Genomic DNA, 72,089 nt, shown 5'->3' on the forward strand with positions numbered 1-72,089 from the left:
GGGACTCTGTCCACCCACCTCTTAAACAGGCTAAAGTCTGCCCTGCGGAAATCTAAGGCAGAAGTTCTGCTCTTGCCCCTCCTTACTTCCCCCACTATCGAAAACTCTAACATTTCATCGTCACTATTCCCAAGACGGCCACCGACCCTCACATCTCCCACTAGTCCTTCTCTGTTCACAAACAACAGGTCAAGCAGGGCCCCTCCTCTAGTGGGCTCATTTACCACTTGCATGAGGAAGTTGTCCTCCACACATTCGAGGAACCTCCTAGATTGCTTCCTCTCTGCCATGTTGTATTTCCAGCAGACATCCAGTACGGGGCCATACTGCGCCAGTGGATGTCCTCGTGCTGTTTGGTGCCTGCAGAATGCCTCTAGATCCTGTGCTGATACCCTCCTTGGCCTTTTTAACCTGCTTTCAGAACCTCAGAATCTGTAGCGATGCTCTGAGAAAAGCTGTAGTGGTTGAAACAGAGAATAGATAGAGTAAATTTAGGCAGGCTGCTAAAAAGTGAGTTTTTGGTCTTTTGGGGCTTGCTGTGAGCTTTATCTGGCCAAATGTAAGAACCTGCAGTGCAGCTGTAGATGCGTACATCTGAGCTACTTGTCTAGGTTCCCCTTATAACCAAGGAGAGTGGCCAGTTTATCTTGGCCTGAGATAGTTGTCAAAAATAGGTGTAAAAATGCTTTTTTCTCTCGATTCTGAGGCAATCTAGACAGTCAGCTCGGGTATCTGGCGCTGCAGTTGCCTGCCTTCAATCATACAAATCTCAGGCTTATTCAAGTAAATTTTGCAGAACACGTGTAGCCATACTGTCAAAGATACATACGAGGTATGGTAAATAGTGAAAGTATCAGTTCATATCCACGCCTGCTTTTTTTCTTAGTTCTCTTCCCCACTCTTTCATCTGCATTCAATTTTATTTTGTTAGATTTTAATTTGCTAGACTGATGAATCACTTTCTCCGTGGTTAGTGCTTGCTCATTCCTCATTTGTAGATGGTACTGATTGCAACTTTGTATGTAGGATTTGGTTGAGTGGGAGGGGAAGTATGTGCATAGGATTTAAACTTCTTCTTGCAAACATTTTCTAGACCACCACCCAGATATCTTGGTACCCAGCAGTGGTTCGCAGACAGCAGGATGAGTAATTCTAATGTAAGTTGAAAGCAGGCATGGAGGATTCTCTTGTACACCCCAGGACACTGAACCCATCGCTCACTACATTTCCTGTCCTGCTCGTTTGCACAGTGCAATTCTGTAAGTTGTGCTCTGAGGACTACTGATCATACGTCTATGTGTCCTAATTCATGATTTGCTTTATACAGCTTTTTAAAGCACACTACTATGAGCATCAGGGCTGAAAAAGTTCCCAAGGATATTGCTTCCTCTGTTTCACTGCACGTTAAAGTGACTTTGGTGGAAGAGCTAAAGCAGACAGCCAGCAAAATTGTTAAAACACAAAGACATTGGCACTGAGCTTTACTTTTCCCTGTCAGAGTGAGCTGATTTCACACACGCAACCCTTTAAATCTGTAAATCAATGGCAAACTCGTGACCTTATTCTTTGTAATGAATCACTTGTATTGCCATGTTCTGCAGCATATCAAACAGCAGCAAATCTGTTTTCACTGGCCAGTGCATTCTGCCTGCTTCAGTGCTGCAGTGAAGCTCTGTTTAAAATAAAAAATGCATGTTTAATCTTGATAAGGCATATTAAATATTAATATTTGTTACCTAGTGATACTTTACGTGGTAGTATTTGATACTAGCCAATAGAACTAGGAAAGCTGTGCTATCTCTGAATTTCCAGTCTAACATTTTGATATGGTATTTTAAATATTTAAAAATTACCAAAAATCTCTAATGTTTTTTCCCAGGAAAAAATACAGTCATGTAACAAATGGTAGCACTGAAATGTTTTTATTAGCGTGCTAGCCAAAAGCTCAGGCTGCCTTCTTGGAGTAGTGTGTAGTGGACTCCTGACAAAGACATCAACATCCCGAAGCTGGAGTTGAGGGTGTGCTTGCAGGATCTTGTGTGGCACTTACCAGCATAGTTTTTCACTAGTTTCTCAGTATGTGCCTGTACCAAAGACTATAAAAGTTAAAGGATCTCAGTACTTATTTCTGTGAAATCAAAACAAGTACTGTTAAATGTGTTTGGTGTTAGCCTGTGGGCTTCTCTATCAGACTCTAGGTCTCTGTGTACTCACTCATCCCTACCTGGGAATAGCTCTGGGAAGGTGATTATGCTTCTGAAAGTCTGCTTACTGTCGTCACAGCAGCCACACTTGCAGCACCATCCTTTAAAATGATGTGGTGCATTCCCTTCTTAGTATCAAGCAAGCTGAGTGTTGGTCTGTAATAGTTACACTGTCTAGGAGCCCTAGTCATGCATAAACATAGTTTGAATAAAAGGATAGCCTTTGCTTCAGAGAATTTTCAAGCTAAATACCAAGTAAGGCAAGAGATGAGAGATGAGCACAGACAAAGAGAAAGAATAAAGGAGAAAATTAATAGATAAAATCAATTCTCACCTTCCTCCCCTTCTTAGCCTCCTGATGGGCTGTAGGAAGTTACAGAGAACTTGGGAAATGGCATGGACCTCAGATTGTCCAAGTGTAAAAAAAAGCATGATACTATTACTTGCCTATTAGCCATAAAATGAAAGATACTTTGGGCTCGATTCCTCTGATCAAGTGCAGACATCTGAAAAATGGATATGACTATGTAAGCTGGTTTTCTTTATTCTGTCTGTAGCCAGTGGAGAGAAACAAGCAACTGTAGGGCATCACTCATTTCATTCTAAGGAGAATGCTAATACAGATCAGGTGAACTGCACCCTGAAAATGCCTGTGTCTTCCCATTGACTATAGAGGTAGCTAGAGCAACCAGCTTGGACATTCGCCATCTTTACCGCAGATGTCTAAAGCTGGGGGAATTGAATCCCACTGTGGTATCTTTTCTCATTCTGTGCACTTGTGCAAGGGTAAAATATCAGCAACCTGTACTTCTTGACAACTTGTTATTGAAGCACACACAGAGGTTTGCATGAACAAAATGTTGTAGAAATTTTCACATAATTGTTGTAGAAGTTCTCATGAATTAAGCAAATAAGAATCAATAGAGATGAAACAGAATTAAGAATAGAATAATTAATATAAGTCTATCTGAATAAACACAGGTGGGTTTTCACAATCCATTAATATTGTTCTCAAAGCTCCTTTGTATAATCCTGACCTATGACTGAACAAATCATCAGTCAAAGCTTAATGAGTAGCTAAGCAGAAGTAGGCCTAGAAGTATTAATTTCTGATGATTCTAGTAAAAAGGATGTATGGTTAACCTTTTTTTTACCTTAAAAAAATATAGAATACTTAGAAATAAGAACTAGTAGAAATAAGGTTCTAAATAGACTTTAGCTATTTTAGTTTAATATTTAGGACAGGACGCTGATCACAGCAAGAACATTAAGGATGGGGTGTTGACCAAAGCTGAAGTGGAACCAGAAGATAAAGATCAGCTGACCAATGGAGAAGAATGGACTTTTGTGAACTCTTGACAAATGAAGAAAGTGCAATTGAAATAGTGGAGTTTTAACAGAAGCTTGTGAGAAGTTTGTGATGTAACTACTTATTAGTTTCTATATAAACTGATAATGAATTCGAGTCAGGTATCATTCACTGCGGTGGTGGTCCAATTCTGAGTTGCTTCAATAAAGAATCAGCAAACCTAGAGACCCAGACTCTGCCAATTTTCTTTAACACAAAATCATTCCTGAGTGTTGAAGCAGGGAGCAGTCCCCTGAAGCATTTCCCACTGTGTTTCTTGTATCTGGAAAGAGGACATATGCACCATCTAGACCATTTGAACTAGGAGTTTTTATTTAGTTCTTTCTCAGCTCTTTCATTTTATAGTCTAAGCTTAGCTTAAGAAACAGCCTGGACCACAAAATAATATAAAACAGCATCTTTTAAATTTTTACTGGTTTTTGGACCTCCTTCTCTCCCCTCTCCCTCCCCCCAGATTTACAAGTGAGACCTTTACAGTCTACTTAGATAGATAGACATTTAGCTTAAATTTGAGATGTTACTATGATTCATAGCTGGCCCTCTGAGGACAACCATGTAATGTTGCTGGCAGCAAATGGCTCAAATGGTTCTGCCTCTTGAGAGTGGCTAACTTTCAACAATGTGGGAAATCAACTCTCAATATAGAGCTTTCAAAGCATCGTAAGATCTATGTTGAAGTGTTATTATGTAAATGTAAGCCCTTTTTATTTCTGAAGGGTAACTGTATGGAGGTGGGCAATATTGGCCTACTTTACTTTCCAGTATGGCATTAATTCTAACGCAGTAGCCCGTTTTCCATGCGCTGAGTCACACTGATAGCCAAATACCATGTATAATCCCTTTCATTCGTTGCTCTGAAAATCTCTGGCAAATATGAAACATATGCTATGCACAGTTCCTCCAGAGGGACAGGTGGCTGTGTGAAGGGATCGATTAGATGTGCTGATGAGAAGAGACCGCTGTGAGTGTGGGAACTGACCTGCTGCACTATGTAGACCTAGAACCTCATGTAGAAATTTTAGTGAAGCCCAGAACATCAATCTGAGATCTGATGTCTTCAGAAAAATGTCCAGTTGGGTGGAACAGGAGGATTTGGGGGGACTGACTTTACTCCTCCAAACCGCATGAGATGGTGAGTTCTCCAGGGCAGGGGACCATCTCTTCCTGGTGCTCATGCACAGGAGCATAATAAGATACTCTGGATTGTTGAGACCCATCTGCTGCTATCTCAGGCTGTGCCATGCAATCCCATGACTGCTTGGTCTGGGTGTGGGTTTCTTAGGTGCTGCTGCAATACGTATTGTAAGTATGGCGAATGAGTTACTGAGCTGAATGACCTGGCAGCTAGGTTTCTCTGTGCAGTGACAGCAGAGACGGTAACAGCAACCTGGTAACAAGCCTCTTGGTAATGTGATAGAAATAAGCTGTTTTCTTCAGATAACGTTTTCCAGCTACGTTTCTATGTCAGTGCATTTTTTGTTATCAGCACTGTAGGCTACTTCTTGCTTGCCATGATTTGATTGGAATTTGATGAACTGAAGTGTTTTTTCTGCTTTCATTTGTGAAAAGCAAGAAACACTGTTGTATGAAATGTGAAAGCAATTCGTAATAGAAATCTCTACTAATAGAAGCGATGCAGCGAGCATATGAAAGTGTTCAGATTTGGGGCTAGAAAAAGTTAATAACTAATTGTCTGAACATTTATTTCTTTATTAGATAATGGGAGTTGCTGAAATTGCTAGTTGTGTAAATGAGACATCCTGCATTATTGATCAAGCTTCTTTGTTTTAGCTGCACTGGAAGTATACATTTCACTTTTACATGGCTATTTATCAGATGTAAACCTGACATGCAATGATCCATTAATAAGGTATTTTTTTTTTCATGAAGAAAGCTAAATACTCAAATATGTTTAAAGTAAGGCTGCATTATCTATCTCTCATGGGCTACCCTTATGTTGCAGGAACATATTCACTGCCATAATCAGTTAGATCAGTAGTCTATCTAGTCTAGGGTTTTACCTCTGTCTGATAATAAGCACTTAATGTTTCAGGAGTCTAACAAACCTGGTTACTTCAACTGAGCAATGTTATATGGCACAGGAATAGTCCTTCCTGACCTTGTGAGCTGGTTTAGTCATTATATGAGGTGTAGTTACTTTTATTAATTAAAAGTAGAGAAAAAGAATATTGAAATACAGTCTCTAAAGCCCTTCAGGTCAAACCTACACGTTAATGACATTTTGTTTGCTTTTCCACAATGCTGTGACAGTTGTAATATTATCTATTCTAATTTTGCTCAAAGGAATTGGATTTCAAATAAACCTATTCCAAAAAGAAGCATGAGACCAGAGCTAAACAGAAGCCATCATCCCATTAGTACGATAAGTTGCCTAATAACATGCCATGATTAAACATTATGACCTTGACAAGTTACAGTAAAAAAGGGGGAAAACGTATATGTATTCCTTATAATCTTACTATTTTTCTTCAGAGGCACAATTGTTACTTAGCTTTGGTGAAATAATGATTATTGCACGTATTTGTTAAGTGCCATTGTCTGTAATATTAATCCCTTTAAAAAACAAAACAAGAGATATGTGTGAAAGTGAACCCTCTTTACACTATGGTTTTAGAATAGGAGAGGCTTTGCAGTCAATTATTTATGTTCAATAAGTACTGAAATCCTTATTATCTCAGAATAATCAATGTTTGGCTGAAGCTGGAGCACACTAACAGCTAATCTTAAAAGTCCTGATCCAGTGTCATTTGAAATAATGGCAGAACTCCTATTGATTTGAAGCAAAAGAGGATGAGGCCAAAAAGTATTTCTTTGAGAGATAATTTTAGATAATCAGTTGAAAACATCTGTGAAAGAACAGAAAACTTGACTTCCACTCTCCGCATAATGCGGTATGAAGTATTTCAGCAGAAATTTCAGAGCTTTTGACTTCAAAATGGTGTGTATCTGTATTTTCTGTTGCCTTGGGGAGCCTTGTTTAAGTGTATATCTACTGACCTGGTGTTACTGTCTCGGAATAGATGGATGGCAACTGGAAAAGTTATGAGCAAACTGGGAAGGAGTAGAGAGACTCAGTGAAATACTGAAATACCTGCATATCCTTTTGTTTAACACTCAAGTTACTTCTTTTTTCCTTGAATCTTCCGCAAATTTTTCCCTCCAGGATATGCTCTCGCTCATTCTAGTGGGGCCTTTCGTTCTTATCTCTCTTCAGCAACTCTGATAATTTGCCTGCGTCAGTGCAGAGCAGCTTGTGGTATGTGGGAGCCTCTATCCTCCTGGGATGCTTGGAAGATAACACGAGAAATGAAGGAAGTGACACCCAAAATGCAAGAGGTGATAGTACCAGTGCTTCAGGATGCCTTCTGGTGCAGGGTCTGGTGCAGGCTCAGACCTGTGGGCGCTGTGTCAGCTTGTAGGGCAGGGCTGGGCAAAGAAACCAAGGAGGTATTCAAAGATTGCAAGTGAGAAGGAAAGAGGAGTTTCTGGCATTTGGGGAGCCATTCCGTTCTCAAATGGGGGGCTGCTGTTTTCTGAGTTTGTACAAATGATGAAGGGTGGATTTTGGCTGCATTTGGAGGAAGCTCTGAAATGTAATTTAATTGTTATTAAAAAAAAATCCTCCAGAACTCAACCTGCTTGTCCATCCAAGCCAAAAAATGCTATCAGAACTTAATTTTAAAGGTTGTTTCTTCTCATTTGCTTATCTACAGAGAATAGGAAAACCAATAAAGGAGACGGGAATGGTTCTGATGAATGCAGTAGTGATTGAAAAAAAAAAACTAAGTGTGCTCTGCACTGTCTTTTCTGCTGTGGTAAGGTATAGCAAACCTTGTATTGCCCTTATTGAAAGTAGGTAGATTCTGTTTAATAGTGCTGATCTGTGACCACACTTGAGGGGTGTGTGTCTGTTGATTGAGTGGAGTTATTTTTGGATAGAAGAGTTCATTTTCTGAAGCAGAGCCCTTTCCCATTCTTTTACTGACAGTGCTGGGGGATGCACAGCACTGTCAGTTCTGAGTGGCAAAGTAGAAAAGCTTTCCTCTAGCGAGGAAGAGGCAGCATCAGGAATCAGCCTGTAGATAAGCAGATATCACTAAGTAGGGAAGTAGGACAGATACCCTGAGACAGCATCTGGCAGAGCAAGGGAAGAGATATAAACTCTCCTTTCCAGAGAAAGACGGAGAAGGAGCTGTAGGGACTCAGATCATAGAAAAAAGCCAAAAGTTCTGAAACTCCATAATATTTACGTGCTGAGCTCACACTGATTTCAGTCTCAACAAGTGCAATATTTAGTTTCACTTATGCTCCTTAATAGAGTCCCAGTCCAATCTAGGAACACAGTGGCCTCAAAGAAATTGGAAAGTTTTAGCAGTTTGTTGCCTTTTACCACCTCAGAATGGTGGAAAAGGGAGCATATTTTCTGCTCCTACAAATAGGAAACAAAATACTGATCTTGGCAAAGTGTATTTGATGGTCCAGTTTGGCATATGTATTTACCTATCTTCTCATCCATATACTTACCTAGACCATAAAATCATAATATCAGAGTGTAGCAAAAAACTGTGAAGAGTATTGCTAAGTGATTTAAGAATACCCTGTTTAATAAACTAGAGGGTTTTTTCCCCCCTCTAGAACAGTGAGCCACATTCTCTCCTTTCTCATTCAGTCACACATTAAGACAGATTTAACCAAGTATTTTTAGTTGGAGATTTGGAGCAGCTAAAGTAAGAAATCCTCTTAACAAAAATAGGAGCCTTTTTTAAACTATCTTTTATACCAGTGTAATTCCATTGACTTCACAAGTTTTATTCCTAATACATTCTGTTAGGAAAAGAGTACTAGGTTGTGGGCATTTTTATTTTTCTTTTACACTGGGGGGGTAACATTGTCACTGTGCTTGAGTCCTTCTAATGAAAGAACTATTTTGTATAGCATTTTTTTACTAGTTGGTAACATGCTACAATACATAGGTAAATAAGTACCAAATATGAATATACAATACAATCATTATTTATTTTCCTGATGATTAAGATAGTTTTCTGGTTTTTGTGAAGCATCACAAGTCATCCTGGGTTTCCGGTAGGACTGCAAGCTGGGGTGAGTATGAAATGGGCAGGACAGAGCCAAGTCAGAGGCATTTTATGAACTTCAGCAATTTTCATTGGTTTTGCTTTGAATGACAAGAACTATTAAGCTTCTGTCTTCCAGGGCAATATTTCTCTGTAAACTATGTTTACCAATAGCTTTCAAACGTCAGGCTTATGCTTTTGTTACTAAGTGAAGCAAGATTGTAGGGAGAGAGACTTTTTTTTATTTTTCTTTTATTAGACTGGCTCACAACCTTCCAGATGCAGAAATACATCTTCAGTTTTGAAACAGAAGCCAATGTCAAGCCAAGTGTAGACTGGGGACAATTGTTTTGAGTTTAACTTTGTTATAGTGATCAGCTGAAGAAATAAAAGAGAAAAAGGTGCCCGACACCTTGAAGCAGGTGAGGACGTTAGTGAAGGTAGAGGTGATATGGTTGCGGTAAATGTGTCTGAAATAGCTAACAGAATCCAGGTGTGGTGCTGCTATTAAAAAGAGAATTGAGGCAAGGGACAAGAAAACTGAATGGCAGAAATCTGGACAGGTGCAGTTCACCAAATCCCAACTGTACACCAAACATTTTGCAAGACGTTGAATTGCAAATCAAAGCCTCATTTTCGTAAGAGCACAAGAAGCTATATGGGTCTCTTTCAGTATCACATCTCCAACAGTGAGTGACAAAAAGTAGGTGTGTAAAAAGTAATTTTGAGCTTTTGGATGTTTAGGAGTTCCTTAAAGCTATAAAATACTTGTAAATCTTTAAGGGTAGGACAGTAAGCAGTCCAAGGTAGTTACCCTGGGCTTCCAATGGTGAAAATTAGGTGCACTAGAAAAGTGACTTAATCTTGTATCAAAATAGATGTTTAGGGCTATTTCTCTCCATTGACTATAAAAGCAGTCTGGAGGAGTAACTCAGGTTTAGGCAGTTAGCGTCTGAAGTGAACTTCTGACATCTGAAGTGAACTTCTGACATCTGAAGTGAATTTCCCTCAAGTCTCCAGGACCTGAAAACACAATAGGGTTGCAGGAATGGCCTTGAGCACCGACCCAGGACAACTTGCATTGCCAGGGGCTGTTCCCAGTGGGTGTTTGGATGTGCTGTGCACCTCCCCTTTGGGAAGGGGAAGGGAAGAGTTGAGTGGATGCAAGCCCTGCTGTGCTGCTTGGCCTTGGTGCCAGAAGGCAGAGTGGGACCTGTCTTATTTCGCCAGCATCATCACAGACTCTGTCACTTGGAAATGAAGACTTGCAAGTCCCTAAGCCTTAAAGATCTGCACCCTGGTACAGTTTTCAGAAGTGCCTCCATTGCATTAGCTTTACTCTGAAAACAAGACGAGATCTTGCCAGAAATCTTATCTTTAAAAAGGTAATCCTTCTATATTCTTCTTTTAAATGTTTGTGTAGATCTCTGCTGCTTTTTATTTTGTTATTCTTTGCTAAAACAATGCCATTGCTGTAGAAGTGGTTTATGTTTTTTAAAAAAAAAATATTCTCCATTTAATAAGAAGCATTAGGAAACCTTAGTAACTCTTCCTTTTCAAAAATGAGATTCTGTTCCCTGAAAACTGCAGCAAATGACTGGATGCTCGATATTTGAGCTCTCCAGGAAACTTACACAGCATTGAGTTTGCGCTCGCAAGCTGACCTTTCTTTCATTGCGTAAGAAAAAGAACACTCTTTATGAAAGTCAAGTCGAAGATAAGATCAGCATGGTGGGCTGGTAATTACATAAAGTAATGTTCAGTCATTAGATAAAATGTACAGTTGATCCTATGGCTTAGATGTGGGCGAGGAGTATGATCTAGCTTTACTGGTATAAAAGAAAGATGCGACTTTTTCATACATCAGTTTCAGGAACGTACCTCCAAGCATCAAGGACAGCTCATCTTGAAACGCCATCCTGCAGTTTCTCAGCTGTCTAATTTATTCTTCTTGAACAAGGGAGGTAATATATTTTTAAATTTTTGTTGCTGTTAAAGAGGAACAATTACATTTTTTTTACACTATCTTTTCCTTCTTTCCAAAAGTTTTCTTCTTCTTCCATTCTGTTAAAGTTTTTACTTTGAAAATTAACTTAAAAGGTTGCATTGGGACTAAAACATCAGTGCTTGGGGTTAAACTAGCTTTGTAAGTAAGAGAAAATGAGGTTCTAAAATTGTAATGCAGCTAAATGGTGATATTTTGTGATTTCTGATTGGGTCCATTAATATCAGTAACCTTGTGTTTTTCTCCTGGTCAATGGTATTGCTTCTGAATGTCAAGTGTTACACAATCTGTGGTATTAACGCACATTATAGAGTCTTTAAATTGCCAGTCACGATTAAATATGTTAAGAAAAGGAAAAAAAATGTGAGTCAAGATTTCTGAGTCTTCAGCAGTTTGCTGACAGGTTACTGTGTACATGACACCAAGTTTGCTACCAGGTTACTGTGTACAGGACACTGGACTGCAAGTGAAGCGCTGGCACTTGTAGTTCATCGTTGCTGTGACACAGCTGTACCTCATGGCCAAGCATCTCAGAAAGAAATGAGCACAGTGTGCAAAGTGTTTAACTGCTGTTGGATATGACAGTGCCACCATCGCTCTATGGAAAAGTGTACAGGGATGTCCCAAGTTTATGCTGAAAACATTAGGTTATTTCATACAATCAGTGCAAAGGGTGCCTATCGAACAAAGCTTGCTGGCACATCTGATCTGGTGGAACTTGACATGAATGTAAAGACACCACAGAGTCCCAAGTGCACCTGAACAGAAAACCTGTTTGCAAATACAGATGTTCGCCTGTCTTTATGATGGTGACTGATAATATGTTAACTGATCTACAGAAAAAGACAAGATATTGTAAATAGTGTGGTTAGACTTTTAACTGCTGGGGAAGTCTTAAAATTACCATCTTTCTAAAGAGCTGCTGAAATTCATGCATTATATAATGTTCCAATAGCTTAAGAAAGATAATAATACAGCAAAGTAAAAGCTTCCTTTGGTTTGATGGCAAGATGAAGTGAGTAGTGTAGACACTAACTGGGTTAGCGGCATGGGCACAGTCAAAAAAACAAGTAAGACCATGAGGCAAAATGTCTGTTGCGTTGGAAGAGTAAAGAAGATCACATCTGGGTTTTATTGATAGGTATCTTTGGTGGTTTTGGTGTGAGCCTGACAGTCTGACTCAATAGAGGAAGTGCAGAACTGCAATTTCAATTCCCCTTTGGTTAATATGATTTAAACAACTTCCCTTTGGGATTGCCTCAAACCCTTATAATGTACCAAATCATAGCATTATATGTTCTTAGAAAAATTAGGATGGAGAATGCCACTGTGCCTTCAGCAAAGAGCATGAAATCACAGAATAATCAATCAAGGGTTGTGGTGTTACTCCCGTGGCTGGCATCTTACTGGAGCTGTTGGAGCATCCAGGCTATCAAAAGGCTCAGGATGGTGTGGAAACAGATTGTTTGGAAAAGGCTGTCTGTCTTCTTTTGCTGGTGCGTGAGTTCCTCCAGCTGGCTCCTCGCACTCTGGGGAATGTCCCCTTGGATGGAGCAGGGCTTGACATTAAACCGTGGGATTGTGTCCCAGAGCAGGCAAGTCTGCCAGCAGTCACACCCCCTCTATGGGCCTGGAAAGAGCATATGCAGTAAATAACCTTAAAAGACCCCTTATCTGCTGGAGGGAGGGATCCAGGCAATTTATTCAGTGTGACTCCATAGATGTGGCTGAGCTCAGTTCAGTTCCAAAAACATTTGGGCAGAACCATAGGAGGCTGTGGATCTAAACAGTGTGAAGGACCACCTTTCTCCTGTGGACACAGGTTACTCTTGTTGAGGGAACAGAGGGCAGAGCTGTCAGCTGCTTCTCAGAAACCTCAGAGCTATGTTCAATGTTCCCATTGGGCTACCACGGTAAAAGCATGCTCCGTTTCCTTTGCCACCTGTTGACTAACATCAGAAGACTATTTCTTGTACTTGGATGGGTTTTTAGTAAAAGCTCAAGCAGAGATGGGTAACTACAAGTTGCATTCAGCCTGCATGTGCTCGTGCATGCGTACATACATACATACGTACATTGAACTGGCTTTTTGATAACTCTTCCAAATGCTTCTTTCCAGTGCTTCCACAATTGCTGCCAATGTTTTTTTTCTTCCTGTTCATTATCAGCTGCTTTTAACTCTTTATCCTCTGTTTTCTGCCAGCATGGACTGACTTGCTGGGCAGGTGGGAGGGAGGAGGCGAAGTTACTTGTACCCAGCACCCAACCCTTGCCACCTGTTAATTGCAACCTCATTGTCCTCTTAGTCATCCTGTTTAGCTGGGCTTCAGATCAATCTCTTACCTCTAGGTTTTGCTGTCTTAATTAGAAAGAGGCTTGTTTCCACTTTTGTGCCTTCATTTGTTGCATCGGAGAGCATTGCATATCTGTCTTGCTCATAGACTTTGTTTCTTTCCACCTTGCTAATGCCAGTCAAGCAAGGGCCATGTTCTTGTCATCCTGCCTTTGATCTCAGCCTCATCTGCCTGAGCATGATCTTCTTCTGATTGCTGCAAGGATGGAGCTCTCTTTGATTTTGTTTCCTGTTTTCAAAGCTACCTTGTAGGGCCTGTGCTCCACTGCCATCTGAACTGCTGCCTTTGATGACAGTGTTTTACACCTGTTTAATCAATGAACCAAGACCTGCTGACCTGTGCGTAGCTGCCTCACATCCCCATATATATCTGGGAATTTGTGCAGTGATGGAGCATCCCTCTGCTAATCAATACTCTCTTTGCACACATCCCAGTGCTCCAGGTTCACTCTCAGATAATGATACTAGGCAAGTGACTTCACTTCTTGGACCACCTCATGTTTGCCTCTCCCTCCAGATGTGAGCGGGCATTATTTGAATGTTTGCACCATTGTGGCAGTCGTTGCAGGGATTCTGCTGGGTGAAAGCTCTCTTTGTTTAATTATACTTGTTTTTCTACCATCTTTCTTGGTTAGGGTTGGCAGTGCCTTCTCTGATCAGTATAGCATGCTTAAGTAACCTCTACACCAAATCTCAAGATCAATTTCTTTGTTGCTGGCATTATTGTCCTTCTCATTGCTACCTCATTTTTAGAAATGTTTGGGGTCACAATTTGATCTGTCCCTGGAGAATATTTATCATGGAGTAGCAGCATTGACTGGTGTATTTGGAAGAAGAGAAGCTCTTAAGTAGTTAAGCACTGATTTTTTTTTTTTTTGCTTGCTCAGCACAGTAGCTTTCGGTATCTAAAATGTATATATCAGTGTTGTCAGCTAGAGGCCTTATCCCACACATCAGTCATTAGCACATCATGCTCATGTGTGACAGTTTGTCTTTTAAAGTCAAGGGGTCAGGTGGTCTACGCAGGCACAGAAGGAACTGTTCAAAAGATCCAGTTGCAAGAGTCTGGAGATGCCGTCAGCGCTGCAGTTCAGGCACAGCCCAAACAAGTTGTGGGTTAGCGCCAGGCATGGCCTGGGAGAGTGACTGCAGAGCTGGAGAGATCTGCATGATCAATAACGTTTCTGAGAAGGCAGGTACATAGTTTGGTGATAAGAGCTGGGGGCTTGGGATGCTGCCTGTCTTGCTTGGCTGAAGCCGGTCAGGAACAACTGGGGCCAGTGAACCAGGTGCTGCTGCACAGCCACAGCCGAACACCCTCTCTTCAGGGTGAAGGTGAGCAGGGCTCAGCCCAGAATCCCTCACAGGATAATCTGCAAGGGCAGGGAAGGTCCCCCTGTTGAAATGTTCTCTGTGTCTCAGCAATAAAAAGACCCTGAAACTCAATCCTCCAAGACAAGGCTGTCCCCAACCAGCCAGGTTGGGCGAAGGAGTGCTGCTGTCTCTGTCACCTGCACAGGCTGCCCAGGTTTGGGAATGTAATACTTCAGCATCCTTTATATGGCTCTTTTCTCCATTGTCCTGGTTTGGACTAAACCAGACCAATTTTCCTTTCAGTGATTTTTACTTTCAGCTCAGCTTCTTCTAAGTAACTGCACTTTCTGAAACTAACTGCATGTTTTGCAAACAGTGTCTGCTTCTAGGACTGATAATGCTTGAAGTTTGTAGTTATCACTGAGGCACCGGTAGGGAGTTATGCAGAAAGGCTCTTTCATAGAGAAACCAAGGTCATTGCTAAATTCCTCACTAATTACGAGTGAAGAGCCACAGGAGGGTCGCATCTCCAGGGTGGGGCGGACAGGGCAGGTGATCCAAAGTTGACCAATGAAGGTATTCCATCCCATACACGTCATTATCAATATGAAGCGGGGGGATCACGATGGTCTCACTCTCTTCTATGGCCGGTGTCCGAAGAGGACTCTGTCCATTTTTCTCCTGCCCTTGATGCCAATCTGTGCGTTCCTGAATCCAGTTCCCGTCCATCGCTGGGCCCAGCCTGGGCCTTCCCGGAGCCTGCTCTGCAGTGCCAGGGGTGACATGACCAACATTGGGGGAGCTCGATCTTGGGTTTGTATATATTTGTATATATTTAATTATTTCCATTATTATATTCTTTTTTTCATTATTATAGTTTATTAAAACTGTTTTAACTTTCCAACCCATAAATCTCTCTTCCTTTTCTCTTTTCCTTTCCTTTTTGGGGAGGAGGGTTGATAGAGAGCGTCTGCCACCAGTTTAATAGCCAGCCCAGCCTTAAACTGTGACATCCGTGGACCCAATTACTTCACCATGGGATATAAGTAATTCCTGTTCATTTCTGAAGGAAGGTCTCAGGTCTGTGCTTTGGAAGAAAATAATTTTTAAGGGGGGAATTCTGTTTTCCGAGTGAGAGACTGGGCCAAAACGGTCTTTGACTGAGCACAATGAAATTGTCAGTTCAATACGGAGGCTTAGTGCTTGAGAAGGAAAGTTACAAACTTCATGCCTAAAATACTGCATTTTAATACTGACAAGAGCAGAAGTGAGGTTCAGTATTTTGTTTTATGTGTTCATAGCTCAGCTGAATCCAAGAGTTTTAAAAGTAGCATTAATTGACCAGGTATTTATAACATGAAGATCTGAAAAAGCATCTGGCATCTTTAGCCTAACTCAGATCCTCCTGACTTTCCAGTAAGCGAGGTCCTTCCAGGCCATGCCACAGGCGTGTAGGAGTTCTCTGGCTCAAAAGAAACACCAGTTTCTTATGACCACTTTATGACCAGCTTTTTGTCTCTCACCAGGCTGATACAAAATGCTTCAGAATAATTTTAAAGGTTCTGTGGTAATTACCAAAAAGCATCCTGCTGATCTGCGTGTAGCCCTTACTTAATACATAATACATCTGATGTTTGGATACGGAGAGAACTGAGGTTTTGTGTGTGTGTCCCCTCACCCCCCATGAAATCTTATTGTAAATAATAATGAAAGAAGTAGATTCTTTTTTTTTAAAAAGTCAAGCAGAGAATTTGGGATGATATTCACAAAGTTGCTACTTGTATATTCTGCATCTTTAATGTTATGGTTCCCCCAGTTATTAGTACCAGAGATGTGCATTACCCTGTGGCATAGATTTGATCTGGATCAAATATAACCACACAACTGTATTTCTGTTGAATTACCTGGAGAATATGCGATATGCTATTTATGGCCACTTCATCTCATGTGCTAGCTGTAGGACCGATGTGCAGTGCCACATATAGCCTTCTTGCACAAAATTAATATATTGAAAAGATTTTTAAAAGCTCAAGCTGACCAGGGTCTGTTTCTACCAAACCAGCTTTCTATTACTCAGAACCTAAAAGCCGTGTGGCTGCATCAGTAAAATGAAGCCTAAAAGAAATCTTGGTCCAGAAGGTTGCAGCGATGCTGATCTCCCTGAGACTCCCGTGACCGTGCACGATGCAGGTGGCCTGGGGGCTTTTTCCAGCCCTCCTGAGCTCTCTCTCAGCACTATGTCTTCTCAGGCGCCCTGGAGCACAGCGTGTAGTGCCTCTCTAATTACATAGATTGGAGGAGCTTTCTCCTACCGAAGGACAGGACTGTGAAAATCTGTTTATGGGGACTTTGGCACTAAAGAAGTCATAGAATCGTAGAATCATTTAGGTTGGAAAGGACCTTTAAGATCTTCAGGTCCAACCATAAACCTAACACTGCCAAGACCGCCACTAAACCATGTCCCTAAGCACCACATCTACATGTTTTTAAATACCTCCAGGGATGGTGACTCCACCACTTCCCTGGGCAGCCTGTTCCAATACTTGATAACCCTTTCCGTGAAGAAATTTTTCCCGATATCCAATCTAAACCTCCCTTGGTGCAACTTGAGGCCATCTCAGTGTGTGGACAAATAATCTGACTCTTGGTTCAGGAAATTATGTCCTGATATGAGATTATTTTCCCTGAAATTAGGCTTTCCATCTCCCAGATGCTGCAGATTCTTTCATCTTCTCCATAAGCATTTACTGGCTTTATCCAGTCTACCATAAATATTAGACACTTACAACATTTGTGGTTTATGTGCTGTGGCTTATGTTAATATTCAGGAAAAAAATGGCCAGAAAGAAAGGCACATTTTTGTTATTGTGATGAAGTCCATTTTCTGAGGCTATAAAATGCACATCCCTACACTGCATTTTCAGTTTCCAATCCCGGTTCTAAATTGTCTCTGTTACTTGCACTGAATGCTGTATCAGTGTGTAGCCTAGATACTGGTACTGTACCCAATGTGAAACAGTCCTTTAAAAATGTGTGTATTTGTATTTCCAGACAGATCATGGATTGCTATGGGAAGTATGCAGCTGTCACTTTGACCATTTTGTCTGTATTTCTGCATCTTCTTCATGCTTTCCCAGACGGGGAGTTTCTCATGCAGGGTAAGCTGCTTTCAGCATTCAGAAATAGGGCAATTGTTCATAAAGAGTATTAATTAAACTTTCACATGTTTTATAAATGTAGTTGTAAATCTTATCATTCGGTTGCCTTTATTGACACAGAGATATGAAGGTGTAATAAATCAAGATAATTTTGCTCTGAGCATACTTCCTATTTCTTCTCTAAACTTGATTTCTCCAGGTCAAGAGTCTTCCAGATGACCATGTCCTCATGCTGACGTGGGTGATCTTAATCCTTGAAACATTATCAAATAGAAATGTTTTGATTTCTTGTACTCCTGAGATCTAAATGGCAACATAACATCAGGAACAAAAGAACCATAGCTTCTTCTCATAATATGCAGAATATTTTTCCTCTGTAGATACCAGAATATAGTATGTTGGTGGTGTAGCATTCTGTGAAAGAGGCATATTAGGAGGATTTTAGGGGTCTTTTGGAAATTGTTTTTTTTTTAAATTCAGCCTTGAACTGAATGTAGAAAAATGTGAGCTACAAAAATCTCAGGATCACTGGGCATTTTTAAAACTCTTGATAACAGAGTCTTGCCTGAAAACAGGCAATGTCTAAGAAGCACTACAAATCCTGCTGGTGCTATTTAACTATCTGTAGCTAGTAGGAGGTTTTCTAGGGACAGCTAGTGTAGTAGACATACAAAAAAATGCTCCACAACTGTCAACAAAATTAAGTTAGAAACCCAGAAAAGATACAATGATGCTTATGCCTTACCTAGAAAGCCACACTCTAGTTTTACAGATGGTGCATATTGCAGAGTTGAACGACCCTAAAGAGGAGAGCTTTGCTGCCCATGCTTTTCTGTTCTGCAGATGTCAAGCAGCAAAATGTGACCAGTGCTTCCTCTTACTCCGCACTTTCCCTTTCTTTATAAAAATGAAAATACAGCTGGAGACCAAGTAAAAGTCTCTTCCTTATATTTTTATGTCAGGTTGTCCAGAGTGCAAGCTGGGGGAGAACAGATTCTTTTCCAAGCCAGGAGCACCCATTTACCAGTGCACTGGGTGCTGTTTCTCCCGGGCCTATCCCACTCCGATGAGGTCCAAGAAGACCATGCTCGTTCCAAAGAACATTACATCAGAAGCAACGTGCTGCGTAGCAAAGGCTTTTACCAAGGTGAGGCTGTGAATGAGACCTGTTTAAGCTTGTTTTAGGATGCAATGTTTAGCTGAACCAGTTAATAGAAAATAGTATGTTTTTGCTGGAGGACACTGGAGAACTATTTGAGGGAAACATCCTTGGCATTTATATCCCTTGCTCTTGGATTCTTTCTTTTTTCTAAAGAGGAAATTAAAGTGTCAACCAGTACCAAATCTGATATTCAATTGGCATGTGGAAATTGGTGCAGTGTCACTGACTTCAGTGAACTACTTTGATTCACGACACCTGAAGTTCTGGTGGTGGACTTGCTATCCCCTTGTTTTTAACTCTCCTGGATGTGCACCCTCCCCTTAAATGCTATGCAGTGTGTATTTGATTTTCATTGGTAATTTTCCTTCTGTCTTTCCTGCATAGGCAGGCGTTCTCTGGGAAGGTGGCTGGTCAAGACTATCAGTTACATATATGGGAGTGAGGGACCAAAACCATCTGTGCTCACTAGATTAATTGAGGTTGTGTTTGCTTTTAATAGTATAACCAAGAGGGAACTGTAAATGTGTGCAACTACTTTGAGCATTTAATGCTCTCATATGGCATATTCTCTTAAAGAGAGATTCTGCTAAAGCTGATTATTTTGGGAGTGATCAGCTCCAGGTGAAGAAACCTTAAATTTTATTGTTTAAATGGTGGGCTAGATGAAACCAGCCAAGGTGTCTTATCCTGTGGGGATCTGCATCAGGCTCATTAAGTGTGTTGACTAGAAGTTCAGTTCAGTTACCCACTCACAGATTTGGTGCTCTTTGAAATACCTTGAGGTACTCAAGATATCTGTGTATGGCTGGCAGACACAGGACCCATAAAAGACCACCTGCAGTGGCAGCTGGAGGCTTGGTGGGATTCCCTCTGACATCTCAAATGGCCGTTGATGGCTCTGTGTGTGCAGCTGAACAGAGCATTGGGTCTCCACTGGCTTTAATGAGAGCCCAGATATCTGACTTACCTATAGACACCTCCAGCTGAACCTGGCTGAATCCTGGATCTTCATCTGAGTGGAGCATAGATCTTTTTCTAGACCACTGACATTATAGTTGCCCTGAGGCAGCAACTCAGATTTTGTTGAGATTAAAAATAAAAATGACTCATCGTGTTTGTGGTCTCTGGTTTTATAATACCCATGTGAAAAATTCTAAGGACACTTCCTGATTTTTGATAGTTTGGTTACTTGACACTTTTTGAAAATTAGACACTTTAAGAAGTGCCAAATTAAGGACACCAAACTATGTCACTACTGAAAACCTTCTCTTTACGGCCCTGAAAGCCACTGATGATGCAGCTTCACAGGTTGGTATTCGGAGGCTGTTGTAGTACGCGTACCCTAAAGAGCCTTTGTACCTTGTGGTTAAGAAAAGGGCTTCAGACATCTTTTATTTGAGAATGCTGTTTTTATGGTCTAGCTAATCCTAATTATTTGTTATGTGTGTGTGTTTTCTTTTTTTAAGATTACCCTTAAGGACAATGTGAAGATAGAGAACCATACAGATTGTCACTGCAGTACCTGCTACTATCATAAATCCTAAAGCCTGTCCCTTTGTTAATGATGAAGGACAACGGTGAATGGAGTATTTGTTTTTCAGCTTTTATAGCACCACTGTGTAAAATCTTATGTTTTCTGGTCAAGACACTGGGTAGACTTTGAATAAGATGGATGGTCCTTTTATTTCCTCTTTGCCTCTTCATGCATTTAAGTAAGTTTAATTATTTCCATTAGGGATAAAATACAGCATTTGCATGACAACCGAAGGCTTGATCTATTTTTAAAATAAACTGTCAGTTAAATCATCAATGTTTCTTGAGGAAAAATGATGATTTAATAGCTTAAAACAAAAAAAAAAGATTCTGCTGCAGTTAATTTCTAGATTTCTTTTTTTTTTTTTGTGGTGGAGGGAAGCAAGAAGGGAAGGATGGGAAAGTAGACAGAAAAAGAAGCAATAATTTCCCCTTGTTCATTTAATGATTAGGTTTTTTTTGAAGACTCAACATTTTGTTTCTCCTATTTCTCTTCCATTTTTTCTTTACCTTGTGGGCAGAAAGTTTAACAGTGTATCATCTATGCACAGTGCTTTGTCCTTCTGTGCCATCTTTTATTTTTCTTTGAACTCAGTCTCCTCTCGTATACATAGATAAGTGGATGCAGAATCAGACGTTATAAAGAATTGTACAGTTTGGTGTAGCAAAACTCCACCATTGGAGGAGTGCTACAACATTGGAGGAGTGCTACAACATTGGAGGAGTGCTACAACAGTATTAGCTATTTAAGGTATGCCTGAGCAGCATGGAATGGACTTTAGTAATTGCCAAATGCAATGTGCTGGACCCAGATATACAAATGGGAAAGGTAGGGAATATGTTAGGTGAGAAGTGGACCACAGAGTATGTATTCAGAATACATAACCTTAATATAATAAACTGGAATTTTAGAGATAGCACTTTTTTAGTTGTAGTGGGTTGGATTGGGGTCTCTGGAGAAACTGCTTGCAGGTCTGGAGCCCACTCATGGGAACTGAAGCGAAGGAATTCCCCTGCTCTTCACCCTAATATCTGGGGTGAGAACATCAGCCTTGCCATGGTCACTGGCTGCAAGGATTTAAATGCGCTGTCTCAAAAAGCCTCAGATATAGTTGTGGGGGATTTCCCTGTAGCAGATGCTGTGAAGGTAGCAGTAAGAGCTTCTAATGGGGACAGGGAGGTTGCCTGGGGTCAAGCTGTGAGAGTGGCTGGTCTGTCCTGGGGCATGGCCATGGCTGATGTCTGCACCAGTGCCAAATGACTCAAGTAGTATAGACAGGCCTCCAGGGCCAAGATGTGATGGGGCACTTGAGCAGCCCAAGACTGGCAGGATCTAATGATGGTTTAAATGCACTATTCATCCAACCTTCTGTCTATTGGAGTGCAAATTCAGTGCTGTTTTCTAAGAATACAACCAAGGATTTTGTGGAGAAGAAAAGACTTCTCATAGCTAGGGGAGATGAGGTTCTTAGAGAAGCATTATTCAGCATATGTCCAGTAAACCTTATTAGCCTGATCTCCGTGCCATAACCCTCTGATTCAGTCTCTCCCCCCCTGGGAACGACTAGTCTGGGCTAGTCCCATGTCCTAGTGCAGAATCAGCTGCACTGTGCCATTCCTGGGAGATGTTTTGCCTGAATTACTCTTGAAAAAAACCTCCAGTGGTTATTCCAGAATCTTCCAAGGAGACTGATCTTGTCACTTCACTATTCTTACTATGCTGGAGAATTTCAGCCTTCTGGAAAGTTTTTCCCTAATGGTTTATCTATGTCTCATTTGCTTCAACATTATGTTTGGTCAAAGGGGTGGTAGTCCAGTAGGGTGGTCTTTAGAATGAGTTTAATAACATCAGCAGCAGAGGTTTTCACAATGAGAAGTCTAATTTCTCATTCTGGATCATCACTCAAGACATTACGGGAATACACATCAAGTAGCCGCTATAGCTGACTCACAATTCCAAGCTGTTGTACAATTTTATTAAACATTATGCTGAGGGTACTTTTGCAGGAGAGCCAGGTCCTGCTTGGGGTTTCTGGGCAACAAGAGAGGAGTGATCTGAAGCTGCAAGATGATTACCTTTGGGAATGGTATTGCATTTTCTCATAACTTTGACAGGACTGAAAGGGGGATCAGGGAAACACATTGTCTGAAGTTCATTTTCAGGGGAGATGTGCCTTTTTGTCTTGCCAAACTTCTTGGATGACCTCTTACTCAAGTGAGCTCCTCTGGCAGTATCAAGTACTTGCTTGTCTATCTATGCTGGTTCTCCCCACAATAGCAGGTTGGTGACATGATTGATAAACTTCTGTTGGCATCTTCTGAATCAACTTCCATATTTTGCATTGTAAAACCATAGAAATATTGAAACCCAGTAACCATGCTTTAAAGAAGACATGAGATGCTGGAGCCCTGTGTCATTCTAGGATGCCTGGTCTGTTTTTCAGCGGCTTTCCCCTCTACCTTGTACAAAGCCATTTAGTCACGAACTTCTCAACTCATGGATCCCTTTCTCCCCTAAAGCGACCGCAGGCATCAAGAGCTCACAAAGTTTGTGTTGTGAGGGTATGTGGAATGCGGGAGAATCCACCTCATTATGTTATCTGGCTCCAACTCTTCAGTTTAGAAGAAATAACACATAACAAGGAAAGTGATAAAATAAACACGCAGATACACCAACCTAACAGCAGGCGGTAAGGGAGACAATAAGAAAGACCAGACCTCTTCAGCCTCGGATTAGCGATGGGCCATTAGCGATGGGCCATTAGCCACGGCCCTCCGGCACCGCGCTGGAGGGGGCAGCCTGCGCTCTCTAACCGGTGGGAAGGGGGAGCAAGGCTGCCCTGGGTGCGGAGCGGGGGCGGGGGGTGTTTGAGGGAGACACGGGATCGGGCTGTGCAAAACTCGTCATGGGATATCAGAAGGGGCGTGTGGGACTGTGCAAAATTTATTATGGGATGTTTAGAGGCAGAGCTAAAGGTGGAGAAAGGTGGTGGTGGGGATCAGGGTGGACTGGGGAGGAGGAACCGTGGGAAAATAGAGGAGAGGGGTGTTAAAGGGGCCGGTCGTGTGTGCAAGCTGCCAGTCAATGTGCTTGTCTGACTGAGCCTCTGCTTGATCACTGCAGTCTGTCCTGGCTTCTTATTAAATCCTTTACTTAACTATTTTTTTTCCTGTGTAATCTCACTTTGTATCCCATGTGTGAGTGCTGCAAGCCTTAAGTGCTAGCAACTGGAGAAGGCACCTGTAGGTCTTGGTGCCAGCAACTAGAGAGACAGACATGCAAGAGGGGTGCGGGTGGTCCCAACTGGAGGGACCCTGGGCCATAGGCTTGCAGGTCTAGGTGTCAGCAACTGGAGGGACCAGGGTGTGTATGTATGTGGGAGAGGTCTAAATGCCAGCACCTCTAAATAGCAAAGTGTGTTTATTTTTCCCCCAGATAATTTAATCCTGTGTGCATGTCTGCATGTAATTGCATAGCAAATTTTAAGCTGGACTAGTCAGTGAGCAGGAGGAAGCCTGCATCAGGAAGGACTCGAGGTCAGAGTCCGTGCTGGGTAAGGGGACTCATGGTCGGGGCACGGGTGGACTGGGAAGCTGTGCTAATATTCAAGGGATCCATAATTGTGGGGATGCTTGTGGGACAAGAGTGTAGAGCATGCATCTGCTTGCTAGTAAACTTCAGACTGGACTGGCTGGAGAGTAGGAGGAGACCTGCTTACCGGGTAAGGGAGTCCAGGCATGGATATTAGACGGGTTTACAAGCTGGGCTGATATTTGAGTATCTGTGAATATGAGTATGTTTGTGAATCTGGAAAGTGAGGGCATGTGTGTTTTCATCGAGGACTTCAATCCTGATCAGCCAGAGAGGAGGAACAGGACTGGGCTTACTAACATTTGAGTGAGGGCTGTTGTTTTTTATGTGAGTGCAGCTAAAGGCAGTGGTCTGTTAGGCAGTCTGTGTGTCCGGCTGCCTTGGTGCTCTCTGTGTGTATGTGTGTGTCTGTGACTGCCTGGGACAGACGCTCAGCTTCACTGCTGGCCAAAACTGCACATAGGGACAGGAGCCGTGTCCATCAGACCGGGACAGAGAGACCTCCTGAGTCCCTGTGTACTCCTGGCTAGGCTGCAGTGGTCAGCAAGGGGGGATCCCTGGGTCTTGGAATCCATGGGATTTGTCAGCCAGCCTTTGCATCCTTAACATATATTATACAAATACATTTTTTTACATTGTAGCTGTTAGAATCAGGTCAGAATTTAATTGTTCATGTGTGAAGGTGAGTGTAAAAACCAAGGCTGTGGTCAGAAGAGTGGTGGTGGTAGGTCAGTGAGCCCATACACAGTCAGGGCTAGGAAAAACAGTGCTACATGTCATTAGGAAGCTAATACAGTTGACCATACTAGAGAATATATAGGATATGAATGGGAATATATGCTGGAATACAATCTATGTTTATATCTATAGGGATTAAATACCAGATTTCCAGTAGGAATGGAAAACGGAAAAAAAAGTACAATATAGTTTCCTTACATTAGAAAATGGCTGAGATATAGAAGCTAGATCAGTCATATATATTTGAGAGGGCATGGAGAGACAACGTCACAAAGTCAGAAGAGTCTAATCTCTTGTTTACAGAGATAGCCAATGTGCATCTTCTATATTTTAGGAACAGGGTATTTGTGCATGGAGTTAAAAAGAAGTCCTTGTCAGTGTGGTTTATAAGTAGTAATAAATCAGTCAGGTTGATACTGCGGATTAAAAATGCTGAAGATAAAGCACGCTGAAGATAAAAATGGTAGTTTTTTACTGTCACAGTGACCTATATAATCCTACGTCACCATAGTCCTAATAACAAATTCATTCTGTGAGCAGAGGCACTAATGAAGCTTGATTTCCTGAAGATCTGTGACCTATCTCACCAAAGCCCTGTTTTGCCCTGTCCTCAGCAAACACCTCTCCCTGCTCACTGGGCAGCCCCATGGGGTGCCCTCCTGAGCTGCTGCGGAGCCATCAGCCAGAGCCAGGGCCGCACCACTGTTTGTCCATCTGGCGTGTTTTCTTATGGCTGCTACTGACTTCTTTTCAGACCCCAATTTTCATATTTTGCCATTAGCAGGTGTTGATTTTCACAAAACTGGTAAGACTTTCCAAGGTCTGAGGTCATCACCCGTCACCCAAAAATGCTCGAAACCAGACAAAGGGTTAAACAGTTGCTGAGGAGCAGCTGTGAGACAGCTGTGTGGACGGACAGACAGACAGCAAGTACCTCACTGCTGCAAGATGCCAGGCTAAAAATCCTTCTGATGATTCAGGGGTATGGTGATTTCCACTCCACAGCTGGTGAGTGCGGGAAGGGTATCTTCTTGGCAGAAAGATAAAGCTTTCAAGCTGTAGGGATTTTAATGAACTGAGATTTCAGACCAGACTTCTTACTCTTAGCAAGCCTGAGAAGCTGCAAGTGAGCAGTAGCTTTCCTTTTCTCTCTCTGTCACCTTGTCTAAACAATGATTTTAAACAGAAGGGAGAGAGAAAGAGAAGGTTGTCCCATGGCTTGTGCTGGATAAGTGCAGGCTATATGTTTCCCCTTTACAGCTGGGTGAAAGCTCCTTACTAACTTGGAAGTCACCTAAATATATTCATGTATAGCAGGAGCCTCTTGCAGTGGAGGGAAGAGCGCTTGGCTGTGTCAAAGAGGATTGCCATGAAAAGAGAGAGATTTGAAGATGATGTCAGGAAACATGTAAACACATTTCATGATGGGATAAAACTAAGTTAATCACTTCATTAGTGTCTGGAGGATTTCCCCATTTAAGGGGTTTTCCTGTTGCTCCACAGTTTCCCACGTCTCTGGCATATGTTAACCCAGCACTTGGCCCACGGTCAGGTTGGAATAAGATGCCGTCTCATTATATGTACATGTGGAAGCAGTAAATCTAACAGTTACTGTCCTGCCAGTAACTGTCCTGGGGTTCTTCACCATCAGCATAAGCATTGGCTGCCTGAAAAAGAGTTTAGTACGATCTGTGAATCTGGAAATTTCACTGTGGATTTCCTTCGCTAGGTCTCTGATGAGTATGTTGAATAAAACTGATTCCAAGATTTTTCCTTGAAAGTAAAATGCCCCACTAAACCTTACTCTTTGTTTCCTACCCTTTAGCCAGCTTTTACTTCATAAGAGAAACCTTTCCTCCAACCCTGTGGCCACTTAAGTTTCTTTAAAAACACTCTTTCAGCATTATTTTGGCATGTCTCCATTTGCTGCGGTGTTACAATTGTAAACCACTCCAAATCTTAGTATCCAGCTCAAGCTGTCTCAAGCTGCTCCTTGATAGAGATTGAACATCTGCCCGGTGGCTGCAAAGGCTGCCTTTACCCTGTTCCTAGGTTTGGAGTCAGGTCTCCTTTCAGCTGAGTCAGTTTTCCTTTCTTGAAAATTTCGTAAGGATATTTCCTTTTGGAGCTAGCCTAGCTATAGTTAGGCTCAGGGAAAGCAAGGCTTGAGTGTCCTGGCTGCATCGCCACTTCCTACACCTCTGCATGGAGAGTGCCCAGAGAAGAATCTGTCCAGAAACAGATAAAACCATCACTCTGATCACAGCTCCTATCCCTGTTTCTCCTCCTTCCAGAAATTATTATAGTAAGTCACTGCTAGCCTATATCAACACAATAACTTCTATCACACAGTCACAGCTAAGCTAACCAGTGTTTAAAGAGGAAGAGCCAACATGCTTGTCACGGTTTAAAGCTGGGCCAGCTATTAACCAGGTGGCAGATGCTCTCTGTTAACCCTCTCCCCCCCCCAAGGGAAAGGGAAAGGGAAAAGGGAGAGAGACTTATGGGTTGGAAAGTTAAAACAGTTTTAATAAACTATAATAATGAAAAAGAATATAATAACAATAATAATAGAAATAACCAAATATATACAAATATGTACAAAACCAAGATCAAGAGCTTGGAAATCCTCCTCAGGCAAAGTTGCTCCCCCAGCATGGGCAGAGGGGAAAATGCAGCAGCTCCACCCAGCACGGGCAGAGGGCAAAATGCAATAGCTCCCCTGCCATCACACCTGCAGGCTTTTAACTGGAAAATTGGCAAAGCTGGTACCAATCAGTGGGAGACAGGAGGGCCCCTCCCTCCTGGGCCCCACCTCCAGGAGGCAGTGGGTTAGTGATAAATAGGAAAGTGAGAATGACGTGTGTGGGATGGAATACCTCGTTGGTCAATCTTGGGTCACCTGTCCTGTCTGCTCCCCCCTGCAGCTGCGACCCCCCTTTGGCTCTTCACTCATAAGCAGTGAGGAATTTAGCAGTGACCTTGGTTTCTCTAAGACTAATGGGCCTGGTTTGGGCCAAACCAGGACATTCCACCCCTTATTCCATACCATTCACGTCATACTCAGATCACCACTACCTTTCCATTTTCAAATATATATATACATATCACTAGTTTATGATTCATCTCTATACAAAAAGTCCATTAAGTTCATTTGGTTCAGGATTGTGGGTTTCCATCTGGCTAGCAGTCTCTCAGCAGTCTCTCTGGCTAGCAGTCTCTCTTTTGTCATGGTTCGTGCCCACGGGTTGCAGGTTAAAGATGTCAGACTCGAGGAGGTTACTGGACGCCACTTGATGAAGCTAGCTCCGGTCTCATCACCACTGTCTTAACCTGAAAGACACTTATGCAGTAACAACATACAGTTCAGAATTAAGTATTCTCACCCAGAATCAGATCACCTTCAGGGACACATCGGACTTCACCATCTTGCAACATCACCCACCAAGTACATCCAGGTCCCTGAGCAAAAGCAATCCCACGAATGGGTTTACCTTTGCCCGTTGCAGGAAGAATCCAGACAGTTTTTCCCAATAGATTCCTTTCATGCACCACCGGGACTTTATCTCCTTCTACTGTATGTAGAAGGTCTGACTGAGCAGGGCCAGCTCGATTGATAGATCCTCTGGTGTTAACTAACCAGGTAGCTTGTGCCAGATGTTTATCCCAGTTTTTAAAGGTTCCACCCCCCATTGCTTTCAGGGTAGTTTTTAACAGCCCATTATACCGTTCAATTTTCCCAGAGGCTGGTGCATGATAGGGGATGTGATATACCCATTCGATGCCATGCTCTTTGGCCCAGTTATCTATGAGACTGTTTTTGAAATGAGTCCCGTTGTCCGACTCAATTCTCTCTGGCGTGCCGTGTCGCCACAAGATTTGCTTTTCGAGGCCCAGAATAGTGTTCCGGGCAGTGGCATGGGGCACAGAGTATGTTTCCAACCATCCGGTGGTCGCCTCCACCATGGTAAGCACATAGCGTTTACCCTGGCGGGTTTGAGGGAGTGTGATATAGTCAATTTGCCAAGCCTCCCCATATTTATATTTCAACCACCGCCCCCCATACCACAAAGGTTTTAACCGTTTGGCTTGCTTAATTGCGGCGCATGTTTCACAATCATGGATAACCTGTGCAATAGAGTCCATGGTTAAGTCCACCCCTCGGTCACGAGCCCATCTGTATGTTGCGTCTCTCCCTTGATGACCTGAAGTGTCATGAGCCCACCGAGCTAAAAATAGTTCACCTTTATGTTCCCAGTCCAAATCTATTTGGAACACTTTAGCAGCTTGATCCGCTTGTTGGTTGTTTCGATGTTCCTCAGTTGCCCGACTTTTAGGTACGTGAGCATCCACATGACGTACCTTCACGACTAGTTTCTCTAGCCGAGCAGCAATATCTTGCCACAATTCAGCAGCCCAAATAGGTTTCCCTTTGCGCTGCCAGTTGCTTCGCTTCCACTGCTTTAACCACCCCCACAAGGCATTTGCTACCATCCATGAGTCAGTATAGAGATACAGTCTTGGCCACTTTTCTTGTTCAGCAATGTCTAAAGCCAGCTGGATGGCTTTTACCTCTGCAAATTGCCTTGATTCACCTTGTCCTTCTGTGGCTTCTGTGACTCGTCGTATGGGACTCCATACAGCAGCTTTCCACTTCCGATGCTTTCCTACAAGACGGCAGGATCCATCGGTGAACAGGGCATACTGCTTCTCATCCTCTGGTAGTTCATTATATGGTGGGGCTTCTTCAGCACGTGTCACCTCCTTTTCTGGTGGCATTCCGAAGTCTTTGCCTTCTGGCCAGTCCATGATCACTTCTAAGATTCCTGGGCGATTAGGGTTTCCTATTCGAGCCCTCTGTGTAATTAATGCAATCCATTTACTCCACGTCTCATCAGTTGCATGATGGGTAGTGGGAACCTTACCCTTGAACATCCAGCCTAGTACTGGTAATCGAGGTGCCAGGAGAAGTTGTGCTTCAGTACCAATTACCTCTGAAGCAGATCTAACTCCTTCATATGCTGCCAGTATCTCTTTTTCAGTTGGAGTGTAATTGGCCTCAGAGCCCTTGTATCCTCGACTCCAAAATCCTAGGGGTCGACCTCGAGTCTCCCCTGGTACTTTCTGCCAGAGGCTCCAGGTAGGACCATTGTCCCCAGCTGCGGTGTAGAGCACATTTTTAACATCTTGTCCCGGACGGACTGGTCCAAGGGCTACTGCATGCACAATCTCTTGTTTAATCTGTTCAAAAGCCTGTCGTTGTTCAGGACCCCACTGAAAATCACTCTTCTTTCTGGTCACTTGATAAAGAGGGCGTACAATCTGGCTGTAATCTGGAATATGCATTCTCCAGAAACCCACAACGCCTAAGAAGGCTTGTGTTTCCTTTTTGTTAGTAGGTGGGGACATAGCTGTTATTTTGTTGATCACCTCTATCGGGATCTGGCGACGCCCATCTTGCCATTTAATCCCTAAAAACTGGAAGTGTGATCATTAACAGAATCAGCTAAAGGACGCCTGGAGCGTGCAGATGAAGTCGCTGCTACTGATTCGCGATTAAAGCTGCCCATCATTGTGTCATAGAGATAAGAGATCGGAATAGTAACTGCCCAGTTTATCACAGCATAAATCAGTATCAAACCCCATACCAAAACAATACATTTCGACCAGCGCCCACTGCTAAACTGCATGTAAACATTCATAAGAAGCAAGCAATAACACAGTGCCCACGGCAGGTAAGGCATCATTGCAATACTCAATTGTGAAAGAAACTCCATAAAAAGATGAGATAACACAGCATTCAAAAATGACATCACCATCTTCACTATCTGTTTTAACTTTCCAACCCCTCTTAAATCTCAAAGGAAGAAATCTGATACTCTCTCAGCTGAGCTCACCGGGTCTCCTCCCACCAGAGCCAGGATTCAACTTATCAGAGCAACCTGTTGGAGCTTCTCTCGAGCCCCACGTTGGGCACCAATAAATCTGTCACAGTTTAAAGCTGGGCCAGCTATTAACCAGGTGGCAGATGCTCTCTGTTAACCCTCTCCGCCCCCCCCCCCCCCCCCCCCCCCCCCCCCCCCCAAGGGAAAGGGAAAGGGAAAAGGGAGAGAGACTTATGGGTTGGAAAGTTAAAACAGTTTTAATAAACTATAATAATGAAAAAGAATATAATAACAATAATAATAGAAATAACCAAATATATACAAATATGTACAAAACCAAGATCAAGAGCTTGGAAATCCTCCTCAGGCAAAGTTGCTCCCCCAGCATGGGCAGAGGGGAAAATGCAGCAGCTCCACCCAGCACGGGCAGAGGGCAAAATGCAATAGCTCCCCTGCCATCACACCTGCAGGCTTTTAACTGGAAAATTGGCAAAGCTGGTACCAATCAGTGGGAGACAGGAGGGCCCCTCCCTCCTGGGCCCCACCTCCAGGAGGCAGTGGGTTAGTGATAAATAGGAAAGTGAGAATGACGTGTGTGGGATGGAATACCTCGTTGGTCAATCTTGGGTCACCTGTCCTGTCTGCTCCCCCCTGCAGCTGCGACCCCCCTTTGGCTCTTCACTCGTAAGCAGTGAGGAATTTAGCAGTGACCTTGGTTTCTCTAAGACTAATGGGCCTGGTTTGGGCCAAACCAGGACAATGCTCTTTTTCTCTCTCTTTTTTTCTTTCAGTTTTCTTCCCCCTCATTATTCTCTGCCCATCTTCTCCATAGTGATACTCAAGTGAGTGCAGAGGCCCATCAGCTCTCATCCTCAGCAGGCAGGCATAGAGGATGTTCTTCCTTGTTCTCACTCCTTAACACGAGTGTACACTCACTAATTTGCAAAGTAAGGTAAGGCCAGATGAGGGCATGAAGGGAGAATTATTTTTTTCCCCCTGCAAGTTTTTTAGTTAGCTTGATTTGGAATAGCTATGTTTTTACATGTGTTTGTCATTTCACTTGTTTTATGTCTCTATACTAAACGGTTCATAATGTTCCTTTCATGCAAATGTACTCCCAGAGGAGGATACAACAACAAAGCAATTCTGAAAAGTCACCAAATAATAAATTAAAGCGCAAAACATTGAGCTGTGGATTCTTGAAAAGACATAAGGGGTGCAGTTGCCTGGGAGCCCGGGGGAAGGAGCTCCAGCTGACTGGCCCTCCAAGCGCAGGGATACGGGTAAGAGTCTGAAATGGCTCTAAATTGATGTTTAAAAGAGATGGGTAATTGCATGACCATTAGTAACATTTGCAGCTATGAATGCAAAGATAATGGCAAGCATAAACAAATGCAGTGCTTCAGGAAGTAAGTTGGCCCTGTAGGCATTAAGAACAATGTTTTCCTTTATTATGTTTTGGTCAGATCCGGTACTTGTTCATGATAGATTTTCTGCATTTTTATTTTTTTGCTTTTCCTTGGGCATGAGGTATTAACCATTGCTGGAGCGATGATACAGGGGTTCCTAGTGAGACAGCATTCCTAATAAGGATCCTTTCTAGTTTGTTAGTATTACTCTTATTTGTTAGTAACTAATATTTGTTAGTATTATCTCTTTTCTGTTCCAAGCAGAAGAGAAAACATGATCTCGCTCTGGATGTATTGTCAGGCGGTGGGGAGCGAAGAGAGACTGAGGAACAGCATAGTGCTCACAATAATGAAGCAGCCGATGGAGAGAGCATAAAGCTATTTACTATAACAACAAGCCTTTCTGTGCTCTGCAGTTCCCCATCCTTGGGCAGCATTAGCCTGTTGGCTTTTTGTCGGTGTCATGGGTGCAATAGATCTCTGTGATGTGCTTGGGAAGGGAAAGGGTGGTGATGTTACGGATCAGTCCGGTGGTTATGCTCTGGATCAGTCTGGTGGCTGCGTTGTGGGTCAGCTCGGGAAGGAGTTGTAGTTCCCAACTGTTGAGCTGGATGTTAGGGCTCTACAGGCATAAGCTGATGACTGTGGAACAACATTTCTTATTAGCTGACGGGATTCTGGGTGTCCATGTGGCCGTGAACGTAGTCCGGGTTTTTTTCCTTTTGAGCTGTTTGATTAGAGAGTGGCTAAGGGGCAAAGATAACGCCGGGAACCTCAAATAAGGGATGTGTTAAAACATAATGCCTTTGTTGTGTACATAATCTCTGTTTAGGAATGATCATATATTTGAACTGTGCTTTGTAGTTTCTAAAACCCAATTTGCAGTCACTGTTTTGATACTTATAGTTAAAACTCTGCCCTTGATGTTTCCTATTTCTTCTGTTTTATATTACACTGTAATATAAAGTGTCAGGTAAAATTGTTAGTGTTTTCTTCCAGGGAAAAAAAAAAAAGTGTGTTTTTCTGCTTTTGTTATTTTAAAACCTCATTTCCATGGGCTAGGCAGAAAATCTTGTACATGGTAGGTAGTAGTTTAAGACTGGAAACCACTGCACCCACTTCCACGTCTTCAGGTAACGTAAAATGGGCCTTACAAGGAAGAGGGTTTGGACAAGGTCTGTATCTGATAAGGAGTCCTCTGGGCAGGTGGTGTAAAAGAGGACCAGGAGATTGCTCCCTGAGAGCCTCTCCTTGCCCTCAAGTCCTGATGCTAAAAGAACAGTGCACAGGCTGGGAGAACAAGGTTTGTATGTGCAGGACTGTTGTAACTCCATTATCTTCTTTCTAGGCCTGATAACCTATATCAGAGAGATAATTACAGGTTATCATATATCAAAGAGCCAGATACCAACATGATCCTCTCCAGAAAACCAGCAACCAAACACTCTCAAAAGCTGTGCGTAGCTAGGCTTTAAGATACCATGAGCCTGTTGTGAGGAGAGTACCCTGTGCACCACTGGACATCTTCTCTGAACAAAGGACACATCTCCAGGGACATGAATGAATATATATATATATATTTTTTATGAGCTACCTGAACTCTCAGATCCCTCGCTTTTACCCTCAGGCATCTATCCCCTGAGCCAGGGCAAAATCCTCTCCAGAATCAAATGAATCCTGATGCCATCATACCCCAAATGGATCTAAACTGCAGCAGAGCAGCAAGTCCTGACCGCATCACTAGAAACACTGAGACACGTACCCCAGGCAGTACAACCTGAGAAACGCAGCTCACCAAACACCTTTGTGTGAGTGAGCCCAGACCGCCGCCACCAGTCACACTCTCAGCAAGTGTCAGGAACAGTGGTTTCCCAAGGCAGACTTACAAAAATTAAAGAGGGAACTAAAATTCATAGCTAGACTTCATAGCAAAAATTACAGCCTTGGCAGGAACACTGCTTTCCTAGAATACCACAGCTTTTCCTGGCGAGTCTTTCGCTGCTTCTACCCCGCCTTTACACCGCAGAGGCTGTGGCTCTGTCACCTCTCCTCTTCTGAACCTTTCTTTGTACCACAGAGGTGCAAACTATCCTTTTCTTTAAAGTCCTTTGATTGGTGAAACTCAGCAAATATCGCCAGCCTGCAGCTAGCCTGAAGCTTGCTGTGCTCTTTCAGACCTGAAATGCTCATCCGTTCCAGAGCTCACCCCTCTTTCCTGGGTATATCAGCTGGTGGGTAAAAGCTGTTGTCTCTCTGCAAACCTGGCCCTACTCACACTTCCAGACCCTTATGGCTACACCCCGACAAATATTGTTATCGCTGCAGGGTGCTCTTCTTATCTATAAAAAAAAAGTCAATCTGTCTTTATTCTTAATGAGGCCGTGGAAGCGCAGTTCAGGTGGGAAGGGACCCCGGGACGTCTCCAGCCTGACCTGCTCACAGCCGGCTCAGCTGTGAGATCTGGTGGCTTTTAATGATGCTGGGACCGGTCTGAGCTTTAAAGGAAGACAAAGGCAGAAATGCTTTAAAGAGCTTTTTGCATGTGCAGGTGTTGCACAACCAGGGCATTGTGTCTGTGTAGACCCAAGGTCAAGTTAATACATCTCACTTTTTCTCTCCCTGTTGGGTCCGTATCTGGAAGGAAAAACAAAAGTCCCGTCCAATTGTCTCCTGCCAACCCATATTAATGTTGATGTAGACATTTGCTGAGACGCCTAGATATGACTGTTGGATTCTCCTAAATGAAATAGTGCTTTCAGATCTCTTGTCCCACGTCCTACATGCGTATTCAGTCGCGTCTCAGAGGAAAGCTCCTTTCTCCTCAGAAGCTGTTTTGTTGTTTTTCCAGATTTATTTCCTTTGAACTTCGAAAACACGAATAGATTACAGCAGCATTACCAAGAATCCAAAGGCTCTGGACGCTTTGTGTTTTAATTTTCTAAGAGGCATGTTCTTTTGCTGCAGTTCCCGGTGTGAGTATTTATGGCCCTTGAATGCCATCCAGTGGTGGAAAGGCAGAGCATCTTCCAGCCTGCTGATAAACTGCCTCCAGCCGTGGCAAGTTCACACGTAAAATTATTTTTCCATTAACAGCTTATCATTCTTGTGCCCTATTTGTAGTGAGATCAGAAACCATAAAAATATATGTTATATGACAGGTCACAGCAATAGAAAAGCCATCTGGCGTTTCACAGTTCTTTAAAATGTGAGACAGAAATATATCCTATTTATAATTTGAATTTGTCTAGCTTTAAAGCTCAAGCTTTAAACAACTTTAAGCTTTAAACAACTGCAAGGGCTGGCTTTTTAATCTTCATCAACTTTTTTTTTAGGAAGAATTTTCTCTTGGTGTTTGCTAGATAGAGAGAGCTAAAATGTGAACTCATGTGGAGGGAAACTGGTATGTTAACCATTTCCATGCAAGGCTTTGGAATCACAGAATCACAGAATCAACCAGGTTGGAAGAGACCTCAGGGATCATCGAGTCCAACCGTTGCCCTGACACCACCCTGTCGACTAGACCATGGCACTAATTGCCATGTCCAGTCTTTTCTTAAACACATCCAGAGATGGTGACTCCACCACCTCCCTGGGCAGCCCATTCCAATGTCTAATAACCCTTTCTGAAAAGAAATTCTTCCTAATGTCCAACCTGAACCTCCCCTGGCGAAGCTTGAGGCTATGTCCTCTTGTCCTATCGCTAGTTGCCCGGGAGAAGAGGCCAACTCCCACTTCACTACAACCTCCCTTCAGGTAGTTGCAGACTGCAATAAGGTCACCTCTGAGCCTCCTCTTCTCCAGGCTAAACAACCCCAGCTCCCTCAGCCGTTCCTCATAGGTCATACCCTCCAGACCCTTCACCAGCTTGGTCGCCCTCCTCTGGACTCTCTCCAACACCTCAACATCTTTCTTGAAGTGCGGGGCCCAGAACTGGACACAGTATTCAAGGTGCGGCCTCACCAGTGCCGAGTACAGAGGGACGATCACTTCCCTAGACCGGCTGGCTACACTATTCCTAATAGAGGCCAGGATGCCATTGGCCTTCTTGGCCACCTGGGCACACTGCTGGCTCTTGTTAAGCCAGCTGTCGATCAGCACCCCCAAGTCTCTTTCTGCCAGGCCGCTTTCTAACCACTCTTCCCCCAGCCTGTGGCGCTGCATGGGGTTGTTGTGGCCAAAGTGTAAGACCCGGCACTTGTTCTTGTTGAACCTCATGCCGTTGGTCTCGGCCCATCTATCTAACCTGTCCAGATCCCTCTGTAGGGCCTTCCTACCCTCCAGCAGATCGACACTCCCACCCAGCTTGGTGTCATCTGCAAATTTGCTGAGGGTGCACTCAATCCCTACGTCTAGATCATCTATAAAGATATTGAACAGCACCGGCCCCAGAACTGAGCCCTGGGGAACAGCGCTGGTGACCAGCCGCCAGTTGGACTTTGCCCCATTCACCACCACTCTCTGGGCTCGGCCATCCAGCCAGTTTTTAACCCATTGAAGAGTCCACCCATCCAAGCCCCGGGCAGCCAGTTTGTCTAGGAGGATGCTGTGGGAGACAGTGTCAAATGCCTTACTGAAGTCTAGATAGACTACATCCACAGCCCTGCCCTCATCTACTAAGCAGGTCACTTGGTCATAGAAGGAGACCAGGTTGGTCGAGCAGGACCTGCTTTTCATGAATAACTGTGTATTTCAGAAACTTGACACGTAGAGATTTCAAGATATGCCTTGCTGAGAGAAAATTGTTACTTAAGTAAAATTGCTTTCTGACTTTCCTATGGTGTGTATTCAGCAAGGATTTTATTCCATGCAATTACAAAAACACAGACTGCAGGTAGCAACAAACTCTATCAGTTCAGCCTGTCCAATAAACTGCAGGTTTGTTTGGAAGTTAAAAATACATACTGTTTTTTTGAAAAGTTTGGTTTTGATTAAAAAAAACACCAAACAACAAACGTATAGAATAAGCACAGTTATTCAATCATTGCTCAGTTCTTAAACCACAATGTAAAAAGTCAGGTTTTCACTGTTTTCTCTCCTCACCCAGTTTTTGCTTTTCCCCATCCCTGCCACTTAATGATGGCAATAGAGAATGAGCAAAGAGGTAAACGGCCAGAAAACAGAAAGAAACAATTAAAAGAGAGCATTTTCTTGTTTTATTATTTCCTCTTATAAAGAAGAGCATCTTCTTTTTATATCTCTGCAAAACTTTGATTTTCAGTCTTTTAAAACTCACATCATTTGGGGCAAATTTTCTTATTTAAAGTATTTTCTGCCCAGTCACTTCTGCTTTTCAGTGAGATGCATGTCAAACTGTGATTTCTTGCCCTCCAGCAAGATTTTCCACTTACACCCTGAGCTGGGACCACTTATGCTGCCTAGTGCTAGACCTCCAGTTTGACAACGAGGGTCAGCCCTTGTCCTGAAGCCTCAGGCTCCTACTTGGACTCTTCCTCACCAATTGCCTTGCAAGGGTTTGGAGTGTAGAGATGAACAGATATTCATGCTGTCTCCACCTAACAGTTCCCTTCTCTCTGGCTACTACCATACTTGATCATTCATACTGGTGACCTGTTAGCACGCTCCATGCCCCTGCGTTGGTTTATGCCATCTAGCACAAATTCCAGACCTAGTTCAAGAGTGAGCAACGGGGATTATTCCAGTATGGCTCCAGTTTTGGAGGACTAGTTTGGAGAAGGACAGATCATGCCAGTTGGCTTTAGGAGCAGGGAGCAAGGACTTGTACTGTTAGATGGCTGACACCGGCGGCAGCAGCGACAGCGACTTGAGGTTAGTGCGGGGGCGAGGGCGGCATCGGGCTGTAACCGGGCAGTTTTTGTACTCGTGACCCCCGTGGAGCAGCAGCCCCGAGCTGCTTCCCCCTCACCCCGGACCTGGAGGTTCCCGGCAACGAATCAGGAGAGGAGGGGGCGTAGCCAGAGGCACCGCGGGCGATTTAAGCGATTTAAACGCACCACCCCCTGTTGATTGGGTGATTGATTGATTGATTGATTGATCGATCGATCGATCGGGTGATAAAGAGCCCCCTGGAGGGCAGGGACTAGTCCCTGGCTAGAGGGGAGAGGGAGAGTCAGCAGTGACTGTGTGAGTCAGCAGTGACTGGGTGTGTCCCAGGGCAGGAGAGGCTGTAGCAGTTTGCAGCTCGTTGGGGAGGGCACTGACTCCCTCCCAGTGCACAAGGCGAGGAAGGTGCCAAGGAGCTGTGAACCAGGGGTGTCACCAACAGGTATTTCCCAGCTCAGTGAAAGAACAATGGTATCTACCCGGCAGAAGAAGACCAAAATGGATGTGGGAACCCAGACAGAGCTCCCACGGAAGGAGGCGATGGTGCAGGTTGCCGGCTGCAGGGAATGCTACAGTGTCCCTGTGGTGTCAGGGGGCTGTGTGCGCTGGTAGCGCACAGGTAGATGATCTGCTCGGCCGAGCGGCACAGCTGCAAAGCCAGGTTGAAAGGCTTCAAGCCGAAGTAGAAAGGCTTAGGAGCATTCGGGAGGCTGAAATGGAGATAGACTGGTGGAGCCAGGCTTTGCCCTCCCTGCAACAAAAATGGGAGCACCTGCCGGAGAGCTCCCAGGATCGAGGGACAACTGTACTCTGCCCCTCTCAGGTGGAAAACAATAACCTAGAGGAGAGGAGTGAGTGGAGGCAAGTCTATGGCCGTGGCAAAAGGCGAGTGCCCTCCTTGCCTACTTTGCCTCCACAGGTGCCTCTGAGCAATAGATATGAAGCCCTAGTGGAATACAGCCGGTCCAATGGGGATGTGGTGGAGAGGCAACCTATATCAGAGGTCCCACCACAGTCAGAAAAACCTGACAGGTGTATAGCTACCTCCTCCACAAGGAAGAAGAGAAGAGTTTTAGTGGTTGGAGACTCCTTCCTAAAGGGATCTGAGGGCCCAATATGCAGAGCTGACCCCCATCACAGGGAGGTCTGCAGCCTGCCTGGAGCCCGAATCAGGGATATCACCAGGCAACTCCCCAACCTGGTGAAGGCCACAGACTACTACCCCCTGCTGATCTTCCAGACAGGTGGGGAAGAAGCTGCATCCCGTAGTCTGAGGGGGATGAAGAAAGACTACAAGGCCCTAGGACGGTTGGTGAAAGAGTCTGGGGCACAAGTTGTTTTCTCCTCCCTCCTTCCATTTTCAGGTGATGACGTGGGATGGAATAGTAGGATTCTCTCTATTAATGCCTGGCTACGAGACTGGTGCTACAGGCAGGGCTTTGGGTTCTTTGATAATGGCTGGTTTTATAAGACACCAGGCGTGATGGTAATACATGGGAAAGGTTTATGTCGTAGGGGCAAAAGGGTTCTGGGACAGGAATTAGCAGGGCTCGTTCGGAGAGCTTAAACTAGATTCGAAGGGGGATGGGGTAGTAGCTGGGCTTGCACCACTGGGGCAACACTCTAGTGTTGAGGTAGACCAGGAGGCCTCCCATCTCCCTGGGGTGAAATCGGTGTGCTCAGCTCGCTCCCTGAAATGCCTGTACACCAATGCAAGCAGCATGGGGAATAAACAGGAGGAGTTAGAAATCCGTGTTCGGTCGGGGGGCTATGATTTAGTGGCAATTACAGAGACTTGGTGGGACGCCTCGCATGACTGGAATGTGGTCATGGATGGCTATGTCTTGTTCAGGAAAGACAGGCCGCTAAGGAGAGGTGGTGGAGTTGCTCTTTATGTGAGTGGGCAGCTAGAATGTATTGAGTTCTGTCCAGGGGCGGATCAGGAGCGAGTTGAGAGTTTGTGGGTGCGAATTAAGGGGCAGGCTGGCAGGGGTGATACTGTTGTGGGTGTCTATTACAGGCCACCGGATGAGGATGAGGAGGGTGATGAGGCCTTCTACAGGCAGCTGAGAGCAGTCTCGCAATTACAGGGCCTGGTTGTTGTGGGGGATTTCAACTACCCTGATATTTGCTGGGAGGCCTACTCAGCCAGCCATCCTCAGTCCAGAAGGTTCCTCCAGTGCATTGATGATAACTTTCTGATGCAAATGGTGGATGAGCCAACTAGGAGAGGAGCGCTGCTGGATCTTATCCTTACTAACAAGGAGGGTCTGGTTGAAGAGGTGAAGGTTGAGGGCAGCCTTGGTTGTAGAGACCATGAGATGGTAGAGTTCAGGATCTCATGTGGCAGGAACAGAATAGCTAGCAGAATCACAACCCTGGACTTCAGGAGGGCCAACTTTGGCCTTTTCAAGCAATTGCTAGGGGAAATCCCATGGGACAGGGTACTAGAAGGTAAGGGGGCCCAAGATAGTTGGTTAGCATTCAAGGACTGCTTCTTCCGAGCTCAAGATCAGAGCATCCCAACAGGTAGGAAGTCAAGGAAGGGTACCAGGAGACCTGCATGGTTGAACAGGGAACTGCTGGGCAAACTCAAGTGGAAGAAGAGGGTGTACAGATCATGGAAGGAGGGGCTGGCCACTTGGGAGGAATATAAGTCTGTTGTCAGAGGATGTAGGGAGGCAACTAGGAAAGCTAAGGCCTCCTTGGAATTAAACCTTGCAAGAGAGGTCAAGGACAACAGAAAGGGCTTCTTCAAATACATTGCAGGTAAAGCCAACACTAGAGGCAATGTAGGCCCACTGATGAATGAGGTGGGGGTCATGGAGACAGAGGATAAAAAGAAGGCAGAGTTACTGAATGCCTTCTTTGCCTCTGTCTATACTGCTGGAGGCTGTCCTGAGGAGCCCCGGACCCCTGCGGCCCCAGAAGAAGTGAGGATAGAGGAGGAATCTGTCTTGGTAGATGAGGGCTGGGTCAGGGACCAATTAAGCAATCTGGACGTCCATAAATCCATGGGCCCTGATGGGATGCACCCGCGGGTGCTGAGGGAGCTGGCGGAAGTCATTGCTAGGCCACTCTCCATCATCTTTGCTAAGTCGTGGGCAACGGGAGAGGTGCCTGAGGACTGGAGGAAAGCGAATGTCACTGCAGTCTTCAAAAAGGGCAAGAAGGAGGACCCGGGTAACTATAGACCGGTCAGCCTCACCTCCATCCCCGGAAAGGTGATGGAACGACTTGTTCTTGGTGCTGTCTCTAGGCACATCAAGGATAGGGGTATCATTAGGGGCACTCAGCATGGCTTCACCAAGGGGAAGTCATGCTCAACCAACTTGATAGCCTTTTATGAGGACGTAACCCGGTGGATAGATGATGGTAAAGCTGTGGATGTGGTCTATCTCGATTTCAGTAAAGCGTTTGACACGGTCTCCCACAGCATCCTTGCAGCTAAACTGAGGAAGTGTGGTCTGGATGATTGGGTAGTGAGGTGGATTGTGAACTGGCCAAAGAAAAGAAGCCAGAGAGTGGTGGTCAATGGGACAGAGTCCAGCTGAAGGCCTGTGTCTAGCGGAGTCCCTCAAGGGTCGGTACTGGGACCAGTACTATTCAATATATTCATTAATGACTTGGATGAGAGAATAGAGTGCACTGTCAGCAAGTTCGCTGATGACACAAAACTGGGAGGAGTGGCTGATGCGCCGGAAGGCTGCGCAGCCATTCAGAGGGACCTAGACAGGCTGGAGAGTTGGGCGGGGAGTAATTTAATGAAATATAATAAGGGCAAGTGTAGAGTCCTGCATCTGGGCAAGAACAACCCCATGTACCAGTACAAGTTGGGGACAGACCTGTTGGAGTCCAGCATAGGGGAAAGGGACCTGGGGGTCCTAGTGGACAACAGGATGACCATGAGCCAGCAGTGTGCCCTTGTGGCCAAGAAGGCCAATGGCATCCTGGGGTGTATTAGAAGGGGTGTGGTTAGCAGGTTGAGAGAGGTTCTCCTCCCCCTCTACTCTGCCCTGGTGAGGCCGCATCTGGAATATTGTGTCCAGTTCTGGGCCCCTCAGTTCAAGAAGGACAGGGAACTGCTAGAGAGAGTCCAGCGCAGAGCCATGAAGATGATTAAGGGAGTGGAACATCTCCCTTATGAGGAGAGGCTGAGGGAGCTGGGTCTCTTTAGCTTAGAGAAGAGGAGACTGAGGGGTGACCTCATTAATGTTTATAAATATGTAAAGGGCAAGTGTCATGAGGATGGAGCCAGGCTCTTCTCAGTGACATCCCTTGACAGGACAAGGGGCAATGGGTGCAAGCTGGAACACAGGAGGTTCCACATAAATATGAGGAAAAACTTCTTTACGGTGAGGGTGACTGAACACCCTCTGTGATGGCTGAGTGTTTGTGCCTTTCCTGTACAAGTCCTGGGCAGAATATAGTACTCATTTAAATAAATCCTGAATCCCAGGCAGTGTTATGGTTATGGTTGGCATTGGCACTAATGGCTATGCAATCCTTAGCTGCTGTGGTGAGGCACAAAATGGAACCTACTCCTGTTTTCATTTCATCTTGAGTTTTTAAACAATTTGCATGTTTGGGAGGACTACTATGGGATGGGGACTATGGGATCAGCAATGCCACTGACCTCCCCAGGTGTAATTTTCAGGGAAGCTGTTAGAACAGTGACATACATTTTGGGATTAACACTCGAAGTCTGCCTGTCTCTGAACACTAATCCCAGGAAAGAGGTATCACTCAGTTCTGTTTGTGTTACTTTTCTTTACCCTTTGCGTTGACAGGCATATTCCCAATGCCCTTTTGATGAAGATCCGGCATATGCTTCTCTTGATGAGGCAAATCACATCTCTCTTTTGTCTGTCGCATCTTCAAAGAATCACAGAATCACAGAATGTTAGGGATTGAAAGGGACCTCGAAAGATCATCTAGTCCAATCCCCCTGCCGGAGCAGGATTACCTAGATCATATCACACACGAACGCATCCAGGCGGGTTTTGAATGTCTCCAGAGAAGGAGACTCCACAACCTCTCTGGGCAGCCTGTTCCAGTGTTCGGTTACCCTCACCGTAAAGAAGTTTTTCCTCATATTCATGTGGAACCTCCTGTGTTCCAGCTTGCACCCATTGCCCCTTGTCCTGTCAAGGGATGTCACTGAGAAGAGCCTGGCTCCATCCTCATGACACTTGCCCTTTACATATTTATAAACATTAATGAGGTCACCCCTCAATCTCCTCTTCTCCAAGCTAAAGAGACAAAGTGCTCTTAGAAACCAGGATTCATAGCAGTTTTCCGAGTGCTGAAAAATAAGCACAGATCAAGCCTCAAAAATTAAGAGCCTAAAGTAAAAGTAATGAAATTATTAGCAGCAATAGATTACAAGTTTATTTGCCTGCTAGCTTTACAGCCTTTAGTGGTACCATCTTTTCAAGCTTCTGTGCCTTCCTTGTACCCCCACCTCTTGGAGGAAGGCACCCAGGCAGAGGCAGGCAGGCCTGCCTGCAGTCCAGGGTGCCAGGTCCTTCCAGCATCTGCTTCTGCTCCCCAGTGCTGACTGTCCTCTTGGGGCTGCCCAGGGGGTTCAGCATCTCCCTTCATTTTTGGGGTTAGACACTAATTCCTGGTAGAGGGATAGAGGAAGCTGGTTCAGGAAGCAGAGAGGGAATGGGACTTCTACACTGAGTTATACCTGACAGCAGCGAGGCACAGGCACTGTGTGTGTGAGTGTTTGTGCCTGCCTGCACGGTACCCTGCAGTCAGTGCCACGAGTCCTGCTGGTGCTCAGCACGGCGGTGATACCAGCAGGCAGCACAGATCTCCTGTCCAGGCAAAGCCAGTCCCAGTTTGTGCGGGTGCACTCTCTTTTCTGTCAGTCCTGCACAATCAGAGGCTGTGGCTCTCACGTCTGAAGAAGCTGACGGGTGCATTGTGCACCCATGTTGAGACCCGTGCCATCCTAGTGCTGCACCAGCGTGTTTTCTGCCTTGCAGCAGAGCTTCTGCCTGGAGCATCTCCTAGTATTTATGAGTCTGGGTAGAGCTGCCCTCTTTGATGTGTTCCTCTCTCTTTGCACGTAGCGTAGTTAAACTCTCATTTCCAGCAGCACAGGAACAAACTTGGATGCTGGGTGGAGATAATTTCCTCACAAAACATCCCCATTTTCACCAGGACCTGTCCTTACAGTTCTTTCTCACTTTGTTTTCTGTCAGTGGGGGTGCAAATATTCCTGTTGACAGTCCGTATCTGTCCGCTGGCTCCTCTGCCTTGCAGCAGCATATCCTGTGTCTGCCAGCAGATGCCATCACAACTAATCAAACACGGGAGGTTACAGGTTCATGAGGGGAGGACAGCCCCGCTTCTTTTCTGCTTTCTTCTCTCAAGGCCATAAAGGGGAAGGAGTGATTAAAGAATAACTGAAAATAATTCAAAGAACAGGTTAAAGAACATGTAAGTTTGACATCTTCAGGCTGACCACATCTGATTAAACAAGTATGGAAAGAACTAGTCAAAGCCACCTCTACGTAATTAACATCTATCACAGCGAATTAAAGGAGTGTGGGGAGGCTTAATGTGTCTGCATTTAGAAAAGTGCAAATAAGGCTTGAATAATATCATTCCTAAAAGAGAAAAACCTACAGGCCCAGCCAGACTAACTCTGACATCTGAGAAGGTGTAGGACACACTTTTAAGCAATCAATCTGTATACACCTCCTCAAGTAAAAAGAAATAGTCAACATAGATTTGTTGAAAATAAGTTGTGTCAAAGAAAACTAGTTTCATTCTTTGACAGGATAATGGCCTACTCTGTGAGGGGAAGTGAGAAATGTAATTTACCTTGCATTTAAGTCAAACTTCTGGTACAGCTATTGGATATGTTATTTTCAAATCATGTCTGGGTATAGAGAAAATTTTCATTCCTAGATGAGTGCACAACTAGCTGAAAAACTGTGCTCATAAGTAATTTTCAAGGATTCACTGTCAAAGAAGGAGGACTTTGCAAATGCAGTCCTGTGGGATGAGCTGAGGGCAGCTGTAATCGTTATTTTTATTGATGACGTGGATGATAAACTAGATGGGATATTTGCAAAGTTTGCAGATGACATTAAGTGGTCAGTGGTTTTATGTACCTTGGAGGATTCACACTGGTTTTGATAAATTGGGCAAATGTTCCAAAATCAAGGAAATGAAATAAAAGCAAAGGCCAGTGAAAGCACAACAGTTAGGAAATATAATGCAAAGCACACATTTAAAAATAATTATCTGTAAAAAAGCATTACAGAAACAGAATAGAAGCCTCTTGTCACAAGCTGCACAGAGTAAAACTGGCATTGCTAACAAAAAAAAGGCAAATGACACCTTGTACTGAATTAGTGAGACAATAGTATGTAAGAGAAAAAGGTATTTACTTGGCTCTGTTCAGCTCTGGTGAGAAGGTGTTTGTGGGCAGACCGTGTCTCATCAGGGGTGCAGGACACATGAGCTGTGAAGGAAAGCTGGAGGATGTGGGCTTGTTTAGACCAGGAAGGAGAGGACTGGAGGGAACTTAATAGTCTCCTAGCAGAAAATTCTTCTATAGACATCAGTACAAAGGGTGGTGGGATGGGACAAGGAAAAAAAATCAGCTTAATGTACAACCAGGAAGATGTAGGTAAAAAAATCAGGGAGAAAACTTTGCAGGTTCAAAGGCAGCTGGAGCAATCTGCTTTGGTCATCAGTGAGGGGAAGAGACAAAGCATCCTCCTGCCAGCGGCCAAGGGGTGCTTGGGGCAGCGGCTGTGCAGGATAGAGGATATCCTCTCTCCCCTGGGACCTGCACAGACCCATCCCACCTGTGTTGCCAGAAGCAATTACTGAATTCATTGAGTTACCTCCAGTTGCACTTGAGTTTTATTTATGTCTCATTCATGTGAACCCAACCTGCCCATCCTGAAGTCAGCTGAAGATGTTTTGTTGCTCTTCTGTGGGCTGACCTTTTTCATCATTATGGCAATGCAACTCAGCTGTTCTCCTGAAGACTTGTGGTGGTGAATTGTCTGAGTACATGGCTGGAGTGGAGGGATGGCGGATAAAAAAACTAGGACTGCAAAGTAATCCCAGTCCAGCAGGAGAGAGAAGTGTGACTCCAGTCAGTGTAGATTTGAGGCTCTACCCTGGTGGTTTGGGAATGCTCTTGGGAAAGAGGAGCTTTAAATGTCAGCAGGCTAAAGAGAGTCAGCATCGGAGACCCCAAGGACATTGTTCACTTAGTTTCTTTGTCAAGAGAAATCCAGGGCTGAAACATTTTCCCTGTAGAAGGTGAGTTTGGCAGAGTTCAGCCTATCAAGGATGGATGGAAGAACTTGCATGAGAAGTTACTGTTTTGTGGCTGTCCGTTAAATTTTTAACTAGGAAACCTTTCCTGCTGCCTTGCTGGAAAGTGTGTCAATAGTAATCTAGAAATCATCTGCGGAGCTTCCCCAGCAAATGCTGCCCATCAGTGCTCTACTGCAATGCAAATGAACCCAAACTTTAGGTGTCACTTCATGAAGTCATTTGCTTCCCTGTTGCTTCTGCAGCCACAAATGAAGCCCAGACTTTGATTTTCTGGGGACTCTGCCGGTTCTGAAAACACATTTTTACAGTGTTTCTACCACTTGTTTCATGGGAACTCTTTCCAAGGAACTGTTAAGACCTGACAAATAAACATTAGTGATTTAACACTGAGGCTAATTGGGAAGGCTGCTGTTTCAAGATGCCCAAAGCATGAGTGGCTGAGGGCCATACTGCTGGTTTGTATTGAAAATCTCCTGAAAGAGATTCCTTTTTGTTTTCTTCGTCCAAGGGATGAATTAAATATTTGAAAATGGACTTTAGGTAACATGGTCATTCTAGTCTGTCTTTAGTGTCCTTTTAAATTCCCACTAGCTGCAGCTGCCACTGCACTGTGCTGTCATGTAGGAGGCAGAGGACAATGTATATAGTTGCATTAAAGCTATGTTACATACATTATTAAATCACTGAACTGTAAACTGCAACTGCTCAAGAGGAGATGTTTGTCCTTGTAAGCGATCCCTGCATCAGGAATGGTAACCTGGGGAAGAGAGGTGGGGAACACATATAGGAGCTACAGCTGTGCCAGCTGAACTCACCTCCCAAAATCAGTCAGTGAACTCAGGTAAGAGGTTTAGAAGATGAGGAGGGGCTGGTTTCTTCAGGCTGAGCTTTTGATTATCACACTAGTATCTTATTATTGAGTTAAAAGGTAGAGAGAAGTTCAAATTCTATGTCCAAATTGTAAGTTCAAGTGAGAAGGATGGGCATGTCCATATTTATGTATTTCAATGGCAACGCTGTTATTAACGTAGAGCTCAGCTAAAATACACACTGAGGTATGCACAGGATGTTTTCATTGAATAGCATGTTTAGGACAACTTGTGAAATCTTGGCATGCCTTACTAATTCTGTGCCATTGCTGGCTTTTACAGTAGAATCTGCTACCAGTAATAACCAAATGTGGTGGGTGCTCTTTGATGAACGATAAAAGGCATTCCTTGGCCAGAATCATGGAAGGAAACTACAGCTTTTCTCTTCATGTGATTCATAGTCAAAAATAATTACTTTTTCAAAATGGTCTGATGCCCTGAACATGGTCTATGTTCAGAAAGCTCAAGAGTCTGGGAATGAACAGTGGATTTACTGCTGCTCTGTGAAGTAGGTTGGTGGGGTGGGTGGGCACAGATGCAAGAAGTGGGACATTACTGTTTACACAGAAATCATAGTCAGTCGGGATAGACTCAGAATATTTTGAAGACTGTGCTAATTTAAGTTTTCATCACTACAAGGCAAACCTTATGTCAGGCATGTGGGGGGATAAATTCTTGCTCTTCTGCAAGGAGAGGGAACCTGAAGGAGGTGACTGCTGCCTTTTGTGCTGTGATCTCATTTATACCTTTGCAAAAAAGCTCAGAAAAGTGACCAAACTGGAACTTTCTTCTGGTTTGATAGTAAATGGACCTGAGTTTTCTCCCCTTGTCAATTCTGTGAGTCAAGGATGGGTAGAGACAAACCCAGGTCCTTTCCATTGCCACAGATATACGAGACAGAATCTCACTGTCCCTTGGGACAGAGGTTGCAGAGAGGTCCCTGGGCTATGTCAATGGAAGTCATGGTGCATTGGCATCATGGAGCAGTCCTTGGAGTTGCCTTGGTTTGTACGTGGGCTGGAAGGAAGAAGTGGCTGCCCAGTGTAATGGTAAGGCTCAGATGCTTTGGAAGAATGGGTGTCTTCACGTGCCTGACTACTAAATTCTGGGAGCTGATTTGGAGGAACAGTCCTAAATTTCTTTGAAGAAGAAGGATCTGTCACAGAATGCTTAGTCCCCCAGTTTTCCCAGAGGCATTAAACATATGCCCTCTGCAGCTGTGATAGCCCAGGCTGTGTTTAAGCGAGCACTGCTGTACTTGGAGCACCTGGAAGAGCTAGAAATTGAGTAGTAAAGTGTCACATTTGTCCATTCAGCAACATTTTGGTAATCAGAAATTCATAATGTAAAGGTAAGTCCAGATCCATAATGCAACTAGATGGCTGCTGAGGAGGAGCCCCATGGGTTGAGGAGCACTGAGCTTCAAGCTCCTACCAGCTCACACTGTCAAATCAGTGTGGTTTTGGAAGAAGCTTCTATTCTGAGGTGGGCAAAGAAATAGGGAAACTAGACTAAGGTGGCATGTGGTCTGCTTGTAAAAGAGATGGTATGACACAGCATTTGGGGGATAACATCAGGGGAGAGACATGGACATCTCATCCAGTCCTAGGTGTGTGGATATGCTCTCTCTTACCCCAGACTGGCTGGGCTACCCAGTGTGTGTACGTGGAGCAAGGAGGGAGACAGACTCATGTGAGAAGGACTGGCACTATTGTACAAATTGGTCCTAGACCTGTGAGATGCCTGGATTGCCATCCCATCTGCTAGCTGAGCAAGGAATCTCTTGTGCTCTCCTTCCCTAGTGTCACGGTTTAAAGCTGGGCTGGCTATTAAACCTGTGGCAGATGCTCTCTGTTAACCCTCTCCCCCCACCTAAGGGAAAGGGAAAAGGGAGAGAGAGACTTATGGGTTGGAAAGTTAAAACAGTTTTAATAAACTATAATAATGAAAAAAGAGTATAATAACAATAATAATAGAAATAATCAAATATATACAAATATATACAAATATATACAAAACCAAGACTGAGAGCTTGGAAATCCTCCTCAGGCAGAGTTGCTCCCCCAGCACAGGCAGAGGGGAAAATGCAATAGCTCTCCCCAGCACGGGCAGAGGGGAAAATGCAGTAGCTCCACCCAGCACGGGCAGAGGGGAAAATGCAATAGCTTCCCCCAGCACGGGTAGAGGGGAAAATGCAGTAGCTTCCCCCAGCACGGGCAGAGGAGAAAATGCAGTAGCTCCCCCCAGCACGGGCAGAGGGCAAAATGCAATAGCTCCCCCTGCCATCACACCTGCAGGCTTTTAACTGGAGAATTGGCAAAGCTGGTACCAATCAGAGGAAGACAGGAGGGCCCCTCCCTCCTGGGCCCCACCTCCAGGAGGCAGTGGGTTAGTGATAAATAGGAAAGTGAGTATGACATGTATGGGATGGAATACCTCGTTGGTCAATCTTGGGTCACCTGCCCTGTCTGCTCCTCCCTGCAGGTGCGAGCCCCCTTTGGCTCTTCACTCATAAGCAGTGAGGAATTTAGCAGTGACCTTGGTTTCTCTAAGACTAATAGGCCTGGTTTGGGCCAAACCAGGACATTCCACCCCTTATTCCATACCATTCACGTCATACTCAGATCACCACTACCTTTTCATTTTCAAATATATATACACATATCACTAGTTTATGATTCATCTCTATACAAAAAGTTCATTAAGTTAATTTGGTTCAGGACTGTGGGTTTCCATCTGGCTAGCAGTCTCTCAGCAGTCTCTCTGGCTAGCAGTCTCTCTTTCGTCATGGTTCGTGCCCACGGGTTGCAGGTTAAAGATGTCAGACTCGAGGAGGTTACTGGACGCCACTTGATGAAGCTAGCTCCGGTCTCATCACCACTGTCTTAACCTGAAAGACACTTATGCAGCAACAACATACAGTTCAGACTTAAGTAGTCTCACCCAGAATCAGATCACCTTCAGGGACACATCGGACTTCACCATCTTGCAACATCACCCACCAAGTACATCCAGGTCCCTGAGCAAAAGCAATCCCACGAATGGGTTTACCTTTGCCCGTTGCAGGAAGAATCCAGACAGTTTTTCCCAATAGATTCCTTTCATGCACCACCAGGACTTTATCTCCTTCTACTGTATGTAGAAGGTCTGAGCAGGGCCAGCTCGATTGATAGATCCCCTGGTGTTAACTAACCAGGTAGCTTGTGCCAGATGTTTATCCCAGTTTTTAAAGGTTCCACCCCCCATTGCTTTCAGGGTAGTTTTTAACAGCCCATTATACCGTTCAATTTTCCCAGAGGCTGGTGCATGATAGGGGATGTGATATACCCATTCGATGCCATGCTCTTTGGCCCAGTTATCTATGAGACTGTTTTTGAAATGAGTCCCGTTGTCCGACTCAATTCTCTCTGGCGTGCCGTGTCGCCACAAGATTTGCTTTTCAAGGCCCAGAATAGTGTTCCGGGCAGTGGCATGGGGCACAGAGTATGTTTCCAACCATCCGGTGGTCGCCTCCACCATGGTAAGCACATAGCGTTTACCCTGGCGGGTTTGAGGGAGTGTGATATAGTCAATTTGCCAGGCCTCCCCATGTTTATATTTCAACCACCGTCCCCCATACCACAAAGGTTTTAACCGTTTGGCTTGCTTAATTGCGGCGCATGTTTCACAATCATGGATAACCTGTGCAATAGAGTCCATGGTTAAGTCCACCCCTCGGTCACGAGCCCATCTGTATGTTGCATCTCTCCCTTGATGACCTGAAGTGTCATAAGCCCACCGAGCTAAAAATAGTTCACCTTTATGTTCCCAGTCCAAATCTATTTGGAACACTTTAGCAGCCTGATCTGCTTGTTGGTTGTTTTGATGTTCCTCAGTTGCCCGACTTTTAGGTACGTGAGCATCTAGATGACGTACCTGCACGACTAGTTTCTCTAGCCGAGCAGCAATATCTTGCCACAATTCAGCAGCCCAAATAGGTTTACCTTTGCGCCGCCAGTTGCTTCGCTTCCACTGCTTTAACCACCCCCACAAGGCATTTGCTACCATCCATGAGTCAGTATAAAGATACAGCCTTGGCCACTTTTCTCGTTCAGCAATGTCTAAAGCCAGCTGGATGGCTTTTACCTCTGCAAATTGCCTTGATTCACCTTGTCCTTCTGTGGCTTCTGTGACTCGTCGTATGGGACTCCATACAGCAGCTTTCCACTTCCGATGCTTTCCTACAAGACGGCAGGATCCATCGGTGAACAGGGCATACTGCTTCTCATCCTCTGGTAGTTCATTATATGGTGGGGCTTCTTCAGCACGTGTCACCTCCTTTTCTGGTGGCATTCCGAAGTCTTTGCCGTCTGGCCAGTCCATGATCACTTCTAAGATTCCTGGGCGATTAGGGTTTCCTGTTCGAGCCCTCTGTGTAATTAATGCAATCCATTTACTCCACGTCACATCAGTTGCATGATGGGTAGTGGGAACCTTACCCTTGAACATCCAGCCTAGTACTGGTAATCGAGGTGCCAGGAGAAGTTGTGCTTCAGTACCAATTACCTCTGAAGCAGCTCTAACTCCTTCATACGCTGCCAGTATCTCTTTTTCAGTTGGAGTGTAATTGGCCTCGGAGCCCTTGTATCCTCGACTCCAAAATCCTAGGGGTCGACCTCGAGTCTCCCCTGGTACTTTCTGCCAGAGGCTCCAGGTAGGACCATTGTCCCCAACTGAGGTGTAGAGCACATTTTTAACATCTTGTCCCGTACGGACTGGTCCAAGGGCTACTGCATGCACAATCTCTTGTTTAATCTGTTCAAAAGCCTGTCGTTGTTCAGGGCCCCACTGAAAATCATTCTTCTTTCTGGTCACTTGATAAAGAGGGCGTACAATCTGGCTGTAATCGGGAATATGCATTCTCCAGAAACCCACAACGCCTAAGAAGGCTTGTGTTTCCTTTTTGTTAGTTGGTGGGGACATAGCTGTTATTTTGTTGATCACCTCTATCGGGATCTGGCGACGCCCATCTTGCCATTTAATCCCTAAAAACTGGATCTCCCGGGCAGGTCCCTTGACCTTGCCTCTTTTTATGGCAAAACCAGCTTGCAGAAGAATTTGGATTATTTTCTCCCCTTTGTCAAAAACTTCTGCTGCTGTATCACCCCACACAATGATGTCATCAATGTATTGCAAATGTTCTGGAGCTCCACCCTTTTCTAGTGCAGTCTGGATCAGTCCATGGCAAATAGTAGGACTGTGTTTCCACCCCTGGGGCAGTCGATTCCAGGTATACTGGATACCTCTCCAGGTAAAAGCAAACTGTGGCCTGCACTTTGGTGCCAAAGGAATAGAGAAAAATGCATTAGCAATGTCTATGGTGGCGTACCACTTGGCTGCCTTTGACTCCAGTTCGTATTGAAGTTCTAGCATGTCTGGCACAGCAGCACTCAGCGGTGGTGTAACTTCATTTAGGCCACGATAGTCCACAGTTAATCTCCATTCTCCATCAGACTTTCGCACTGGCCATATAGGACTATTAAAGGGTGAGCGAGTCTTGCCAATCACTCCTTGATTTTCTAATTGTCTAATCAGTTTATGAATGGGGATCAGGGAGTCTCGATTGGTACGATATTGTCGTCGGTGCACCGTGGCAGTAGCAATTGGCACCTGTTGTTCTTCAACCTTCAGCAACCCCACAACAGAAGGATCTTCTGAGAGGCCAGGCAAGGTAGACAGCTGTTTAATGTCCTCAGTCTCTACAGCTGCTATACCAAAGGCCCATCTATACCCTTTTGGGTCCTTGAAATACCCTCTCTTGAGGTAGTCTATGCCAAGGATGCACGGAGCATCTGGGCCAGTCACAATGGGGTGCTTTTTCCATTCATTTTTAGTTAGGCTCACTTCGGCCTCCAATACAGATAACACTTGAGATCCTCCTGTTACTCCTGAAATACTGATAGGTTCTGCCCCTTTATGATCCGATGGCATTAGGGTGCACTGTGCACCAGTGTCTACCAGGGCTCGATACCTTTGTGGTTCTGATGTGCCAGGCCATCGAATCCACACAGTCCAATAAACTCGGTTGTCCCTCTCCTCCACCTGGCTGGAGGCAGGGCCCCCCTAATTAAGAAATGGATTCGTGCTGCTCACAGGGACTGGACCTTCATTCCTCCTATTCACACTTGGGAAAAAGGGATTTGAGGCCCATCTACCCTGACTGGGGTCCTGCTCACTGGTAACTGGAGCAGCCATCCTTCTAGAAAAATTCTCTCTGGTATTTCTTTTAGCTTGCAACTCACGTACTCGTGCCTGTAAGGTACTGGTAGGTTGTCCATGCCATCTGCTCATGTCCTCCCCATAACCACGCAGGGCAAACCACAGGATACCTCGTGATGTGTTCCGTTTCCTTTGAGCTGGTCCTGTAGGAGAGCGTTTTCTCCTAACAGCTGCAACGCGCGCCTGTGTAGGTAGAGAGTCAACTTTATTCTCGATCCTGGACAGTTTGTCTGACAGTTGTTTAAATGAGTCCTTGTTTTCCTTAGTCAGTTTTTCCACAGCCGAGACACGGGCCTGCAGTGGGGAAGAAATACTATCTTCATACTGTCTCATACAGCTAGCCATTTCGCCCACAGTAGAATGTGCCATATCATCTTCTCCCCATACTAATATTGACAATGTATGGGTATATGTCGGTGGAGCATTCTTCACGACCTTCCGGAACATGGATCGGTTGCATTCCACTTCATCAGGATCCACAGGATCTACAATGTCCCGTGGGTGTCTATAAATGATCTCTTGCACAGCTAGTTCTCTAAGGTAGTTAATACCTTTTTCTATAGTGGTCCATTTGCTTAGGTGGCTCATAACATCATCTTTATAGGGATACCTGCTCTTTACAGCTGACAAGAGTCGCCTCCAGAGACTGATAGTGTTTGACTTTCTTGCGAGCGCCTTATCAATACCACCATCTCTGGACAGGGATCCCAACTGTCTGGCTTCTCTGCCATCTAATTGCATGCTATCTGCCCCATTATCCCAGCATCGGAGCAACCAGGTAATAATAGGCTCACCGTCATAACGGCTGAAGTCTTTCCTTATATTTCTCAGGTCCTTCAGGGATAAGGAGTGGTAGGTTATCTCTATTTCCGAGTCCTCCTCTTGTGATAGTTCTGCTTTAGAAGGACCTTTCTTCTGTGATGGGTCTGCTTTAAAAGGACGATCGAGGAAACCCCCATCTGTGTCAGGCCCTAACTCTGCCTGAGAAGGGCCCTCACCTGGGTCATATGATGGCTCTGCCTTAGAAGGCTCTGAGTCATCATCCTTCACTTTACTAGCTGATTTCTTTTGGTATTTCTTCCTGGTTACAGGAGCAATTGGTACAGATTCGATAGATGCTGGAGTCTGAGTAGATGCAGTGGCTGTCGTGGGAGTGCTGAGAGTCTGAGTAGCTGCAGTGGCCATCTTGGGGGGTGTAGCAGCTGTGGTACAGGCTGCTGAGGCTTCAGTGGGTTTAGTGGCTGTAGCGGCAGTACACACTGTAGGATCTGAGGTGGCTGCGTAACACCTACAACTGTCCCTGCACCAATATTTAATCTTATCCCACATCAGAAACACATTCAGGACAACCGAAAATAAAAACATGCCACCTAGACAGCACCATCTTAATTTCGCAAAATCTAGTGGAATCAGCTTGGCAGAAAAGGAGAAGGTGCTATTTCCCGAAGTAAAACTGGAAGTGTAATCATTAACAGAATCAGCTAAAGGACGCCTGGAGCATGCAGATGAAGTCGCTGCTACTGATTCGCGATTAAAGCTGCCCATCATTGTGTCATAGAGATAAGAGATCGGAATATTAACTGCCCAGTTTATCACAGCATAAATCAGTATCAAACCCCATACCAAAACAATACATTTCGACCAGCGCCCACTGCTAAACTGCATGTAAACATTCATAAGAAGCAAGCAATAACACAGTGCCCACGGCAGGTAAGGCATCATTGCAATACTCAATTGTGAAAGAAACTCCATAAAAAGATGAGATAACACAGCATTCAAAAATGACATCACCATCTTCACTATCTGTTTTAACTTTCCAACCCCTTGTAAATCTCAAAGGAAGAAATCTGATACTCTCTCAGCTGAGCTCACCGGGTCTCCTCCCACCAGAGCCAGGATTCAACTTATCAGAGCAACCTGTTGGAGCTTCTCTCAAGCCCCACGTTGGGCACCAATAAATCTGTCACGGTTTAAAGCTGGGCTGGTGTCACAGTTTAAAGCTGGGCCAGCTATTAACCAGGTGGCAGATGCTCTCTGTTAACCCTCTCCCCCCCGCTAAGGGAAAGGGAAAGGGAAAAGGGAGAGAGACTTATGGGTTGGAAAGTTAAAACAGTTTTAATAAACTATAATAATGAAAAAAGAGTATAATAACAATAATAATAGAAATAATCAAATATATACAAATATATACAAATATATACAAATATATACAAATATATACAAAGCCAAGACTGAGAGCTTGGAAATCCTCCTCAGGCAGAGTTGCTCCCCCCAGCACGGGCAGAGGGGAAAATGCAGTAGCTCCACTCAGCACAGGCAGAGGGGAAAATGCAGTAGCTCCTCCTGCCATCACACCTGCAGGCTTTTAACTGGAAACTGGCAAAGCTGGTACCAATCAGTGGGAGACAGGAGAGCCCCTCCCTCCTGGGCCCCACCTCCAGGAGGCAGTGGGTTAGTGATAAATAGGAAAGTGAGAATGACGTGTATGGGATGGAATACCTTGTTGGTCAATCTTGGGTCACCTGTCCTGTCTGCTCCTCCCTGCAGGTGCAACCCCCCCTTCGGCTCTTCACTCATAAGCAGTGAGGAATTTAGCAGTGACCTTGGTTTCTTTAAGACTAATTGGCCTGGTTTGGGCCAAACCAGGACAGCTGGCTATTAAACCTGTGGCAGATGCTCTCTGTTAACCCTCTCCCCCCACCTAAGGGAAAGGGAAAGGGAAAAGGGAGAGAGACTTATGGGTTGGAAAGTTAAAACAGTTTTAATAAACTATAATAATGAAAAAAGAGTATAATAACAATAATAATAGAAATAATCAAATATATACAAATATATACAAATATATACAAAACCAAGACTGAGAGCTTGGAAATCCTCCTCAGGCAGAGTTGCTCCCCCAGCACAGGCAGAGGGGAAAATGCAGTACCTCCCCCCAGCACAGGCAGAGGGGAAAATGCAATAGCTCTCCCCAGCACGGGCAGAGGGGAAAATGCAGTAGCTCCACCCAGCACGGGCAGAGGGGAAAATGCAGTAGCTCCCCCCAGCACGGGCAGAGGGGAAAATGCAATAGCTCCCCCTGCCATCACACCTGCAGGCTTTTAACTGGAAAATTGGCAAAGCTGGTACTAATCAGTGGGAGACAGGAGGGCCCCTCCCTCCTGGGCCCCACCTCCAGGAGGCAGTGGGTTAGTGATAAATAGGAAAGTGAGTATGACATGTATGGGATGGAATACCTCGTTGGTCAATCTTGGGTCACCTGCCCTGTCTGCTCCTCCCTGCAGGTGCGAGCCCCCTTTGGCTCTTCACTCATAAGCAGTGAGGAATTTAGCAGTGACCTTGGTTTCTCTAAGACTAATTGGCCTGGTTTGGGCCAAACCAGGACACCTAGTCAGTGCCTGCCAGGGATATTTGAGAATGCCACCTGATGATAAATGGTTATTTTATATACAGGGTTTATGTACTTCATTGAAAAGCAACTTTTTCATGTATGTATGTGAGGCATATGAAACGCGATTGGCTGTAAAGCCTGCAGCTCAGAGATGTGCATAAGAGATTTCTCTTGCTGCTAAAGGTTGTTTGTTTTTCTGGTAAACACATGTTTGTTTAAGTGGTGTGCTTCCTGGAATAGTTCTCTCCTACGAGTTGTTGAAGAGTATTCTGGTAGTTAAATATATGCTGTATGGGGCATTTCGTACTTGTAATTACTTCTTCTAACAGGCACTTAGCTAAAGAAGAGTAAAAAGAAAGTGTGTAATTCTTGCCCCATCCCTGGAAACATTCAAGGGCATGTTGGACGGGGCTCTGAGCAACCTGATCTAGTTGAAGATGTCCTTGCTTATTGCAAAGGGGTTGGACTAGATGACCTTTAAAGGTCCCTTCCAACCCAAACTATTCTATGATTCTATGATCTTGAATATAGGCTGGTTTCTTGTCTTCTACTCCTGTTGACTTTAAGGGGAGGTGATAGTCCTCTTTTACACTTACAACTCATGGGTCTTGGGCTCCTTGTGCATGAAGATCTGCAGAAAAACAAGCATCTTAAGACAAGGTAATTGTGCAGTAAGGCTTTGACACTGACCTTGACCTCTTCATTATTAAGTGTGAGATAGTAATATTTTCTTCAAACTCTGCTCCTTGTTCGAGTTGGAAATCCTGTGAAATCCAGTGGCTTTGGCATTGATGATGGAAAATATTTCTCTTCACTATGAGTGGAATTTGTTAAGTCACCTAGGTACTAGGGCTACGTCTATAACCAGTGGAGAGAGCCACGTCCCTGTAGAGGGGTCATTTGTCTCCTTGTTGCATAATAAGGAGGGCTACATGAGTAGCTCAGGTGCCTCATTTCTGCATGGCCAAAATGAGGTGAAACAAATCCTACCTGAGTTTTTCCTGCGGCACCAGTCACTAACTGGTGAGATCAACCTCAAAGTGCTGCCACCGTTATACATCATGACGGTAGAGCAGCATCCACCCTGTTGAGCCATGCTCAGCTTGCTTGTTTGGGCTCTGCAGTGGCACTGCTGGGGCCTGAGGCAGAGGAGGACACTGAAGAAGAAGAGGTCGTTGGTGATGCCTCAAGGAGGAGGCTGATGGGTCAGGAGACACAGAGCACTGAGAAGCCCAGGAGGCAGACCCTGGGTGAGGATGCAGTTAGGAGGTGACAGTGAAGACTGGTGTTAAATATCTCCTTTTGCAGTGCGTAGTTTTTTGCACTGAACACTGAATGTCTCTCTACAGCCAAACATTTTGGCTGACTTCCCATATATTTTTGTGCAGCTGAAGTTTACTCAGCAAATACTAATATTAAGCAAATTTAAAATTTGCGGTCAGCAAACATTTTCAGCAGAAGCTGGAGTGTAAGTATTAGTGCCTTCTTCCATGGCTGAACTGACCAGAAGAGACATTAGGGGGTCTGTGAGCAGTTTTCAGATTGGAGGCCTTAAAAACTCACAACATTTTGAGGGAAACTTTTCTGACCATAGTGTCCAAATAACTACAATCTGTTTATGGGCAAGGAAGATACGTGAGGTAATAGGTGTTGAGACGCTGCTGCAAAGAACAGTGCATTTTTTTTTTTCTCTTTTTCTGTGGTAGACGGGATGAAAAGCAACATGCTCCAATTGCAGCAAGGGAGATTCAGGTTAGATAGTGAATAAAGCTTTCTGTTGCTGAAGGAAATGAAGCAGGGAAGTAGGCTGTCTGAGGAAGGTGAGGCATCTCCATCACTGGAGGACTTTAAAAACAGATGGAACAAACATTTGTCAGAAGTGACATGGCTGTAGATGACCCTGCCTTGAGGCTGGGGAATTGATGAGCCCCTTCCAGCCTTATGATCTGCTGGCTGTCTGAGATGGATTATCTACTACGGACAAGTCTGTTGGCATCAACACCACAGCAATGTGTTTGTCAGACTGTTAGACCACTGTGAGTACACACAGTAAGCCTAACAGCCGTGAGTTTAACGCTTCATTTTTAATTGAGGTTGATTTCCCAAAGTGAAGTGAGGAATTGGGGAATCTGTTTAAGCAGCCTATTTTAAACAGTCTGAGTGTGACACTTGCTGCTTCTAATATTGCAGACTGGGTCATACAGCACTGCACTTTCTAAAGAACTATGCTGGGGGTTTTGGTTTTGTTTGGTTTTTAAGTGTGAGTTAGTCTCAATTCAGGTAGGACCTGAGTGGTGTAAGATAGACCTGTATGAATTACAGCATCTTCCTCATGCTGCCCTGTGCATGGTGCCCCTTTCCTGTGTGCTCCCTGTGCTCCCTCTGCTCCCTGGCTCTCCCTCTCTCACTGGGCTTTTGAACAGAGCCTCAGGTGACATGACATCTGCCCCTTTCCTGTGTACTCCCTGTGCTCCCTCTGCTCCCTGGCTCTCCCTCTCTCACTGGGCTTTTGAACAGAGCCTCAGGTGACATGACATCTGCCCCTTCCAAGAGCCACATGGACCAAAGCTGTCTCCAAGGTGGCCAGCTGGGTGGGAAAGGGCCCTTCACAGTATCCAGTCTGCTTCTACCCGCTCAGGATCTGCTTCCTATCATTTTCCCATGGTGTGTGAAATGCACCGTTTGGTCACAGTGACCTAGGCAGCCTTCTCAGCTCTGTCTGGTTTTGTAGCTAATAGCAGCTGGCCTTCGGCCACCAAAATCTGTGCTGGACAGCATCAGGTGGGACATGACAACACGTTCGGTCTCCCAGTGACCACTGTGATTGCTGGGACAGCAGAATGGTGGTAGAAATGGTGGTAAAATCGGCAAGTGTCATCAGCATTACACCCTAGGTGTCAGTATAGGTACGTGTCTTAGAGAAATCCAACGCTCCAGAGTATGTCAGCATCATGTTTGCAAATGATGTTGATATATGTGAACTGGGACAGTGACTGGTGGGGCCTCAGTGTACGAAGAAATTGCTCCTCCTGTGATTGCAATAGCCACAACTTTGCCTTGAGGGATACTGGGTGGGATATAGGTGTCCAGTCAACGTCTCCAAAATAGTCAGGCACGTTGCTAGCATGGGAGGGGGTGCGAGGCCTGGGCTGGGAGTGAGGGGAATGAGCTGGAGAGGCAGCAGATGACAGTATGTCTTGTATGTCCATTCCATAAGGATGGCCACCATGAGCTTGCTGATGGTGAGCTCCTAATCTGGGGCAGGGGGGATAGGAAACTGATGTGACCAGCTTTCAGAAGAGAGTAATTGCCTGTATCTGTACAGGGATTGAGGGATGGACATTGGTGAGATGCCACTACAAAGCTGATGGTTGCTCTGGGCCCAGGACCGTGAAAATCCACATCCTCAAATTAGTGGCCTAGTGGTGTCCCAAATCAGGAGTATAGGGTAGTCCCAACAGGGTGCTTGTGACTCATCCTTAATGGTCAAGACATAGTGGGTCTACAACTTGTGGCCACAGCTCCTGGCAATGGGCCATGCTTTTGGTGTGTGAAAGACTGGCTGTTGCTATGTCAGTGCTGGGGCTCCAGATCATAAGATACTCCTGGGACATCTGCAATAGAGCTGACAGAGAGCATTGTGGCATGGCCCCCTGTGCCTGGAGTGTGCAGGGATCTCCTGCTGCTTTTCTCTCCCTTCTTGAGCAGGTGGGGGAGGCCAACACAGCAAGATCAGGAATCTGTGGGTGGGTAGGAGCCCCTGACTGGAGATGAGCTGAGGCTGGGAACCTACTTGGAGTGGTAAAAACGCCTGTGGGGTAGCTGCTGTGACTGACCAGTGGTATCGATGTGGTCATGACAACCTGAGAGAGCAGTGAAACTATGGTCCTGGAGATGAATCCCCTAACCATGCTGCTCCTCAAAGCACTTGTGCCTCTCTCTTGCATAGTTGCGCAAACCAGGCTGTCCTGGAGAGCAGCTGTATGAGGGTGCAAGTCACACATGGATTCATAGCTATTGCCAAGGCAAGGACCTTCCACCATGCTTGCATTTCCTTTCTCTGCCTATAGACCAAGGATGTTTTTATAGAGTCCATTAGCAAGTATTTAAACAACACAGCTACACCATCAGTTAAAAAAAAATACCCTCAAGGAAAATTATGTTAACACAACCACATGTAGCACACGAGCTTGTGAACAGAGAAACTGTACTGCCCTGGCTAAAACAATTATTTTTAAGCCCTTCTTTTTATTTGTGCAGAAACTTGTTCTTACCTCCAGGTTTTCATGTGTTTTGCTTGGAATTAGGTGACCCATAAGACTGGCTTTGTTTGCATCCCTTTTCCACTGTGTGATCATGTATTCACTGCAAAAAGGTGGCTATTTCCTTCATCTGAACATATATTCTCACCTTTATTTCCTTGGGTAGTCTTGCTGCTTCCAGCACCCTGTTGATCTGCGCATGACTATTTTGAAGAAGTGAAGCAGAAAATACTTTTATGTGATTTAAAGAAAGACCAAAGCAAGTGCTTAGTGGGAAAAAGAGGAAAACTCTCTCTCCCTAGAAGACAGGCTGTTCACACAGAGCATGTTTCTTGAAGACTTTATTTTTAAAATGTCAAGCTAAAAAACTCATTCTTGGATGACTGTGTTTCAGTATTGAAGTGTGTATGTGCAGTTGCCTACAGACAAGGCAGGAGTCCAAGCTCCCATTGGAGCCAGTGAGAATCTAGGGCTTAATTCAATTGCCCACAGTTAAGCATCAAGTGATACCTGAGCTGCCTTATGGTGTCCTGCTGTTGCTTTGCAAAGGTGCAGATCTGTGAGGCCTGTGTCATCAGGTGTCTCTTCCAGGATGAAGTGAATCACAACCCCTGACACCAAAGGCTGCATTAGATAGATCTCTCTTGGCTGTAATGAGAGCAGACAAACCCATCACACACGTAGGAACTTCTCAGTATACATCTAAATTTTGGTGTCTTCATCTGCAGCTAGATCCCATCCTGTCTGTCTCTGTTCCAGACACTCCCTGATATCCCTCTTGTGCTCCCAGCCTCAGCCTCATTAGTCTGGGGATAAGATGCATCCTTGACTGTTTGGGAATTCAATTCATTTTGCATCTGCTGGCAAAGAGCAACTGAGCTCTATGCTCTCTCCTTTTTAAGCAGAGGATTACGTGAAATAATCAGAACTTTCATTTTTATCTTTAGAAAACAAAGTGTTTGTGAATTGGGCACCAAAAAGCTTTGGATCAGTGAAATTTCTATACCCCACAAAGCCAAGTACTACATTTACTGTTCCAGCAAGCAAATGAGCTCCATGTAAGGCATAATGTAGCAGTTACGTTTGCAGGAATTATTAGAAAAATAAGTGGCAAAGCTGCTTTAGAGCCAATGAGAGGTCTGATAGCTATGGAAGCTTTTGATTTTTGCTCTTTAATTAATGTGGCTTCTTAAGAATCTCACTTATCCATCATCTTACATAAAATGGTAGATAGGTTGAAAAGATCATGAAATTGTGAGTTACCAGGAAGAATGAAAAGACTGGCGTGAAGAACTGTGTGCCTAACACACCTGACAAGCAGTGAAGACAACGTGTGTACTAGGTTGGTAAAAAGCTAGAAAACTACCATTGGAAAGTATTCAGTGTAAAGTAACTGGGAAGTTAGAGCATGGAGGCAGTTCATCAACGTAAGTGAAGGCCTATAGGAACAGATTCATCTCCAAAGCACCTCCGGCTGTTTCCTTCTACTTAGCTCAAAATGCCCTTAAAAAATACAGTTTTTCTGCTGCTTTCAATTAACATTTTAGATGAGATTTGCTTGAGTTTTAGGCTTGTGCTTGTAAATTTTTGATAACGTTTTGGCAAATTATATGTTCTAACAAATGATGTTCAAAGCCTGTTTGTAAAATAAACCCTCCCTAATAAACAGAACTTAATAGTTAACTTAATAAACAGTAGCTTTCCTTTTTCAGCTCAAACTCCTCTCGGGGTACTGTAGCTCTGACACAGGCATTTGATTGCACTGCAAAGCAAGCTGGGTGTTTAGAAATGTTTCCCAAGGTGACTGTCTCATGGCCATCCTGAGAAATGGAAGTTTTCAGCTGTGGGCTGCTGCGGAGCGATAAGCAGGCAGGGAGCAGTGGGTACTGGGTGTGCAGCCACTGCCTTTCTGTTGCCTGTCCTGCCTTCCCACTGACTGCCCTGGTGCAAGGCAGTGACATCCATGACACCGACGAGCTCCTGGGGCTGGCGGCTGTGCTTTTGAACCCAGGAGGGTGTTCCTGGTGGGGTCATTTGCTGGCTGCCTCTTTGAATCAAACTCTTCAGCAATGTTATAAATAATATGTGATGTCAGTTGCAAGGGGGAAGACCAAGTCAAGCTCAATATAGGTAAAAGTGCTGTACCTTATAGCACATGAGAGAGCAACACACTTAGCCCTGCATCTAGCTTCCTTGGGGTCCCCAGCCCCATGGCAAAGTCCATTGCACCTGGATGAATGAGGAACAGGCTTTGGCAGGAGGTTCACTTCCATACCTCCGTTTGCCCCGAAACGTATCATCTCCATTCTGCAATCACACTCCTGTGCAGAGGAAGCCAATACTCAACAACTGTGAATTAAACCCAGACTTGATCTGTGTCAGTGTTCAAGGCGAGCGGAGTGTCCCTGACGAGTGCCATGGGGGTGACAGTGCAGCGTGTATCTGCTCTGTGACAGCCTAATATTGGGGCTGGGGCTGGGGGTGGGCAGCCCGCCCCTGCCTCCTGTGCTAGGGATCTGTGTGGGGGCATGAAATTACATCTGCCTCCAGCTGCTGACCTGCCAAGGAGGCAAGACTTCTCATGAGAAAAGTACTCCTTTTATCTCAGATGACAGCAGCCCATGGTTTTCATGCTGCTGATGGTAGTTCTGTCCCTAATGGTGCACATATATATGTAAAAGCATAATACATTTCACCTGTCACTTCTTCAGCTTGCTTAGCTTTTTCCCTGTCATTCCAATGACAGAAGTGTTGATCTCAGAGTACCACAAAGTGTAGAGTGCTCTTGCAGAGATACAGAATTGCTGAGAAATACAGGGAGCACCTGTAGGGAGCAAATCAGAAGGGCAAATCAACCCTCATTCTGGGTATGTTCTGCCTCTGCTAGTGTTTCACGTTCTGCTGCTCATGTTTGCTGTGGCTTTTGGTTAACTGGTTGAAGAATGTACATGGTAACCTATGTGCTGCTGCTGCACTCAAACTGACCCACTGACTCTAGTTCACAGTAAAATATTAGTTCAACAGGATAAGGGGGGAATGTGCGGAAGAAGGAGGAAACAGAGAAGGAGGAAATAGAGAGATGGAATCAAGATGTCTCATCTAAAATAATCAGCATTCAGACAATGTTGGTTATTATTACTCTGAAAGGAAGATTATAAGTCAAGTTTTCAAGCAACTTTCAAAAATAGCTCCAAAATTTGTGCATCAAGAGACTGATTAAAAGGCAGTTGAAGACATTACCAAGTCTACCACTGTCTTGTGTGACTTTGGATCCAGTTCCCAAAATTTTATGGGTGTGCAATATACAACAAATTAACATGATGAGCAGATCACCATGCTCCAGAACTTCTCAAAACTTTGCCCTCTCAAAACAATTCTCCTTTAGAAGATGCCCTGCAGGCTGTTTTTTCATTATAGAAATAGCTGTAGTCTCCAAAGGGAGTGCAACTGGCCCAGAGGACCTCCAGCCTTTGTGTGCTGTTAGTCATTACCATTGACTTGGGTGACTGTGGTGGCTCCATCAGGATCCATCAATAATGACTGATTTTCCAAAGAGGGAGAGAAAAAGGAGCAAACAGGGATGTGGAAGGAGGAGATACATGTCAATTAGCCAGGAGAGCCAGCAGGAGCTGCTCAGCACTCTTTGTGCCCCATGAGCTATTTCATACACCTTTACATGAATGACTGCTGCTGAGTGCCACAGCTGCTCTTGGTGGTTGCCACATGGCACATTTAAGGGCAAGCTAAGCTATCAGCTGTGACCAAAACTCCCTTATCCCATACTTGTGCCCATCCGGAGGTGGAGAGCAGCAAGGCTGTTGGTCTGTGGCAGCTTCAGGGCTGCAGTGGCACCAGCTTGTGGTTCCCAAACCTGGGGGCAGAAAGGGCATTTAGTCTCTTCCATTGCATTTCCTCGGCTGTTCAAGCTGCATGCTGAGCTGAGAAGTTGCTGTCACCAAAACAGGCCCTTTAATGACTGGTAGGGCCTGGGCAATGGTTGCTGTTGTGAACACTGGTGGCCGCTGTGTGAGGTGTCAGGAAGCTCAGCTACAGTGCTTGGGAGTTAATGGTGTCACTGTGGGTGGGTGTTATCAGCCCCTTCTTTGGTTTTGTCAACACAACCTTTTAAATGTCGTGGTGGTGAGTACTGACTGGTGTGCCTTGGTTTTCTGTGTGCGAGCTAGGTCTGGTCTCAGTAACGTGTAGGCACTGTTGGTACCTCTGTTAGTCTGAACAGTGGGTGTGGTGTTCATACCCACTGTTCATGGGGAGTTCATACAAGAGAAGTGGTTTGTTTCCAGACAGGAACAGTGGATGTGGAGAACGGCAATGCTTTCTTTTACTGTGGGTTTGGATTTCCTGCTTGGTAGTGTTCTGCTCTGTGGAAAAGCAAGACTTGTTAGTCTGCTTCAGGGAATGGAGAGGTTTAGGAAGAGTCCCTGGTGTGGCTGTTTTACCTCCTGAGTTGGTCTGTCACTGCCCATGGGATATGTGCCTCCCTGCAGTACAAAGAAGAGTTTGGTGGCAAAAAAAGCAGGTCAACTGAGCAAAGCAAAAGCACCCATGTATCATGAGCTAACCTGTCCTTTCTACGTTAACTGGGGTACTGCTGGTCAAGATGCTGTGCCTCGAGCTTTTGCATGGGCTGGTGCATGTGTACAACCCCGTGAGGAATGATAGTCAGCCCTTGCTGTTGTCTGCCTTGCTGTAACTTGCCATATGGGCCAGATTAAAGTAGCAGGGATATAGTAGCATGTGCTCAGTCCAGGCAGGTCTGCTCTCTTGGGGGTTTCAGCTGCAGGTCCGAGTGGAGCCACTGGTGTGGAGCAGGTTTGGTGTGCTGGGCCATGCCGCAGAGAGAGAGACAGTGGCTGCCCTGGGGCTGTGCCTCGCTGAGAGGTGCCCAGGGTGTGATGCTGATGCAGGCGGCTTGTTTGCCATCTGTCGCCTATCTGGATGCTGGTCCCGCTCTGTCACCCACATGCCAGTGCAAGAGGGTTGGGGGACACAGCTCTGGCCACTTGCTTAGTGCACAGCGCAGGGGAGCAGTTGTCCTGTCCTTCACACCCCGCACTTTTATTTTGGTCAGAGGTGCCCTGAGTCCCCTGGGCGAAGGTGGAAGCGGCAGTTTGACTTGGGGCAGACCAGGCTCCGAGGAAGGCAGGCGGTAGCAGTGGCACCATGTCCCCAGTGTGCAGGGGAAGACAAGGCACAGCCTCTGCCAGCCATGAAGCCCCAGGTCTCAATCCCCTTCCTGCCCCCATGGGCTCTGCATGCATGGTAGGAAGGGGTACAGCCTCCTACTGATCTTAATTAAAACCACAGATAACCTGCTCTTTAGCAAGGAGCAAAACAACTGTAGTGAAAAATTAAAGGATTACGATCTGTGACTTGTGTGTATATGCAAACATTGGACCAAGGCAACCATGCTTAATTTTGCAATCCTAGATTAACTTCTGTGACCTAATTGGATTAATTTTTTCTTTCTGCCTGCTTCAGAATGACCGTCCAGTCATAATACAAAAATGTTCTCCTGAAATTGCAAAATCAAGAGGTATTTTCTTCTTACTCTAAATTTAAAAAGTGGTTCTTTCTTTTTATTTTTCATATTCAGACTTAGCAATACAAGAATGAAGAATTGCACTGGAATATGTATGAACAAAAATAAAACTCTAGCTGATAGGCTTGATTTTAGTGGTCAAATTCTCCAATTTAAAAATTCTCAAGCTGGAGGTATTAGCCTGATTTTTTATTCATTGGAGAAATAAGTTTGTTGAGGCTTATACCATCACTCTAGCAGCTTGTCAGGCTGTTCTTCCTATAAAGGACTGAGATATTATTTCTAATGGCCTAACAGAAGTGGAGGTAATTTGTGTGGAACTTTCTATTTACCTGAAAAGGTTGTTGTAGAAAACTTTGGAGAGAAACAATTTTTTATTGTAAAATCCACTGGAAGGTCACCCTGCTCGTTGCAGGTAGTTCAGGTATGTACGTGTGATTTTGTGTTTTGCTTCTTAGTGGTCCTTTAAAATTAATAGCCAGAAGCTGAGTCATTTCAAATTACATGCAAAGCAACACTTAACAAAGGAATAGGAATTCTGCCCTCCCTCTTCCCAGAAGTTAGGTTTTGTTTCTTAATCGACAAAATGTGCGTCTTTTATAAAGCGTCATTGAAAGGAGACAGTGCTTTATGCCTCACCTCGTAGAAATGTGTCCATTTGCAGTCATGTGGTGTATGAAATGAGTATTGGAGGCATAGTGGTTTAGAAGATTGGAGTACCCCAATGACATGGGAGCTTGCACCAGCTAGAAATGAGGGCGAGAATTTGTCATGCAGGAAATTAATCCACGAAAACTTCAGAGAGCTGATCTATATGCTAATGTATTCTAAGAATGCAGTGCAAGCAACTGGAAGAGGGTGAAATATGGGGGGGGAGGAGTGGAGTGGTATAGGGGGGCATTTCCAACATTGCTTATTGCGTCTAGGAGCCCTACTAGCTGTGACTTTAGTTTGTACTGATGGAAGCCCCATGGGAGAGGAGAAGAGAGAGAATTATTAAAAAGAGATCTTAAAAAATCATGACACATTGGAAGACACAGTGATGTATTACGCAGCGTCTTTCATTTGAAAGAATATTGATGCAGGTTAGAAATCTGATTTGTAGTAAAACTGCAATAAAACAGTAGCAGAGGCTGTGCAGAGCAGTGCCATATGGAACAGAGCCTGCATCCTGATTTCCTAAAATCAAGAGCAGAGTGATGCTTAGTTGGTGTGTATCAACATAGCACAAGGTAGCCTTGCTTCTTGCTACAGGTTACCAGATGCCACTGTAGTGCAGAGGAAGGCTGCAAAGGCAAGGAAGGAGGTATAGGAGACGGAGGGAAAAATTAATGAACAGGAGCCACAGACCAGGAAATAGTGAGATGAGGAGGAAAGAAAAGTGATTAAGAAGGAAAAAAGTAGAAACAAATAATTCTTCCTTAGGTCTTTGAGCAGAGGTTCATATAATTTGCTAGTATATGCTTTTTCCCATGGCTCGCTCATGGTTACATCTTCTACTTACAGTAGCAACACTAAAAGTTTACCTTTAAGGGCTGATTCAGCACTCATAGAAATTAGCAGAATTCTTCCCAGTCACACTTACGGAGCAGTGATCGGCAGTGGAGTTATTGTATACTTGTGTAGGGACACATGAAACCATGCGAAATTTTGTAAATTGTTCTCCAGGGCTGATAGACACAACAGGAGATCATTTCCAGTTTACATTAATTTGAATGTAGCAAATGGCTAGTGTAGACTGAGTGGGAAGGACTAATTTCATCACATAGTATCATCTACATGTAATCACCTACAAGGGATTAATGAAAAAAGTAAAAATCTCCTGGCAGTGACGGGGGGGAGGGAGCAATGTCAGCAATATTACATACATAGCATAAAATAGAGAATGTTAAAGAATAATTTTACAGCTTATGAACCTGCCATTTATCTGAACTCAGATAATTTAAAAAATTTTATTCTTTTTGGACTCGAGAGAAAAACAGATAGCAATTACAAAGGGAGTATCTGTTGTATGGGACTCTTATGAAATATATGAAACTCATAATATATTGGCTAGACCAATAAAAGATATCACAACATTTACTGTGTCCACTTAAACAATAAAGCAATCTAAGACAATTCTTCATACAAATCATTTGAGTGTGTAAAAAATGAATGTAAACTAGTGTGACGGACAGAGTTTGTATGCCTTAAACAACTTGTTTGACAACTCTGGCTGGAGGAGGGGATGGGTGCTACAGAGGCCTGGAAGTGTGGCAAGAGATAAGGGCCTTGGAACAGAACAATACCCCTGCTGTGCCTTAATTGTTGTGATTTACAACTCTGGCTGGAGGAAGAGATAAGTCCTGCGGAGGCCGGATGGTATCTTTCCCTTGGGACCAGCCTACATGTGCAACAACTTTGCAAGGCATCAATCGCGCTTGTGCAGAGCGGGCTCATACAGCAGACACCACAACTAGGGGGGATCACGACGACCAGACACCCCTTGGGGGACCACAGACTCATTTTGAGAACAATCTAAGACTACAAAGTGCAGGCGTCCCAATTAGCATGGGAAGCGAGCAGAGGGGGGCAGACAAGAGGGATGTTACCACCCTCTCCTATCTCGCATGCAAATGACCTAAAGTATTTAGACCTTCTCACTTGGGATGCTGGTGCACGCTCCCGCCCGCCACCTGAGAACCGATCCTGCAAGCGGTTTACCAGAGGAGCAACTCTGCAAGCAATTTACCAACTCTACAGATAACTTACATAGCTGGATCCAAGGGTGGTGATCTCTCTTTTCGTCTCACTCATAGTCTCTGTCCTCTCTTTTTCCTTTTCTTTTCCTCTCTTTTCTCAATGCCTTTAGAAACCCAAGACACTTACGACCATGCCACTTTCCCTGCATTAATAAATTGTTCTTAATTTCATACCAGTTATTTGGTGTCATTTCACCTTAATTTACTCCAAGGGATTTATGTAAAAATTACAACTGGTATTTTGAAATGCAGGAGAGTGTCCCTGTTTTTCTCTTGTTCTTTGCAGGAAGTTAATTGCTGTCGTCTTTCTAGGAGAGAGTGCCCTTACAATTGAATCTCAGAAGTTTTAGAACATGTCTTAAAACGGTTTGTTTATTATTTGGGGTTTTTCCTGTTGTTCCTCCCCTTTCTCCACTAATTTGCTTCAGAGAAGCTAAGTGTACTGTACATAAACAGCTACAGCAAAAACGACTTTCTCTTTTTTCTCCAGATTTTTACATACTTTTTTAATGATTTTCAATCAGATACAATCTGTATCTGTAATAAAGCAATGGATGTTTATTATTATTATTGCTATTATAACTAGTTGCGAGCAGGTCGTAACAACTAGCCTGTCTGTTACTGTTATTTACAATGGTTAGACAATATGCAGACACAAGAACAATGTCTGCACTTGGGCTTGAAGCCTGTATTTCCCCTCAACACTGCAATGCTCTTTACTTTTTGATAACTGGGGTTGAAAACAGAGGAGTGGAAATAGAGTTCTTAGAAAAGATTCCCTTATTCTTTTAGCATCTTGTCCCAAATAAAGCCACTTGTTTGTTTGTTTGTTTGTTCCCTCCTGGTACATGCAAAGGACAGAGTCTGCTGGCAGTATAGAGAAATAAGGAGTGATAACTATGGAAAACTGGACAGCTCAGGTACATGTCAGTGAAGTCTGTATAGTCACGGCCTTTTATGTAAACTTGGTGAAACAGGGGCTTTGTTTTAAACCCTTTTGGAAAGTTCAATCCCATCATCTATCTCCATTCAGGAAGATTAGCAAAATTAATCTCGTGCTGTGAACAGCTTGGTATATCTTTGTAGTGGAGAACCCTCAGCTTTAAAGGGATGTGGATGAGGCAAAGCTAACTGGCTCAAGACATATGCAGCTCTTAAAGTGTTTTTGCTGTGTCTGGGATGGGCTATGCACTAGAGAGATAGGTCACCTCGGGAAATGATGTCATCTATGTGGGAAAGATGGAGAAAAAGGACAGACATCTACAATAATTCCTCCACTGCCCATGTTGACTGTTTTTCTTTCAGGAGTCATATTGGAAGTGGGTTTGAGAAGGAAAAAAAACATCAGCTGCAAGGAACAGGAGAGATGTTTCACTGCATGGAGGTGGTGAAAACAAAGCCTGCAGAGAAGAGAGCTGAGGTTGGCACAGGCAGAAGTGCAGGAGCTGAATGCAACCTGAGTTACCTGTGCATGTACAGATCCCTAAAAGTGAAGATAAAGGTCCATAAAATGATAATATGAGGGTCAATTTTAATATGGTAGAAAGGTAACAACAAAGATAGGGTACAGAAGGAGGGTAACAAGATAAAAATACCAGGTAAAATAGCATTTGAAGAATATGTCTTTTGGGGAGGCCAGCTGGTTGATGGGTGCAGTCTTCAGGGCTAGGGATGTATGAACTCACTCCAAGGCGCTGGCTGCTTATGCAGAGTGAAAAACTTCTGGTTATGGCCTGGAGACATGTAAGACACAGTAAAACGTGACAGACTTGAGTACCTACAGTCATGGGAATCCTGATAACAGCTCTGAGATGGGGGGAGAGACCGGACGCTTGCTCCAGTAGGACCACAATAAATTTAGGGACTAGAGAGAGTCAGAAACCCAAAGGCAGGATGGTGAGTTGGGGGTGTAAAGATAGGAGGAAATAGCACTCAGAGATAATATGTAGAAGTGCCGAGAGGGTCTGAATAGGCAGGTCTGTATGAACCCTGCTGTAGAGAGGGAAAGAGAGGCGAGGAAAAACCTTTTGAGAAATATAGGAAGAAAGGTAGGAAGACAACTATGCAAGGGAAGCATGAAGGAAAATAAGACTTTGAGGATGAAAGACGTTTTAGAGAGGCTAAGGGAAGATGGATGTAGGCTGAAGGTCTTGGATACATCACTAAGAGCTTGCTGGGAAGAGCTTGCATTGTGGAGCATGGTGTGGCTGGGCCTGATCCAGGGTAGGTATGAATGGGGAGTTGCCATGGACAAGAAGTCAAAATTTAGGAAATATCTCCAAAACCTTTGTAAAATCAGCAAATACTTAACACAGAAAAAAAATGTAGTTGCCAAACAATGGTGCCAGACTAGCAAAAGTTTTTATTTCCATGAGAAGACAGGTAATTTCTGATCAAGTTAAATTGTTTTAAGTAAACAATCCTTTAAATTGTTCCTGACTGAGTCTGAGCGTGGGAAAAATATACAGGATATCTTCATCAGTCTACTGGCATTTGTTGGAAAATATAGCTCTGTGTTTAGCTAACGATTTAATTAGAAAAGCAGTAGTCAGCTGGCAGTGAATGATGAGTCTTTATTTAACACGGAAGCACGAAAATTAGCCATCCATCTGTTTTTTGCTGTTAATTACCTCTAAATATTGAAATTGAATACAGTCTTCAACCTGATTGGTAGTTTGACTGGTAATAGTGGAAATCAGATACTAGAAGAAAGACGGTAGTAGAAATGAAGATGATGCAGCTCCTGTATTTTACAGCTGTCATACCTGTCTCTGAAACATTTCTACCTACCTACAACAGCTGCTGTGGAGGTCATATTTACCATTTCTGGTCCTTCAGCCATATTTATGGCTTTAAACAAGAATTAGTATAGGTGGCAGAGTTAACTGAGCCGTTACTTTTGCATGAGAAATGTGACTGCACACCACATGCCAGCAGCAGCATTTAGCCGTGAGGTTGGTCCCACTTTGAGGGTTGTTGTTAGTGGGGGTTAGACTAGTTGGCCTCCAGAGATCCTTTCTAACCTAAATTATTCTGTGTACTGATGTGCCCTTAGGAGCAGCAGTGAGGGCTGGC

General features: G+C 44.5%; 1 protein-coding gene across 1 annotated transcript; it reads left to right on the forward strand.

The window, feature by feature from the left end:
• The first annotated feature begins 17,396 nt into the window (after window positions 1-17,396).
• CGA (glycoprotein hormones, alpha polypeptide) lies at window positions 17,397-20,208 on the forward strand. Its single transcript, XM_068412957.1, has 3 exons — window positions 17,397-17,496; window positions 18,459-18,643; window positions 20,125-20,208. Exons 1-3 carry the CDS (start codon window positions 17,397-17,399, stop codon window positions 20,200-20,202), a joined length of 363 nt encoding a protein of 120 aa, XP_068269058.1. The 3' UTR covers window positions 20,203-20,208.
• Window positions 20,209-72,089: the final 51,881 nt, after the last annotated feature.

This window comes from Nyctibius grandis, chromosome 1, assembly GCF_013368605.1.
Source record: "Nyctibius grandis isolate bNycGra1 chromosome 1, bNycGra1.pri, whole genome shotgun sequence".
NCBI classification, from domain to species: Eukaryota; Metazoa; Chordata; class Aves; order Nyctibiiformes; family Nyctibiidae; genus Nyctibius; species Nyctibius grandis.

What these genes read in the sequence shown, in the direction of transcription:
- CGA (XM_068412957.1), top strand. Translation starts at nt 17,397, where the DNA reads ATGGATTGCTATGGGAAGTATGCAGCTGTCACTTTGACCATTTTGTCT. An exon ending in CGGGGAGTTTCTCATGCAGG is followed by an intron (nt 17,497 to 18,458) that starts GTAAGCTGCTTT and finishes TTTTTATGTCAG; the next exon opens with GTTGTCCAGAGTGCAAGCTG. An exon ending in TAGCAAAGGCTTTTACCAAG is followed by an intron (nt 18,644 to 20,124) that starts GTGAGGCTGTGA and finishes TCTTTTTTTAAG; the next exon opens with ATTACCCTTAAGGACAATGT.